This window comes from Salvia splendens, chromosome 19 (genome assembly GCF_004379255.2).
Source record: "Salvia splendens isolate huo1 chromosome 19, SspV2, whole genome shotgun sequence".
Lineage (NCBI taxonomy): Eukaryota > Viridiplantae > Streptophyta > Magnoliopsida > Lamiales > Lamiaceae > Salvia > Salvia splendens.
Window position 1 is genome coordinate 2,835,089 of NC_056050.1, and position 72,089 is coordinate 2,907,177.

General features: G+C 37.9%; 4 protein-coding genes, 1 long non-coding RNA gene and 1 pseudogene across 10 annotated transcripts; 1 reads left to right on the forward strand and 5 right to left on the reverse strand.

Annotated features, from left to right (window-relative positions):
* Nucleotides 1–11,326: 11,326 nt before the first annotated feature.
* LOC121780067 (UDP-sugar pyrophosphorylase-like) lies at nt 11,327–13,432 on the reverse strand. Of its 2 annotated transcripts, XM_042177595.1 has the most exons (3): nt 12,732–13,432; nt 11,925–12,124; nt 11,327–11,833 (listed from the first exon to the last, which is right to left on the reverse strand). In XM_042177595.1, the coding sequence occupies exons 2-3, from the start codon at nt 12,036–12,038 to the stop codon at nt 11,666–11,668; spliced, it is 282 nt and encodes a 93-aa protein (XP_042033529.1). In that variant the 5' UTR covers nt 12,039–12,124; nt 12,732–13,432; the 3' UTR covers nt 11,327–11,665. The 2 variants fall into 2 exon arrangements, with proteins under 2 accessions (XP_042033529.1, XP_042033528.1); XM_042177594.1 differs by having other exon boundaries at nt 11,925–13,432.
* On the forward strand, nt 12,728–14,031 carry LOC121780069. Its single transcript, XR_006045976.1, has 3 exons — nt 12,728–12,858; nt 13,755–13,817; nt 13,971–14,031. It is a non-coding gene; the product is annotated as an uncharacterized LOC121780069 (long non-coding RNA).
* Nucleotides 14,032–15,932: 1,901 nt separating this feature from the next.
* On the reverse strand, nt 15,933–24,899 carry LOC121780066 (peroxisome biogenesis protein 1-like). Of its 4 annotated transcripts, XM_042177590.1 has the most exons (17): nt 24,608–24,896; nt 24,348–24,521; nt 23,957–24,056; nt 23,250–23,708; nt 22,293–23,069; nt 21,301–21,392; nt 20,852–20,925; nt 20,536–20,752; nt 19,970–20,063; nt 19,719–19,873; nt 19,372–19,602; nt 18,118–18,318; nt 17,442–17,567; nt 17,296–17,357; nt 17,010–17,127; nt 16,571–16,855; nt 15,933–16,484 (listed from the first exon to the last, which is right to left on the reverse strand). In XM_042177590.1, the coding sequence occupies exons 1-17, from the start codon at nt 24,791–24,793 to the stop codon at nt 16,446–16,448; spliced, it is 3,390 nt and encodes a 1,129-aa protein (XP_042033524.1). In that variant the 5' UTR covers nt 24,794–24,896; the 3' UTR covers nt 15,933–16,445. The 4 variants fall into 4 exon arrangements, with proteins under 4 accessions (XP_042033524.1, XP_042033526.1, XP_042033525.1 ...); XM_042177592.1 differs by lacking the exons at nt 15,933–16,484; nt 16,571–16,855 and having other exon boundaries at nt 17,296–17,347; nt 24,608–24,899; XM_042177591.1 differs by lacking the exons at nt 15,933–16,484; nt 16,571–16,855 and having other exon boundaries at nt 17,010–17,119; nt 24,608–24,898.
* Nucleotides 24,900–30,753: 5,854 nt separating this feature from the next.
* LOC121778800 (putative F-box/FBD/LRR-repeat protein At5g22670) lies at nt 30,754–32,866 on the reverse strand. 2 transcript variants are annotated; one of them, XM_042176203.1, is made up of 4 exons: nt 32,808–32,866; nt 31,803–32,705; nt 31,593–31,730; nt 30,754–31,109 (listed from the first exon to the last, which is right to left on the reverse strand). In XM_042176203.1, the coding sequence occupies exons 1-4, from the start codon at nt 32,853–32,855 to the stop codon at nt 30,870–30,872; spliced, it is 1,329 nt and encodes a 442-aa protein (XP_042032137.1). In that variant the 5' UTR covers nt 32,856–32,866; the 3' UTR covers nt 30,754–30,869. The 2 variants fall into 2 exon arrangements, with proteins under 2 accessions (XP_042032137.1, XP_042032136.1); XM_042176202.1 differs by having other exon boundaries at nt 30,754–31,250.
* Nucleotides 32,867–48,505: 15,639 nt separating this feature from the next.
* Nucleotides 48,506–54,236, reverse strand: LOC121780153. The gene is made up of 4 exons (XM_042177671.1): nt 54,078–54,236; nt 53,844–53,989; nt 49,919–51,417; nt 48,506–48,618 (listed from the first exon to the last, which is right to left on the reverse strand). Exons 1-3 carry the CDS (start codon nt 54,234–54,236, stop codon nt 50,082–50,084), a joined length of 1,641 nt encoding a protein of 546 aa, XP_042033605.1. The 3' UTR covers nt 48,506–48,618; nt 49,919–50,081.
* A 13,014-nt stretch (nt 54,237–67,250) lies between these two features.
* Nucleotides 67,251–72,089, reverse strand: part of LOC121780154 — a 5,744-nt pseudogene continuing 905 nt past the window's right edge.

Below are 72,089 nucleotides of genomic sequence, written 5' to 3' on the forward strand. Positions count from 1 at the left end.
TCCAATCATATGCTGCCACTTGATACGTATAAACAACAAAACAACATTATTAAGCAACAAAATTAGTGGATGACATGTATGGATTTTCGTTGATTGCATAAAATTAAGACTATTTATGTTGCATTAAATGCAATTTATTTTGCACTGTAGACTAAAGCAAGTAGAATAATATGTCTACAAAATAATAAGATATTTTAATTAAAATAACTCAATTTAGTAAATTTAAAAAAATAATTTTTAACACTCGTCTTTTTCCTACTCTTTGGTACGTTAAGTTTTATTTTGAGAACGAGTGCGTGTCAGACATTAAATAATATTCTCTCCATCCCAACCAAAATGATACACTTTCCTTATTCATTTTCCTTTCGTTTGAGTTTTTGAATTGTTCAGGTACCCTTTCTGTTAATTGCCAAAATCAGATTTGATAAGAGAGAATTAAATTTCCATTCATAAATTGAGTTAAATCTGCATATACTTGTGACCAACCAGGTCTACTATGTATTGAAATCATGAATTGATTATGCCCGGTCAATGGACTTTGACCAATTAATTAATGTGACGAGACATTTGATTTTGTGAAATTAAATGATATAGCGTCGATCTACATTTTACGTAGATAAATGTAGTATATTCACTTTCTCAATTCCGATTTCCGGTGAGTGAGAAATAGTGGATTAAAGTGGGGCATAAATAGCTTTTAATAAAGCTAGGAGTTTAAGCTTAGGGAGTAATTAAACAAGTGTTAATTATTCCACATTGGAGAAGAGACACATCTTTTAATGTGTATAAATTAAGTGACTTTATGTTACTTAATAATTATAGTGGACCAAGATGGGTGAAAGAGCCCACACGCGCGCGCACACGCGCGCCGCCGCCGCCGCCCGCCCGAGCCCGTGCTCGTGCTCGTGGGTGTTGCCTCGGGCCTCGATCTCGATCCCAGTCTTGGACTTGGACTTGGACTTGGCAATTGGTCTTTGGGTGGTCTTTGGGCTTGGTCGTGTGGCTCGGTGGTTGGGTTCGACCCTAGGCTGGTCTAGTTCTTTTTGGACCACCACCGTTTCCACGTCAGCGAGCCAAGCGGGATGACACCTCGTAAGTATGACGCGGTAAAGCCAACGTGGCTGACACGTGATAGTCCACGTCGTGAATGAACCTAGAAGCTTCTAGATTCAACCTCTCTGCTCCATAACGGCTTGTAACGCCTCGTAACCGACGACCGTTACGGTCTAGCAATGATGACAGCCATTATGGCTGTTGACCCCCTGCAGTGGACCGAGCCTATAAATAGGCTAGCCATTCCATGCATTCTACACACTAGAATACACAAGCATACTGCATCATAAGCTCTCTCCCTCTCCTGCATTGTCTTTCTGTCAAAGCTCTGCCCTCTCCTCCATCCAGTTCGCCGGAGCTCTGCTGATAGCGGTGCTGCTTCATTAGAGACGTTGCCGTTTTATCTTTGGGGACGAAACGCCAATCCGAAGAGCACTACCGGGGCGTATCTCGTCTTGCGGAAAGAGGACTCCTAGACTCGGCTAAATACTTTACGGTTTACTGTTTTCGAATTTGTTTTGTAATTTCGATTCAGTTAATCTTCTGTATTCCTTCTTTTGGGTTGTAATACGCCGGGCTAGTATCTCTTATATTCTAGAATCTCAACAATTGCAAGACGAGATAGCTTGCCTTTGAAGGGATTGAACCTTAAACTGAACATAAAACTTTCGAAACTTTAATCACTTTGCTGGAGATGTCTACTGAATCCAACTCTGGTGCTGCCACCACTCCGGCCTCAACAACCGCCCCCCCCCCCGGCGACCACTGGACCGGTCAAGAAGTCGTCAATTCCGACGATGATCCCAACCCTCGGGTTCACCTCCTCATCAACAAACCCTTGGGTGTTCATTAACCCCTTTGGGTCCTCTGGCGGATCCACCTCGGGTGGGTCGGTTGGTTCCACTTTTAGTGGTTCCTAAGGATCCTTCAATGGATCGAGTGTTGAGGCCCTCGGGTCTCACACGGGTGTTGGGGCCTTCGGGTCCAACACGGGTGCCGGTTCCTTCGGGTTCGGTACGACCATGGTGGGCTCTATGCCCAACATGAATGGTGGGGGCTCTATGCCCAACCATACTGTTGGCTCCTTCAGGGGCAACGAAATTAGTTCCTTCAATGGACCAAGTGCGGCACCTTTGGCACCAAGAATGATGCCACCCGCCGAGAAGCCACCAAAATTTGGAGGATCGGACTTCAAAAGGTGGTATCAAAAGATGTTATACTTGACAACATTGGGCGTCGCCAACTTCCTCACGGAGAACGAGCCGCCCGCGCCAAGTGATCAAGAAACAAGGCTCGAGATCTTGGCGGACTATGAAGCATGGCGCAAAGGAGATTATCTTTGTAAAAATTTCATTATAAGTGCTTTAGATGATAGTTTGTACAATGTATACTCCATTGTAACCACATCCAAAGAAATGTGGGAAAGCCTACAGAAAAAGTACAGTATCGATAATGCTGTAGGTACTGAACATGTTGTAGTATCCAAATTCATGGACTACAAAATGGTCGACTCTAGACCAGTCATGGAACAAGTTCAAGAGTTCAAGATGATCATCCACGGACTCGTGGCTGAAGGGATGAGCTTGCCCGACAACTTTGTACGGTGCATACTCATTGAGAAGCTTCCTGCTAGTTGGAGGGACTTCAAGCACTACCTCAAACACAAGCGAAAGAAGATGAGTCTTGAAGATTTGATCGTGAAGCTGCGCATTGAAGCGGATGTGCGCAAGATTGATCAGAAGGCTAAGGGCTTCAACCCCCTTGATGCAAAAGCCAACCTGTTGGAGCGGGGCGGTCCCTCCAACAAACGCCCTCGCCCAAGCCGTCAAAATGACAAAGGGAAGGGCAAGCAGCCTACAAAGAAATTTGAAGGCGAATGCTACAAGTGTGGCAAAACTGGCCACTTTGCCAAAGATTGCCGAAGCAAGAAGAAGAAGCCGGCAGCCCACGTCGTTGAGAAGGAGTTCAAGAACTGGGATGAAAGCGACCTTATTGCTGTGGTCACTGAAGAAGTCAACATTGTTGACAACAAGGGCGGCTGGTACGTTGACACCGGCGCTACTGCTCATGTCTGCTCAGAAAGAAGCAAGTTTGCCTCCTACACTGCTGTTGAAGGGAGGAAGATCAACATGGGGAATCAAACATCCTCTGAACTCCTTGGCATCGGAAATGTAATCCTCATGATGACGTCTGGCGTCACGATTACGCTGAAGGATGTACTGCATGTCCCGGACATCCGCAAGAACCTAGTGTCAGGATCAATACTAGTTAATAAAGGTTTTAAACTTGTATTCGAGTCTGATAGGTTTGCATTGTATAAGTTTGGGAAGTCCCTCGGAAAAGGTTATGTAACCGATGGACTTTTCAAGCTTAGTGTGGCAACTCGAAGTGTCACGAAGCCATTGGCTAATAATAATAAAGAATCTACTTCCTCTTATTTGACTGAGTGTTCAAATTTATGGCATTGTAGATTGGGACATGTAAATTCAAAAGCCGTCAAAAGATTATTACTTAGATTTACTAAAGGCGATTGAAGCAGGTAGCCAAGACAAATGTGAAATATGTCTTGAGGCTAAAATGACTAAGTTACCGTTTCACTCAGTTGAACGGAAAACGAAACCCCTTGAATTAATTCACACGGATGTATGTGATTTAAAAATGGTGCAAACTAGAGGCGGTAAAAAATACCTTATCACCTTTATAGATGATTGCACGAGATATTGCTACATTTATCTTTTAAGAAGTAAAGATGAAGCAATAGAAGCGTTCAAAAATTATAAGAACGAAGCTGAGAATCAACTTGGTTGTAAAATCAAAGCAATTCGAAGTGATAGAGGAGGAGAGTATGTAGCCCCGTTTGAGGAGTTATGCAACGCAAGTGGTATAATTCATCAAACAACTGCTCCATATTCACCACAATCTAATGGTGTAGCAGAACGCAAAAATCAAACTCTAAAGGAGATGATGAATGCGTTGCTACTTAGTTCAGGACTACCACATAACATGTGGGGGGGAGGCTATCTTGACAGCCAACTATATCCTGAACAAAATTCCACGCAAAGGTAAGGACACCACTCCTTATGAGTTGTGGAAAGGAAGGAAACCATCCTACAAATACCTCAAGGTGTGGGGGTGTTTGGCGAAAGTGATGGTTCCACCGCCCAAAGAAGTTACAATTGGACCTAAAACAGTCGATTGTATCTTCATTGGATATGCACTAAACAGTAGTGCATATAGATTCGTTGTTCACAAGTCTAAAATATCGACTATAACAGTAGGAACAACAATCGAGTCAAGGAATGCCGTATTTCTAGAAAATACATTTCCTTGCAAAGGCCAAGAAGAGATCACAACCAATTCTGAGAAAAGAATTGAAGATGGAGAGCCTGAATCGAGTAAGCGTGCAAGGCCTGATCCAAGTGATGCAGTTCTAAGACGTGGTAGTAGAGTCAGAACACCAAAAACATTTGGTCCTGACTACATTGCTCTTATGTTGGATGAAGAACCAACGTCAATAAAAGTAGCATTCGATGGCCCAGACGGGTTACATTAGAAAGAAGCTGTTCAAAGCGAAATTGATTCAATTTTGCTAAACCACACTTGGGTGCTGGTTGATTTGCCCGAAGGTGCAAAACCTTTAGGGTGCAAATGGGTGCTTAAAAGGAAATTTAAGGCCGATGGAACAGTGGATAAATTTAATGCCCGATTGGTTGTAAAGGGTTTTAAACAAAAGGAAGGACATGACTTCTTCGATACCTACTCACCTGTAACGAGGATTACATCTATCCGAGTGCTTCTCGCGATTGCTGCCTTGCACAATCTTGAGATTCACCAAATGGATGTTAAGACTGCGTTTCTAAATGGTGAATTAGAGAATGAAATCTATATGGAACAACCCGAAGGGTTTGTAGTACCTGGACAAGAGAAGAAGGTGTGCAAACTAATCAAGTCCCTATATGGATTGAAACAAGCGCTATTGCAATGGCACTTGAAATTTGATAATGTGATGTTATCAAATGGATTTAAAATCAACGAGTGTGACAAATGTGTCTATATTAAGAACACTGATAACGGATATGTTATAGTGTGTCTCTACGTTGATGATATGTTAATCATGGGTAGCAATACTCAAGTGATTAACGAAACAAAAGCCATGTAGAAGAGAAACTTTGACATGAAAGACATGGGTCTAGCAGATGTAATTCTTGGAATGAAAATTCTAAGAACATCTGATGGAATCATCTTAACCCAATCTCATTATGTTGAGAAGATTTTGAAGAAATTCAAAGCCTATGATGGCGTGCCGGTTAAGACTCCAATTGAACTCGATGTTCACTTGAGCAAAAATAAAGGCGAACCCGTTGCACAAGAAGAATATGCACGGGTCATTGGGTGCATTATGTATTTGACTAATTGCACTCGGCCGGACATTGCTTGTGCCGTAAACAAGTTGAGTCGATACACGAGTAATCCAAGCAAAGAGCATTGGAGAGCTCTTGTAAGGGTTTTGAGATATCTAAAACATACTCAAAATCATGGGCTACACTTTTCGAGATACCCCCCGGTACTTGAAGGGTACTGTGATGCCAATTGGATATCCGATAATAAAGATTCACTTTCAACAAGTGGATATGTCTTTACTATTGGGGGTGGTGCTGTCTCGTGGAAATCCACGGAACAGACATGTATAGCCCGTTCAACCATGGAATCGGAATTCATAGCTTTAGATAAAGCCGGTGAAGAAGCCGAATGGCTTAAAAACTTCCTTGAAGATATTCCAGGTTGGTATAAGCCAGTGCCACTAGTGTTGATTCACTGTGATAGCCAAGCGGCTATCGGAAGAGCAAACAATGGCTTCTATAACGGTAAGTCTCGACATATTCGTCGACGACATAATACCGTGAGGCATTTGATCACAACAGGCGTGATTACAATTGACTATGTAAAGTCAATAGATAATCTAGCGGATCCGCTAACCAAAGGGTTAAACCGTGATCAAATGAATAAGTTGCTAGAGGGAATGAGTTTGAAATCCACAAACTAAAGAACTGTCATAGTGGTAACCCAACCATGATGACTGGATATCCCAAGAACTTGGTTCAAAGGGACAACTAAGCTATGAGAGTTCGTGTGAAACACTCATTTACATCTATTCCCTAGAGAGCAATAGAGTGTTGGAAAACTTGCCTTGTGGTGAGGCTAAGTCCATGACTTTTAATGACTCCTAAGGATCTCAAGGAGATTGAGTTCTCAAGGAGACCGAGTAGGGCAAGATACTCGAGTAGGAATCACCTATGTAAGTGTGAAGTGTGGCCGCTTCAAATTACACACTTATGAATCCAAAGTGGTTTCCAAGGCCGCAAAGGACACAAAACGTGAGAACGGATGAGGTTGAGGTGTTTAAGTGTTAACACCATTGTCTCGGTGCACGCCGTGGGGGACTAGTTCAAAGCATCACGCTACTAGGCCGCCTGTGTATCCGATGGCGTTGACTATGGAAGGTTCAAAACTAAAAGTTACCTATCTTTATGCTTATATACCTCGTGAGGGTTGAACTTGTGTCTGCACGCATATGCATTTGGCAATTTCCACTCATGTGGGGGATTATTGAAATCATGAGTTGATTATGCCCAGTCAATGGACTTTGACCAATTAATTAATGTGACGAGACATTTGATTTTGTGAAATTAAATGATATAGCGTCGATCTACATTTTACGTAGATAAATGTAGTATATTCACTTTCTCAATTCCAATTTCCGGTGAGTGAGAAATAGTGGATTAAAGTGGGGCATAAATAGCTTTTAATAAAGCTAGGAGTTTAAGCTTAGGGAGTAATTAAACAAGTGTTAATTATCCCACATTGGAGAAGAGACACATCTTTTAATGTGTATAAATTAAATGACTTTATGTTACTTAATAATTATAGTGGACCAAGATGGGTGAAAGAGCACACACGCGCGAGCCCGAGCCCGTGCTCGTGGGCGTGGGCGCGGGGCTTGAGCTCGATCTTGATCTCGATCTCGATCCCAATCTTGATCTTGGACTTTGATCTTGGCAATTGGTCTTTGGGTGGTCTTTGGACTGTTCTTTGGGCTTGGTCGTGTGGCTCGGTGGTTGGGTTCGACCCTAGACTGGTCTAGTTCTTTTTGGACCACCACCGTTTCCACGTCAGCGAGCCAAGCTGGATGACACCTCGTAAGTATGACGCGGTTTATGCCAACGTGGCTGACACGTGATAGTCCACGTCGTGAATGAACCTAGAAGCTTCTAGATTCAACCTCTCTGCTCCATAACGGCTTGTAACGCCTCGTAGCCGACGATCGTTACGGTCTAGCAATGATGACAGCCATTATGGCTGTTGACCCCTGCAGTGGACCGAGCCTATTAATAGGCTAGCCATTCCATGCATTCTACACACTAACTTTCCACTAACTTTTATACTCCCTACGTCCGCGAATAGGAGTCCCATTTTTTCATTTTAGTCCGTCCGCGAATAGGAGTCCCGGTTCACTTTTGCCATAAATGGTAATAGGGTCTCACTTTCCACTAACTCATTTCACTCACATTTCATTTAAAACTAATATAAACATGTGGGACTCCTATTCCACTAACTTTTTTTCACCCACTTTTCTTAAAATTTCTTAAAACTCGTGCCGCCCATGAATGGGACTCCTAATGGCGGACGGATGGAGTATTAGTTTTATAATAAAATGTGAGTAGGAATGAGTTAGTGGAATATGAGGTCCACTACCATAAATGGTAAAAAGTGAAATGAGACAAATTTTGTGGGACAGACAGAAATAGAAAAATGGGACAATCTTTGTGTGACGGAGGGAGTATTAAGTTTTGTGTATAGATCTTTAATAGATTTACTTGTCAAAAAATCATTGATTGGCACACAAAATCATATATTAGTGAATAATTTCATCATAAGTTCAAATTATGTGGTGCAATTAACAATTGTTCCCGCATTGGATTATCAATTATAAATCTAATTTTTTTTTTGGATTCAACTTCCGTTTCATATCATTTGATGATGACACATCATATGTTTATGCATCCTATATTGATTGTGGATGATTACGTTCTGTAATTGGGATGAGATTGAGATTTACAAAACTGAAATTAGATTTCGCTACTTACGAATTTTGATTTGAAGTTGGATACAACACATGAATCTTGGGAAGAAGATGAAATTAGGTTTTTAATATCAGTTGATTGAAATGCTTCGATCAATTTTCGAATGGGATTCCAAACAAAATTCAAGAACTTCAAATTTTAGAAATCATCCATTGCCGTTGATCATATGCTTGAGCATCCAACCGTCCATGTTGATAAGCATGGGGTTTAATTAGAAGTTGAAATATTTCTTTTAGCTATAAAGAAATGCATGGACCGAAAATATAATGTTTAGAATTATGGATTTATGACTTTAATTGTTCAAGATATAAGTAGAAATAAGTTACTACCTCCGTACCGCATTAATTGTCACATTTGCCTTTTTATAGTACTAGTTTCACATCGGTGCGAAGCACGGTCCATTTTATTTTATTCGCTTGTTTAGTGTTAAATTGTGTTTATTTGTTTCATTACTATCATTTTTACATATTCTATGATATTTTTGGAACTCTCGTGAACTATTTTAATTTATTTTATATTACAGGAATATTATAATAATATATCATTGAATATTTCAATATGTATAAAATAAAATTTACGAACTCAGTACAATAAAAGTTAGAACATTGTTAGATCTCTATTATAAATAAAGTTATCATTTATAAACAAATATATATTTTTTATTTTAATAATTATAATTAAATTATGTTAACAAAGTTAACATACACTTTGAACATATTTAGTTCGATAGCAAAATAGAACATCAAGATATAAAAAATATAATTGCTGAGCTCCTAACTTTAATTGTAGGAGCCCCTAAGTTTAATTGTAGGAGCCCCTAAGTTTTATTTTACACATATTGAAATATTCAATGATATATTATAATAATATTCCTGTATTACAAAACAAATTAAAATGGGTCATGAGAGTTCCAAAAAATTCATAGAATATGTAAAAATGATAGTAATGAAACAACTGAACACAATCAAGCTAAGAATACAAAATCAATGAAATTAAAGTTGAAATTAACATGCCAAACTTAATTTAGTGACAAATGTTAAAATAGTAAAAACAAATCACAAATTAATATTATAAAAAATCAATAGGAATATAATAATATTTTATATCAATGCATATTGTTAAAGCTAAAAATATAATATAACCTTACACTACACTTAAGTCAAGAAATATAAACTAATACTAATAAAATAAATGTTTTGTGCTATATTTTTGTTTTTCCTATATCTACGCTTGTTTTTCTTCATCGACAACATGTTAGATTTTTTTTGCGCATCTTCAAATCTTTAGTATACCATTTTTTGGAGGTGTGATTTTTGTTCCTGAAATAGGGGAGAGTTATAAAAATTACATAACATCCAATGATATTTTACACCATAACCCACCGATAAAACTTACATACATAAAAAATCTTTCAATTTCTTGTAAGATAAAACATAGTAATAGTTCTGCGATTGTCAAGGAAAATAGAAAGAAGGAACTCATGGTCTATATCAAATATAATCTACGAAAATTAGTAGGTTTAAAAGATATTAAAAAAAAAATCAAATTCCTCAAAATGAGTAGATTTAAAGATATAAGATCAAAATTATCAGCAACATCAAACAAATACATTATTAAAAAAATAAAATAAAAAATGCATAAATTCATGGGAAATTAAAGGCAATGTGACATTGTGAATTTAGAATAAAATAATTCATATTAATAAAAAAAAAGAAAAAAAATCCAATCAAAGCGTTCAACAAAGAATATTATGAAAAAGATAGGAATATCAGAATTAAAATCTAGCTAACAACATATTTATAGTAAAAAATAGATGCCTCTCCATAACTTTTCACTTCCTCCATTTAGAAAAATGTTTTTACCTTCCAAATTTAAAACTTATAAGCATCCCCTTTAAATATGATAAATAAGTTAGAGAACTGAAAATTAAATATAAAAATTGATTAGTGGTCAAAGCTATAAGAACAGCATGAATCCTGAATCTATCCTATTTATGAGCCGGACAATTAGGAAAAAAAAACCCTTGAATATACAATCTATTCTATTGATGAGCCAGAAAAGTAGTGTTAATAAGAATAAGAAAACCCTATGCATGAAGATGAGAAACAAGCGTTACGTACCTTTCTTTGTGTCGGCGCAAAAGACGATCTGCGAAGGAAGATAGGGTTTTGGTTTTTGAAGAAGAAAATTCAGTTTACAATATTTATAATATTGACATTAGTATTCAATCGTTGTCATTATAGGCGATAAAAATGGACAATAATATATTTATGCCATTTTAATATATTGAACGAATTTATGAGATTTTACATATCATCTCCAGCAATAAGTTAAGGGTTCGTTTATGTTCTAAGAAAGTAATCTATTTTTAAAATTTTAAACTAATATTTATTTGATTTTTTATTTAATAAGAAAAGTGATAAAAATCTTGTTAACAAGGAAAATAACGCAAATTTATAACTAGAATTCTTGTTTCTTCTTAATTATCAAAATAATAGTAATGTTTATTATAATAATATCTAAATTATTTTTATATCGTAAATTAGTATAACTTATCAAACGGATCCTAATTTGACTTAAAATTACTTGGAGAGTAGAGTGTGAGTCTATTTTTATTTCATTGACAATAATATTTTTTTATTCTCACAGTTTATTCTAAAATTACTTTGGAGTATGTGTTGCAATTTGAAAATAATAATATAGTACCAACCAAGTACTAGTATAAGATTGATATCTTGTACGATATAAAATATGTTGAAGTCAAGCATATTATTAGGCCTTAACTTATTAATATAACACATTTTGAATGTTGAACAGCTTGAACTTCCTAACCATTGCAGGAAAAGAAAATTGTCAAAAGGTAACAACACGTTTTTGTAGATTCATAGTTGAATTTCATTCTTCAAACATCAAACTCGTTTAGTGAAAATTGATGAAACAAGATTACAAATTTATTTACTTTTCTAGCAAAATTAGTATTTATATTGAAAAAGCAAAATTAATTTGGTTCCAGTTCAAATAAGATTCCAACCCTTGATGCCCCAAAATCAAGACTTTTAGATATTTAAATAGCTAGCAACGTCAATACGATGTGGAATTATAACAAGAAAAATAAGGGAGGAAAGAACACAAACACAAAATAAACTTTAATTTCATACGAGTCAATTGTAAAATTAGACTTTTTTAAACAAGTGAAGTAGAAATATAAGCCACATGAAATTGGAGAAATATCACAGAAATGGGATCCAAACAATTGCAGTCAGCCTAGATAGGGTCTAATTTTCTTCCATTATTCTATATTCAAAAGCATGAATCATCAAAATCCCACCTAACTAACTAACTCTCTTATCAGTTGCAGAAGCCCCAAGAATTTATTTGATGCATATAATGTTACAAAAATCATACAAAGTGGGACTGAATCATGCAAGTAGTTGAAGACAGACCTCTATATCCAATATCCGAATCAGATCTCAGGGGCTTAATGAATACTTTCCGGGCTCGTTGTATGTCTTCTCCAACTGCTCCACTTTGATAATTTTGAAACCTCTGATCCTCACTTCTTCAGGCACTGAAGTATCCTTGTAATCGACTTTTTCAATGGCCCATCCGGCGTTGTGCACAGTTCCTCCTACTTTAACCTGTTGAGAAAATGACCAGTGATCAGGTTCAGGTTCCTTGTATCGTCAAAAAGAGCTGTTGTTGGCAATTGAGAGATTTACTGTAACATACCTCAGCATCGATAACTAGAGCTCCATCCAAGGCAAGATCCTGGAGAAAGATGCTTTGGCCCTTAATGGCAATGGTAGATCTTCCTTCCGGTAATACGAGAATGTAAGCCCCCATTTAGGACTCCATGCAATACGAGGCCATACGTCCACCTCCTGCCCATTGAATACATCTTGAACTGGGTCATTCACCTTGAAACCAGCCTGATAATGCAACAGCATGTTCAGTTGCAAGCTCAAACAACAGATTGGTAATGAGAAGAGCTTTAATTCTTTGGTAAAGCTAAGATACTTATGGGTAATGAACCAAATAGCAATCCAGTTTTGTGAGATATTGTTTTCTCTTATGCATACAAGGAAAAAATCACTGAGATAACAGCATTGCAAAACATATTTTTGATTCATGATGTTCCATGTCGAAAAACAATTAAATGATGTTTCCGTATAAATCTTTATATGTTTAGAATATGTAAGGAACAATGACCATCTGGAGAAAATCATCATAGCAAATATCAACAGTACTAACTTCTCTATAGTAAGATAGAATAACCTAAAATTAATGCATATTGTTCAATAACTGTAACACCCCAAAAATAAAAATAAAGGAGAAAAAAAAAACAAATAAATCTAATTAAATCTTTTCACTTGGTCAGATATATTTCTTCAAACCCTATCACCAAACTATTATCACATATCTCCATTCCCTAAAATCCCTCCAACAAACCCAACCCTATCACGTAATTTATTATATATATATCAACTATTAAATATCAATTTTAAATCTACAACCTATATGGGAACATATATATACCCGAACCATTCCACAAATTTTTAGCCTCCTTCCAAATTCTGGGAAAAACAAAGAGATAGCCAAAGGAGTGGAGCAGCCGTGAGTTTCCAGATTTTGCTTCACAAATTTTTGATCCATCAAACTAGAGGTATATTCAAGTCCGACGTTTGTTTTTCTCCATGGAATTATTTGTTCATATTCATGTTAGTTCATCCCCATGAAATTTTAAAATCCCAGAGTTCTGAAAAATGTTATCAACCATTAACAATTGATATCGAACTATTAGAAAACTTAATAAAAGATTAGTTTTGAGTGGAGAAAAAAAGGGGGAGGGACGGATCAGTTGTGAGAGGCGGCGCCGCTCGACTGAGGCACCGGCGACGACGGCTGGGCGGTGCTAAAGGGGTGACTGGCAGTGGCGGACGGCAGTTGCCTGAACGAGCTGGCGGCGGCGAGTTTTACCGACGGTGAGAAGAGACCGAGAGGAAGAAAGATGGAGGCACGCCTTGTACTACTGTTTTAGGATTTGAAGTTTCTGTTTTGAGACTTTAAATTGTGAGATGTGAATTGGGATTTATTTTTTGTAAAATTGAGAATAGGGAAAGGGAGAGTACAGAGGAGAGGAAGAGATGAGAAATTGAGAGTGAGCTTTGTAGAAGAATTGGCAGAGAGAGATGTTGGTTTGAGTTGGGTCTTTGGGCAGTAGACGTGTGGTGGCAGGGAGTATATAATGCTACTATTTCCTTTTCTTGGTTTAGCTTTAAAATGTTAGGCTATTTAATACTTTTGGTTGGGCCTTGTAAATTAAATAAATGGGTTGAAGGTTTCTGTTTAATTGCTCTGTAGTTTGCGCATAATAACTTCAGCTTGGCTAATTAAGAAAATTTTGAATAGGCGTTGGATTGGTTGTGCGAGATTATGTATGATCATCTCTATGAAAGAACGAGAAATAATTTGAGCACACGCACGTAGGATGCACGCATCGTTTTAAATTAAGTTATTTTGTAAAATCTAATTTTAGCATAATCATATTGTGTTAAAAAGGGTGAACTTTTGCACGTCGTTTGTGGTTGAAGCAGAAAGGGATTGACGAGTCAAGCGTTTGAGGTGAGCTTTCTTTTTAAATAAGGGCAATGCCCTAAGTATATTTTTATGTGAAAATTATACGAATATTTGTCATGCTGTGTTTTGTTTTATTCTATGGAACCTATCTGATGTGGCTTTTGCCATCCATGGATAATCGAATTCGGGTCTGTGTAGGGAGTGAGTCTCTATTCAGGCTAGTGTACACCTATGGAGATCGTGAGCCGTCTTTTGGGTCGGCCGGTCTAGTGACTTGGGATGTGGCCACGTTCCTTGTCATCAATGGATCAAATATGGTAGACATCTATGGGAAAATGGTTGATCAACCGAATTTTACGATAGAATTGATTTTAGTGTCTTGGGCGATTTTTAAAGTCAAAACCCCAAGGTCACTCAATGGTGGCATGATAAATACTTTTTATAAAATGTTTTCGGCATGAGTCCACTGAGTGCATCAAGTACTCAGCCCTGCATTTCTTTTTAAAAATGTGCAGGTTGAGTGTGACGGGTGCGGTGGGTGTTGAGCAAGACCGTTGAAGAAATTTAAGTGTTTAGAATGTGTCATGTCTTCACACGTGGCATATTCCTTCTCTCGAATGCTTCCGCTGAGTAGTCGTCTTTCTTTTGAGTTTTTGTATTGTTGAGATACTCTGATTTTATTCCAGCTATTCCCATTTGTTTCGGGCTATGGTTGAGTTGTGTTGTTTTCTCCTTTCTTCCCCGCTTCTTTAATCCTCCCCTAATCGCGATCAACCGTGTTTTCTATCCTTAGAAAATGCGGGCGTGACAAAGTGGTATCATATACGAACCTTGACTTAGCCTACAGCTCGCATCTTGCAAGGCAAGAATAGATTCAATGTAGTGCTGTAAGAAACACGTTCCTGTAGTAGATTCCAATGGCAGAGCCACCTGCAAGGGGTAGAATAATTATAAGTCAAATGAATTGAAGTTGAATATTTCCTGTAATAAGCACATGAAGAGGTTCTCAATGATAGTATTAGATAACACACATAAGCACAACAATCAATAAAAGTTCATAATCAGAACATCAAATAGAATGATTAACACCAGAAACAATTGCATAAATTTAGAAGACAGAACGAAGAGTTAGTTACTGATCCAAGCCTCTTGGCCTAGCGGTAAAGGGTGCTGGATACCGCGTCCATCCTGGAGGTCTCGAGTTCGAACCCTGGGTGGCGTAATTTGTCTTCCCTCTTTGTTATAGGAGTTGATTTGTAATTTCCTCTTTCATATATATGATATAAATATATGAAGTTAATTTTTAAAAAAAAAAACAAAAAACGAAGGGTTAGTTACTGATTGCGACGTGAATCGAACCGATTTCGTCGGGTCGGGTCGGTAAACGGCGGCGAGAGTTGGTTGAAAATCTGAAGAAGGTTCAGTAAATATTTAGTGAATCGAATTTATATTAATTTTCCCTCAAAAAAAGTAGATTACATAGTTTTTTATTCATGAAATTAGTTTTGGATTAATGGTAGATTGTGTCCATTTTGAAAGTTAGACGAGAAATGAGTAAATGAAATTTATGTAATCTCTTTTTGGTTTGTGGAGATTAACTTGTTTGCTGTGCTTGAAACATGTATACATATAAGTTCAAGATTTCCCAAGTTCTAAGTAATATCCTCAAAATAAGTTTAAAGCAATGTTTTTTTAGTATAACGATAAAATGTGTATAGACGAATAATTTGATTTAATCGGTTAGAAAAATTTAAGCAAATTAGTTTTAAAAAAAAATAGATACACAAATTTTATACTCCCTCCATTCCCGATGAAGAGTCACACTTTTCCATTTCGGTCTGTGAATGAAAAGTAGTTCTCACATTCCACTAATTCACTTCACTTACATTTTATTATAAAACCAATATTAAAAATGAGTTACACATTCCACTAACTTTTTCAACCAACTTTTCTTTACATTTCTTAAAATCTGTGTCTGGTCAAAGTGTGATTGTTAATCGAGGACGTTGGAAGTAATTCGATTGTGACTGAATTAGCCGAAATAGCCTTAAATAACTATACTAAATCAATTTTTAAATTTGGTTTGTTATTCTATAAATAGCACTAAAGAGCATTTAGATACACACTAAAGAAATGACGTAACACGAATATAGAAAAAGATGAAGAAAAGGGTCACGGGGTAAATTTATTTTTTCCAATGTAGAAAATAGAAATCTTTACAAAAGCCAAAAAAGTTGATGAATGATGATTGTATATGTAACTGAGATTGCCTCTAGTTGGCATATTCCAAGGAACATCCTCTCTTTACTTTTTAAACGACGTTAAATTATTTATTATTCTTCACCAGAAAAGTGGCTTCGAATCAAAGCTATCGAAAAGAATTCAGTGCCAAACCCATGTACATTGATTCCTCCTAAAAAATGTATTTTTATCTATTTTTTTTTATTTATTCTAAGAGTGTGAAACATGCCACACCTTCGCTGAGATGGACGCATCCCACACGAGCAACCGGAGAGCGGCGTGTAATACAACCGGCAACGACGCGCGCTTCTCGTGCTCTTAAGCACACGTTGCCAACGCCCTTTGTATAACTGAAAGTCGAGATCGAATACCATCAACACTTTCTGTATTCCGCTACGGATACATACCTAAGCAGCTTGTTCCCAGAGTACATCAAGCTAACGTCGCACGTTTACCTTTTGCTTCCCTCGACTGCACATAGTTTACAAGCACGTATAAGATCACACTAGATGTCATGGTTAGAGATAAGTAGGCACAGAGAGAGAGAGAGAGAGGACCTGTGCAGCGGTTGATCGCTTTGAATCAAGAAACTCGCTGTAGATATCATACAACCTTCGCTTCTCAGCTTCTGATACCGACGGTTTAGCATTGGACGCGATGGACTTCAAGAGAGCATTCGTGATTACAGGCATCTTTTTAGTTGTGCTGACATCGTTGTTATCTAAAAGCTCGTGAACTGCTTCAAGCTGTGTGTCAGAGAGAAGGGCTTGAAGATCAGCTCCACTGAAGCCTTCAGTAATTTGAGCTACGTGATCCAAGTCGACATCACCGTCCATTGGTAACTGCAGTGGTTCTCGGATTAGTCATTAGTGAGTTGTGTAAACACAAATTCTTATGGTCCAGAAGACTGAAACCACTAAAAACTTCTTACTCCACGAAGAAGAAATCACCGACAAAAAGAATAAACGTCTACAAATTGCAGATATAGGTGCTTACCTTTCTTGAGAGGACCTTAAGAATCTCCAACCTCTCCTGGTGTGATGGAAAATCACAAAATAAAATTCGGTCCAGCCTACCAGGCCGTAGAAGTGCAGCATCAAGCAAATCTGGTCGACTGGTTTTCAGCAAGCCATGTGTTACAAAAATAGTATCAAAATGAAGCTTCTAAGTGATAGTAACTTTTCAGATTATTTACATAACATATAACAGGTCATTCGATTCTGCACTGAGAAAAGTTCATTACATCAACATATAAAGATAACTTCTGAAGAGGAGAGCTTACCTAGTAGCAGCAAAAACAAATACACCAGTCAAGACTTCAACACCATCCAATTCTGTTAGAAACTGGCATATAATGTGACGAAGGTATTGGTAGCTGAGGCAGAACAGCAAAATAAATATTAGGTTGAGCGGGATGAAGGAACTGACCTGATTGACAACTCTATCAGTTACACCGGTATTATCATGTCCTCTCTTCGGAGCAATAGAATCAAATTCATCAAAAAAGAGAAGGCAGGGAGCTGCTGCAGCTGCTTTTGAGAAGATATCCCGAACCTAAAATAGTTTATTCATGCAGTCAGTTGCTTCTCAATACCTAAAAATAGCTTGTTTTTAAAATCTCTCTTTAAGATCTCAGGGCTGTGCGACAACTTCCAGGCCCAGCTTTGATATAGCAACGCCAAATAGCTTCATGCATTATATGAAAAAGTACATCTGAATGAATTTTACGTATAACCCTAACTGACCATAAACAGGACATTGGGATGTCTAGTTGCTCAGGTATAATAGTCTAACAAAAGAAAATATAGACTGCTATAAGGAAAACCACACTATATAAAGGCCCTATATTTCTTGACATTCTAGTGCAAACCACCATAGAAATGAACTCTAGATCCAGATTTCGAATAATAGTATCAAGTTGAAGCCACTTCCAGTATTGTATTTGTACCCAATGGCTGATGCACTTGGTAACATGCATGCTAACAATTATAAGGTATGAAGTAGTATTCAAGGGGATGAAATGAAAACTAAAAAGACAAAATACAGATGCATATCGTCTCCAAAAGTAGATAATGAAATCTATACAAGGCAGCTCATATCTTACAGCTTGTTCAGAAGCACCAATATACTTGTTAAGCAATTCAGGCCATTTCACTGAGATGAACCTTAGTGAACATGCTGCAGCAGCTGCACCAACAATATGTGTTTTCCCACAACCAGGAGGACCATATAAGAGAACATTGGATCGCAATCTTAATGGTGCTTGTGCAAATATGTTGGGAAATTTTGAAGGTAGCTCAATCATCTGATACAAAATACAATACACCATTAATCAATCTATAGCCAATATGTACCATGTGAAGTAACAGCCTCAAATAATTAACATCCATATGTTTTTAACAGACACCGCAAAAGCCATATCCAGCATGGAAATTACAGAAAAGCGAGAAAGAATAATTTGTTTTAGATAAGGAGCAAGCAAATTCAGAAAGTTATTTGCAGGATTGAAGAATTTAAGCATAAAGGCAGTGAAGAGGTTTCTACAGTAGAACAATAAATAACAGGATGCCACTGAAAATTTCAAAACATGCACAGAATTCTGCTTCTGTCAAACAAATACTCCCTCCGTCCCAAGATATTAGACTAGTATACCATTTTGGGGTGTCCCAACATACTTGAGCACTTTCCATTTTTAGAAAAAGTTCTCTCTCATAATAATTTAAATATTATATCTTCTCTTTCTAACTAACACACAAAATAAAAGCTCCTAAATTCCTGTGCCCAAAAGAAGTGAGTCTATTATCTTGGGACGGAGGGAGTAACTCTTTTTCCCTTCTTGTTACTTTAAAGTCCAGTAGTAAATTCAAGATGTGTTTTGTTAGGTTAGAGATCTTCAAAACCACGATCCAGGTCAATATCATCCATGAAAAATGACATTAAATTCACTGCTAATGAGAAACTTGAAAACATCAGAGTTATATTATTATATTGGACATAGCTGTTTCTGGTCTACTATATCAATTTAAGATCACTGAACCAATTTAAATGCAATTCGAGAAGAGCAAACTCAAAATCAGATGAGAAGCTAGCTGAAAAATTAATGTCAATTGTCAAAGTCCAATGGATGAGAACACTTGGAAGAAACATTCAATACTACTATGTTACACAATCGGGAGGTTTTTTTACTGTTACCAGAGTTCAATATTATTTCATTCGCTTTTGCGAATTATAAAGAAATATCATCCTTAAAAGATCAACTTATTAGTATCATCTAAAAGCAAATAGTCACACAAAACTGGTGTCAGTTTTTGAGATGGACGATTGAAAGAATAAAAACTCTATATCTACAGAAAAATACCTCTTTAATAGCATTTCGAATGTCATTAAGACCACCAACATCTTCCCAACCAGAGCGACCACCTTCTTTAGCTGGTTTAGTGATGTCTCGCATGGCCACCGGTAGAAAATTTTCCATTGCTTGCTGAAAGTCATCCCAAATCAAAGTAGGCTTTCTATTATCTTTAGATCCCAAATTAGCAGATAATGAGCGACCAATGGCTGCATGCACGGATCGGTCTACCAGTATTTCCTGAAGTATATAATTTGCATATGAGTATATTTTGGCCAAAATTTGTTGTCACTGAACCAGTTGAATTTCATCCATATAGCAGTAAGTTGTATATAAGTTTTTTAGCAATGACTTACCAGATCATAAGCATCATATCCATCACATTTTGATGCTATATCTGACAGGAGATCATCAGAACATTGCAATGATCGTTTCTCCATCTCATGCTTCAATATAGCTGACCGTTCAGCAGCTGCAGGTGCAGGAAGATTGATATGAAAGTCAAACCGTCCTGAATTCAATCAATTCTAGCTGTCAGATAAAGTCATAAAAGAAAACAATTATTCAAAGAAGAACAATTATTTTTACTTAATGCAGAATAACGCACCAGAACAGCTCAAGCTCTGTTGAAAATTAGTCAGGGATTGCACAGTAGCAATGAATGCAATGGGACCAGTCCCACAAAAGCTCCTTTGCTTTCCCTACAAGCATGAGAGCAAAAAAACGTTATGTCAAATATAAAAGAAATGTATCCACCTGGAAATAGCCATCATCTAATGAGGAATCAATATGCACTATTAAACATGATACAACAAATAATAAGTAACATGTGGTATCTTTATCTTGAGGAAAAACATGTGACATCTAGTTGAAATGGAGCAAATGCAGAGAGAGAGAGAATGAAGCTACCTACTAGGAAAGCATGAGGTGGGTTAAGATCAATGCATGGAGCTCAAAAAGGACTAAAATATTTTCACTTACATGAAGTAACTTATTTTTTGTAAATATAAGATCACAATTATTCTAGGTCAAAAAACATGAAGCTTCAGTGGGTCAACTCCCAGTTTCAGAGAGACGATAACAAACCATCAGAGTCATAAGAGAGAGGGAAAGAGAGAGAGAGAGAGAGAGAGAGAGAGAGAGAGAGAATTTCAAATAACAAATTCATCTTGCCTCATCTAATATATCAGCAAGAAACTCAATGAATGCTGCAGAAGATGATGAAGGTTGAGACCCCTCCAGATCCGAGGAAGATGCAACAAGGCTGTCAAGATCATCCAAGATGATGACAGAAGGTGCATGAACCAGTGCTTCAGAGATGTTGCTAGAAAGTTCTTGACGAATAGTTGAAGGCTTCTCCAGAGTGAGCCTAGAACAAGAAACAAAGACTCTGCAAAAGGGAACCCTCTATCCAATCAGGTTCAAGCAGCAACAAGAGGTAGGTAAGACCCAAATTCTTGATGATAAAATTAAATCAGAAAATTCTTACACATGTGCCAAAATATCTTTACAGCCTTCAATATATTTTGCAGAGGCTTTAGCCAATAATGTTTTTCCAGAACCCTACAAAACAAAATTTTCCAGCACATGATAATAATCTGGCTTCATGAAGGTAAGGTAACAGAATTATATATTTTAACTTTTCTCTAATAGATAAGTTGACATTGTTTGATCATGTGCAGAGGGCACAAAATATGATCCAATTTCCATAAATCCCAGATTCCAGGCCATGGAGCAGTTGGATAAAGGTGTTAAAGGTTTCTACACCTTGAATTAAGAGATACCCCTGAAGTTTTTCCCAACCTTAAACATGCATATTTATATAGTCTATTCAACTTTTCTTTAAGAAAGATACAGGCAAAAGATGCCAAAATAAATCATTCTAGAAAAATATTTGCTTTAAAAGGCCTCAAATGAGCTAGTTTTGGTGAGACTTACTGCAGGTCCGCATATTAGAATATGCCCAGGCAACGGCAGATTATAGATACTGAACAACATTCCAGAAGTAGGAGATAACAAAGAGATCAACCCTGAAGGTTGTTAAACAAGTTAGATGAAATACTTCACAATATAGGAGTATATAATAGCAAAAAATCAAAATAGGTACAGTACATATTCCTGTAGCCAAACCATGAAAAAATGGCCTACGGAACCAAAGTTGTATCAGGAAATTGACATAATTCTTACTCCCTCCGTTCCATAGTAGTAGAGTCATTTCATTTTGCGCACTCGTTTTGAAAAAATAATTATAAATAGTTTAAATGGAGAAAAAGTAAAGTAAGAGAGATAATATTGTAGATAAGACTCTTCTCTACATTATTCTCTCTCTTACTTTACTTTCTCTCCACTTTAATTATTTATTATCATTTTTTCAAAACGAGTGCAGAAAATGAAATGACTCTACTACTGTGGAACGGAGGGAGTATGATGTACATGGATATGGTGCTGGGAGTTTAGTGGTCTAAGGTGACAACCTTCTTTGAGAATATGCACCTTTACCTATGCAAATTTTCAAGACTTCACTCAATTCAGAGACAACTTAATCACATACATTACCTGTAGCTTATTTGGGCTTTAAATAGAGCTATACAGTTACAGTTTAGTGGTTGATGGAAAGTTTTTCATCTTATGGTCTCCTATAGACCTCCTAAGCAGTAACTTTAGAATCCCACAAAAAAAAACCCATTCCATCACAAAAGATTGAACATACGACACTTTCATAAAGTTTGTCTTCTAGGAAGTCCTATAGCAAGAAAATCATTATAGCAAACCAGTAACTAGGCAACGAATCCCCTCCTTGGGGATCTAGTAGGCAGTCATCAGTAGTCTCACACAAGTACAGACATGTTAATCCCATACAGAAATTTCAGTAGCATACATAATTATATTATGATGGAAATGAAAAGTTAACTAGGTAAAAAAATACCTACTGTGATTTACATCAGATGGAGCTGTACCCATCCAGTCCAATGAAGAACTTGAAGCACAAAGGACATTTCCAGGAAATACTGAAGGGGCAACATGAGAGAATAACATATCACCCAGCTGCAGCTTCTCTAGCAACATGTCTAAAGTTTTTGAAGAAAAGTTGCTCCCGCAGTCTTTGTCAAATGCAAGTTCATAGGTATTATAGACTCCATCATGCAAAGATTCATCAACAAGTGACAGCATATAAAGGATATCAACCCATGCATCTTCAGCCTGGTTTCTGTTTCTGGGGAAACTTTTACCAGATGTTTGTATCTTGCAATTTATAGGCAAACTCTCATATTTGACTTTTAAATGAAGTAAGTTTTTGCTTCCTATAACCAATGAGCTTACGTCTTCTGCTGAATTTGAAGCAAAAGTTTCAAGCTGGGCTATACACCTCACACGTAAAAGATCTGATAAACCATTTCTATGACCAAGTTTCCTGTGTCTTTCCCTAGTCTTAGTAGCTGTGGCTTCAACCTCATCATGAGAAAGTCCAGAAGAAAGTGCGGCAACAACCTTGTCGTGCATAGACCAATCACTAACACCCAGTTCTGCATTTGAACTAATACTATCAAGACTATCTTTTTGTTTATGGTGCTCGCGGTTGCTTGCAACTTCTGGGCTGTTATTCTCCATAAACTGATTCTTTTCAAATATCTTGAAATGATATGGTGAAATAGAAAAGGGAGGTATGTCTTTTTTTGCACTAGTGATACACCCTTTAACATGTACCCCTGAAATAAGAGCAGAGTAAATGAATATCACTAACTTAAATAAAGCCAAAAAAAAGACCAAAAAAATTAGGGTATTGTGAGTCGTGACAACTGACAAGTTAACAAAACAAAGACGAACTTACTCGTTTTGATTTTAATTCAACTAGAAATGTTACTCAATACTTTGAAGAATTAACTTACATGAGTGTAATTCTACCCCCAAATACAGGCGAAGAGACTGAGCTAGCATTATGTGCCCTTTTGACACTGATTCACATAATAATAGATGGACGATGAGATGCTGGGGGGAATTCCGCTTATCGTTATGAATCCCATTATTGGCTTCATTTTCATTTGATTTGCTTCTAGATTGCAGCTTTTTCTTGTTATTTTTGGATAGAGACCGTGGAGATATCTCTACAAGCTGACAAGAACTGAAAGAATATTTCTTAGCTGTTTCTGGATGGACATAAACACCAAATGTGAGTACTACGTCCATTTCAACACCATTTTCCTCATATTTATAAACTGACTTATTATCTGAATCTTGGATCCGAAGTTGTGCTTTAGCAATTGTGTGACCCTCATCTGGAGATTGCAGGGACGGACTTTTACGTCTCTTCGGAGCTACTGCAACTTCAGTTCCAGGAACAAGTTGAACTGGAAACAATCTCACATGTAAAATAACAAGCATAAAAAATGATAATCTACTTAATAGAAGTATGTTCACAAGAGTTTTCGTTGAATGGAAGAGGATAATAAGAGGCCTTAAACTGGCACAATATAACAAGTAATGCATAACCCAAACATGAAAGGAGAACTGCTTCGAAAGTAGAACAAAGAAAAAGAAAAAAAACGGAATAGGAATACGATTTCCAGGATTCCAGAAACTAAAGCAATGCAGTTACCTACTGGATTCTGGGGAAAGATTGACATAACAAGAAATGTGACAACTGTTTGTCCATGCAACCACAATGGAAATTTCATTTGTTCGTGTACAACTCCAACCTGTATGCAGCCAAATTTGAGTTAATAAAAGTTTGCACAACATTTAACACATCAAATTCTCAAAAATAACATGAACCACACCTAAATCAATTCCAAACTTCTTAAAAACAGACTATCAAACTCTCCCTAACAAGAGGCATTCTCTTAAACTCAGAATTGCAGCCCCTAACTAATACACACGAACTCAGACCATAACTCCTACTTCAAAATTACTACTATGTTCCACCTTACTGTACAGTAATTCGAATGCACAGAAGCACAATTGAACCAAGACAGAATCAATCAAATCACCTGCTTCAAAATAACACTTTCAGCAAGCTCCGAATTGAGCTCCAGAATCTCCCAATCATCCTCCGTGAGCGGCTCAACCGTCACAAGCGTAGCTTTAGGCAAATTACTGATCACACGCACTTTAACCGAGGTCCGATCGCTCAATCCAATGCAATCCGCATAGTGACGAGCTATCTGCAAAAATTCACCCCCGCGCCCAAACCGCAAATTCAGATAAGTAAGAACACCACTCTCCAATCAAAACTAACTTAAAGCTCTACCTCAATTGAGGAAGGGGAATTCGATGCGGCGCCGCACCACGCGACTTGCCAGAGGCGATCGTCGGAGCGGAGCTCGAGCGCTAGAATTGGAGGGAGGTAACCGGTCTGAAGGGTTTGGATGAGGGAGAGAGGGAGAGAGACGAAGCAGCTCTCGATTCCTCCCACTGCTCTCACCTCAAACTCCATAGCTGAGCAGCTTCAATTTTTGTTCACTTTCAGAGCTGAAGAAATTGTTTTTAATCTTTTATATACTCTATGAGTGATGAAGTTGCCTGCGGAAGTTTAAATACGGTTCTCTGCGGTAAACCAAGGACCCGTTTTATAGGTGATAAACCAAGGTTAAGGTTGGTGAGACCCACCACAATCCAATGTTTGATACAATTTTTCAGCCTGGATAAATGCAATCCAAGGCCCGAAAAAAATTGCGGCGGCCCGCCAGGCCCGCGTGAATAGTGCCCGTTTTCACTATTGGGCTTAGTTAATGTGACCCACAAAATTTGTGGGTTTATTTTATCCTCTTGTGGGTTTATTTTATCCTACATAAATCCTACATTTGGCCCGAAAATTTTATCCTATGTTAATCCTCTTGCTATCACCCATAAGGACCCGTTTTATAGGTGATAAACCAAGGTTAAGGTTGGTGAGACCCACCACAATCCAATGTTTGATACAATTTTTCAGCCTGGATAAATGCAATCCAAGGCCCGAAAAAAATTGCGGCGGCCCGCCAGGCCCGCGTGAATAGTGCCCGTTTTCACTATTGGGCTTAGTTAATGTGACCCACAAAATTTGTGGGTTTATTTTATCCTCTTGTGGGTTTATTTTATCCTACATAAATCCTACATTTGGCCCGAAAATTTTATCCTATGTTAATCCTCTTGCTATCACCCATAAGGACCCGTTTTATAGGTGATAAACCAAGGTTAAGGTTGGTGAGACCCACCACAATCCAATGTTTGATACAATTTTTCAGCCTGGATAAATGCAATCCAAGGCCTGAAAAAAATTGCGGCGGCCCGCCAGGCCCGCGTGAATAGTGCCCGTTTTCACTATTGGGCTTAGTTAATGTGACCCACAAAATTTGTGGGTTTATTTTATCCTCTTGTGGGTTTATTTTATCCTACATAAATCCTACATTTGGCCCGAAAATTTTATCCTATGTTAATCCTCTTGCTATAACCCACTCACTCTATAAAATTTTATCCATAAGGACCCGTTTTATAGAGTGAGTGGGTTATAGCAAGAGGATTAACATAGGATAAAATTTTCGGGCCAAATGTAGGATTTATGTAGGATAAAATAAACCCACAAGAGGATAAAATAAACCCACAAATTTTGTGGGTCACATTAACTAAGCCCAATAGTGAAAACGGGCACTATTCACGCGGGCCTGGCGGGCCGCCGCAATTTTTTCGGGCCTTGGATTGCATTTATCCAGGCTATCAAACATTGGATTGTGGTGGGTCCCACCAACCTTAACCTTGGTTTATCACCTATAAAACGGGTCCTAAGGACCCGTTTTATAGGTGATAAACCAAGGTTAAGGTTGGTGAGACCCACCACAATCCAATGTTTGATACAATTTTTCAGCCTGGATAAATGCAATCCAAGGCCCGAAAAAAATTGCGGCGGCCCGCCAGGCCCGCGTGAATAGTGCCCGTTTTCACTATTGGGCTTAGTTAATGTGACCCACAAAATTTGTGGGTTTATTTTATCCTCTTGTGGGTTTATTTTATCCTACATAAATCCTACATTTGGCCCGAAAATTTTATCCTATGTTAATCCTCTTGCTATAACCCACTCACTCTATAAAATTTTATCCATAAGGACCCGTTTTATAGAGTGAGTGGGTTATAGCAAGAGGATTAACATAGGATAAAATTTTCGGGCCAAATGTAGGATTTATGTAGGATAAAATAAACCCACAAGAGGATAAAATAAACCCACAAATTTTGTGGGTCACATTAACTAAGCCCAATAGTGAAAACGGGCACTATTCACGCGGGCCTGGCGGGCCGCCGCAATTTTTTTCGGGCCTTGGATTGCATTTATCCAGGCTATCAAACATTGGATTGTGGTGGGTCCCACCAACCTTAACCTTGGTTTATCACCTATAAAACGGGTCCTAAGTGTTTAGTCGATGTTGATATGTTTGTGAACGCGATTTTATCTCTTATCCATTCTTTAGTTTTTGGAAAGCGTGTCGCAAATGGGCCGAGCCAATCCGGGTTAGATCCGATCCGATCCATGAAAATGTAATTGAATATACAGTGGTATGGGTTCATGAGGCCCAATACTAGCACCCCAAATTCTTACCATCTCATTTTCATCACACAAGTGATCATTTTTAAATTTTAATCTTTTAGTAATATTAAATGATTTAAATCCCTTTTATCACGATGGAATTTGAAAGTTAATTTAGTTGCGATTTAAATATGGCACGTGTAGCTCTGGTTAATTTCAAGTATGCTATATGAAATTAGATGGTAGTTAAACTAAATGACGGCAGCCGGAGAGAATTAGGGAAGTGCATCGACTATCTATCACTACCACTAGGGATGTCAATGCAGCCCGCAACCCGTAGGCTGACCCGAATAACCCGCCAAATTTATAGGGTTAGGGTTGAAAATTTCTAGCCCGATAAAATTACAATCCGATTAGCCCGCACCCGATTAACCCGCAACCCGTTAGGGTCAGACCCGAAAATCCGATGGGCTGGCCCGAAAACCCGATAAAATTTCTATTGTTATATTTGTTTGACTCCTAATTGGACACTTTCATTGATTATTTTTATAATATAGATAACTAAAAAAATAACATTCAATTTTATATTAAATATATAAATTATATATTAAAATTTAATTAATATAATAATAAATAAATAAATTAGAAACTTCTAATTCATTAATAAAAATTTACATTTGTAAAACCTGTTTTAAAACATGCTTTAAAATATTCAAATTTATGTTTTATTTTACACAAATCTCAAATATTAGTATTTGATCATGTTTGTGTTTGAGTTTAAGTATATATCTCAAATTTATCATAATTAAATATTTATATTTTATAAATATAATTAATTTTCGTCATTATTTATTGGATTGATCGCATGTTAATTTTATCGGTAGCAACCCGATTAAACCGCTGGGCCAGCCCGAACCCCGAGCGTTTAGGGTTAGGGTTGAACTTTTGTAACCCGAAAAAATCGCAACCCGAGTAGGGTTGGCCCGAAACCCGATGGACCGGCCCGATTGACATCCCTAACTACCACCCGGCATTGACGAAGGAGGAGGGAGAGTTTTATTGCACCAATAACGAGAAATGTTGATTGGTCAATCTGTTCGGGTTCAAGCTAATCCGCTCGGATTGCCGGGGTATACGGATACAGGACTTTCGGGTTATAAATTTTCAACTCAAATCCTAAGCATTCGAATTTGGGCTTACCTGTCAGGGCCAATTGGGCTAAATATTTTTATTAATACACTCTCTCCTCTGTTCCTAAAAATTTGTTAGAGTACTTATTTCTATTTTCGTCTGTCCCTTAAAATTTATCACTTTTATCATTTTTTGTAATGAATATAATATGGGGTTGTTTAGTTTACAAGATTATATCCCGATGTTAAATATGTAATGTGTTTGGTTTATGATATTCAATACCACAATTCAATCCTAGATGGAAAATCATGGAATAATTAGTCATAACTAACTGCAAACCCCAGATTACTAAAATAATCTCACAACTCAATCATAGATTATATCTTGATACTATTTTATACAGGAAACCGAATATCATACGAGTATAACTTTTAAATAATGAATCAAAATATATTTTCAAGTGCATTTGAAAAAAAAATATTATTGAACTAACTTATAAAAATCTGAAAAATGTAATGAAAATTGAAAATTGAAAATTAAATAATGAGAATTATCGCATTTCCGGCCAACCCGCAGAATTCAGATTTAGGATTATTTAAGTTGTGATTCTTTCGTGACATAAATTTTACTATCCCAATCTTACAAAATATTCGGACTATTTGGGGTCTACCTGCGAATTTCATGTTGAATTAATATCACTACAAATAACCCTAACCTGCTCGATCTTCTTAAAAAGCGATCAATTTAGCTAGAAGAAACAATGAAATAAAGCCTTCAATATGTATTACTCCATTATTCATTTTCCAAAACAATAGAGCATTTCGAAACGAAGTGGTTATATGATTTTTCGGGTAATATTCTCCGTTGACTGTCAACCTATATTAACTACTACTTCCTCCATTCCATAGTAATAGAGTCAACACATTTTTCCACACCTACTTTATTCTCTCTTACTTTTCTCTCTCTTCATCTCTCTACCTTTTTCATTTTTCACTTTATTCTCTCTTTATTTAACTCATCTAACAAAATTTTTCTTAATCTCCGTGCCGAAAAATTTTATCGTACTAACCAAGATAAATATTCTGAAAGTCAACTATTTGTGAAATTGTTGTGGGAATATAAACTCTTTGACTTGAATTATTCAAGTCAATATGTTTCTTATATTCATTACTAAGCATAAAAGATAAAAGAGATAAAAAGAGAAGTCCCGGGAGGCAGAATCCCGTCGACAACTCAAGCTTAAACAAAGTGCGTAAAATAAAATAGAAAGAGACGTAAATTCATATATTTATTGATTGAATGAAGAGAATAACAATAGGTCCTATATATAATACTACTACTACTACTAATAACCTAACTTAGAGAACAAGATACCGAATATATGGAAAGATATGATATTACTACCTCCGTCCCTGAAAATTTGACACAGTATAACATTTTGGTCCGTCCCTGAAAGTTTGACACACTTCACTTTTACCATTTTTGGTAGTGGACTTCATATTCCACTAACTCATTCCTACTCACATTTTATTATAAAACTAATATTTTAAAAGTAGGACCCACATCCCACCAACTTTGTCAACTCACTTTTCATTACATTTCTCAAAACCCGTGCCGGGTCAAAGTATGTCTAATTTTGGGGGACGGAGGTAGTATAATACTAATAGACTAAATGGGGAGTGATCAATTGCTAACTCATCATTTAATTACTAACTACAATTAATTTAAGGCCATAGGATTCTAGAAAACGTGTGGTTTACAATTTGCCACGTGTAATTTTTGTTTTTATTAATTAAATCGAAAAAGATAAAAAAAAACTCCAAATTAGGGTTTTGAATGAAAATGTCAATATAGTGGTTCGAAAATATCAACACAATGCTTTGAGAATGTCAACACAATGCTTTAAGAATGTTAACCCATTACTTATATTGACATTTTACATGTATTATATTGAAATATTTTATATAGTATGTTGACATAGCTGCTGTGCGAAAAAATAAAAAAAATTCGAATTTTTTTTCAAATTTTGACGTCGGAATATATGCATGTAGTATATCGTTGGAATCCTTATAAAGTTATCTTTAATTTGATATATGTTATATGAATTTGAAGTTTTGGGATTTCTTTTAAAAGTTAGTTATAACTAATTTTGTAGTTAATTGACATTAATACCCCTATTGATATTTTTTGGAATTAATCATATGGCCTTATTGACGTTTTTGTTGATCGTATTAACATTTCAGGGTTGATGATCAAAGCCTTTAATTTGAATATCTAATGGCTATTATTTAGTTATAGTTAGCAATTAAGTATTGAGTTAGCAATATAACACTCCCCTAGACTAAATATTGTATATAGTATATGATAATGTAATCATATGACCGTATCATCTCTTTCCAATAAAAGCTTCAGAGTTCTTCCAATCACGATAAAAACTTTGGTAGATATTCACCCTGGATCATATATGAATGGTTTTTATTTTGAAACTATGTTACCACTGTCACGGAGCCAAATGGAGTATATAATTGGACTGAATAGTCTTGCATATATGATCGAGGGAATATCTACCAGTCTCTAAATCACTATCGAAAAAAAATAATCAAACATTAACTATTTCAATTATTTCATTCTAAACGAAACAAAATACTACATTAGAGTAGATTTTTTTGTGTGATGATATTTGTTCACACATTAATGCCAGCTCACGATCTAAATGACATATTGTTCCAAAATTAACCATATCTATTCCAGACATGGTCATTAGCTGAGAAGCAAATAGGAATAGAGAAATGATCATTCATGCAACGTTCATAGTTTCATAATAATCAAGTGCCAAAATCTGGATAAATGTTTGATATTTTGAGCTATGAAATTCATAAATCCTAGTCTAAAGAATGTTGACATTTATTCTTGAATTAACATGTCTAAGTTGCTTCTTTGCAAGCTTCCTTGCAATTATTTCATCATCCATTTGGATTCGAGAAATGCGATCCCATGGCATATTCGGACGTATCTCGAAAGATCGTGGATCCACGACTATCCTCTCTAGTGCAACACCGTGTCGCACCAACCAACTAATCATTTGAAGATGATTACGCACACCACGATAGCCAAAAAACTCTACTTCCTTGATGTGAGAATAAGCCAGTTGAACTTCGTTATTGTTGTTAATCTCCGAAACATGATAATCACTACCATTAATCAAGTAATCCCTTTTCGGTCCCCACAGTTCATTAATTTTTGCATTGGTTTCATCTTGGTGTGACGCCTATAAAATCATTAATCAACAAAGTAATTCATCTTATCTATTATTATATAACCACACTAAGTAAATCAAAAGATATTGGAAACAGAAAATTTTTGAGAAAAAATCAGCCAATCCTCACTTTTAAAAAAATATCAATTATATCATAAATTTGCCAATCTTTTAATTCTCATCATTAGTTTGACACCAAAAAAAAAAAGACCACCCGCCTTTCTTTCACTATCACTTCCACATCATACATAATTTCGACCAAATTTCCACAATTAATGAAAATATCGAAGTTATGATATACTACATTTGTATAAGCAGAATTTAACTAAATCTAGGAAATGAATAGATAGTTACCTCTAGGACAAATCTTTGCAAACAAGGTGCCACACTAAACCATTTTATTATTGGCACGAGAGAACAATTGTCACTGAACTCACTCTCAACCACCACCACCAATTCCTTTAGATTAGGCATCATACTCTGCAAAGTGTCCTGTACAATATAGGTATATCACATGTCATAGCTAATTTATTGAAAATCAAATAAATCACAAGTGCACATTACATTGCAGGTAATTTTGTAGTTGTAGTATATCTTGAGCGTGTGTAGTTGTGGAAGCACGGAATCAAACATGTCTATAATGCCTCTGATGCTCCTAATATAAAAATTCCTATCCTGGCCGTGTGCGGCCTGAATCCAGAGCTGAGTAAGACGAGGAACACCGACTAGCTCGAAACGACAATGTAGCTCGAAACGACAATGTGGTCTACCCAGACCAGCGTACTTGATGCAGACAATATTAGAATCACGAACAACAACTAAAGAGAGGCTAGGGCACTGGCTGATTTCTAGGCATTTGAACACCGGCAGCGTCCCACCAACCTCCAGAGACGAAAGCATTCTTCCACACCGGGACAGGGATAGTTGCTCGAGGAGAACACAGTTTCCCAACAAACATGCCACAGCGGCATCACTCACATTCACACAATGCAAACTCAGTCTCTTTAGCAGCTTCAGATTGTCGGGAAAATTCCCTTTATGGTATGGGAAATAGTAAAACTCTTCTGGTGAGTAGGCGTAGGTATTCAAGATCAAATCAAGACTCTCAACCTTTCTCCTCAAAGCGGAGTTAACCCAATAATCGACACATCCACTAAAAGATAAAGGTAAATCGAACGCCACTTTAAATCTGACAAGGTTAGTGGAGGAATTTGGGAGTATGGTGAATATGCGATCAACCCATCTAACATAATCGCTTCTTAACTTGGTGATGTTATAAGCTTTCCGGTGGTATTGTAGTAGTATTGTTGTCGAATCCAGATCAAGATCTAGTTTGGGTAAGAAGATCCACAAGTTCCTCCATCGAGAGCAAAGTAAGCTACTTCTTATAGCTTCTTTCAAGCTCAAACAAGATAATATTAACAATAATATATCGTCAGGAAGCATGCTAATTCGATCACCCTGAAACTGAAAACTCAACATTGTCATCTATGTGCCTATTGATTTAATTAATTACAATGGTTAAGTTCATAAACAACAATCAATAATGATAACTAGGGAGATTTTTACCGTGTAGTCATCTTCGACTTGTAGTCGCCTCCGTAGCCTTTTAGCCATTGTTAGTTTACTCCTCAATTCTACCTTGAATTTATTTGTGTTGTGCATATGTTATATATATAGTCGATCTGTTAAAAAGGATCAATACCAATTACCAAATCTTTTTTTATTAACTATCGGTTTAAAAAAATCTATTAGGTTAAATTAAATCTTCTTTTTCTAAAGAGATATCTAGTATCTACATGTATATATATCTATATCTATATTACCGACATTTTTTTGCATAAATTTATTGCTGGTATTTATTTTAATTTCGATGTAACATATACCTTGGGAATTACGCAATCTGTAAAAACTCAACATAATCAAGAAATTAAGAGTGTTTGCATACGACAAACCTGACATACACATGTAATTTTTGTTTGATGAAATTTGTTTAGTTTAAACACTAAATGAGATATGTGATTCTTGCTTATCAAACAAGCTGGATGAAAGCGAATCTTCGGAAATATCTTTAATATCTTATTAAGTACTTTATTTAGTACTTGAATAATCACATCTTTTCCATAGTTTATTGATTCACCATATCTTTCTAGTTAGGATATTATTATATTTAATTTACTATATTTTATATATTAGATTATTTTTATAGTCTCTTTTCATTCCCTGCAATTTAATTTTTTTGCTCAAAACCCTAGTTGGATGATAATTGGCTGCTCAACGGGATTCTCCCTGCGAACGAATTAATATCTTCTTGGCAATCTCTTGAAGTTATCTCTTGTATCATCGGGTGCTTTCATCTAGGTTCTCTTCCTCCAAATTATTGTCATCATGGCACGATCGTGCGGCGTTATTTCGTTGCAACTTGAACAAATTTCCGCAGAAATCACCAAATTGGAATCACGATTGAGCACGCCGTGTTGGGGAGATTCACGCTCCTTCGTTGTGGGAGCTGCAACCCTCCTACCAGCTGCCGCACGAGCGCCCTATTTCCAGTGCAGGTATAATGCCCTCCAGAATGACTACGACCCACCTCCGTGGCCTGATCCAGACCCCCCATATAATCCCACGGCGAGCGATTTCCAAGGTTCAGCACCGCAATACCAGAGGCAGCACCGCCGCCGCTGTACCAACCGGAATGGTTCCCACTACCGCAGTCCTACCAGCTGGAAAGGGCAGAACTATTCGACCAGTCGTGATGTTCCCGGATTGGAAATCAGCCTTGGCAGGCCGAGTATCGTGCGACCGACCGCTGCGTTGATGAACTACGGTCTCTGCCGCTTCCCAAACCAGACCAGCCCTAGGAACCAGCGCCAACCCATGGTCCGGAACCCTAATACACTCTGTCGGGGCAGCAAGACCGTGCGTGGAGCTACCATCTGGATCGCCCGAGCCTCCCACCACTGCCAATAATCAAGCCGTCGTCATACCGGGGCAGCGCGATCACTTCAGCCCTCCACAATATGATTTGCATACATCATGTCGGAGCCATATGCGGCCCACGCCACAGCAGTGCCGCCTCAAAGCTTCTACGGCGGGTATACCAATGCCCAATCGGGGTATCTGAACAACCAACAGCAACTCGTGCAATCAAGCCCGCCAACATGTTGGGAACCTGACCCTCCCGACGCGACATCACTGTACACCGCTGCACAACAGCCCTGCCATCCCTACCAGCCACCACCGCCGCCCACCACTTGGCCGCAGACTGGTTGGGATCCGTCCTCCACCCTACCTCTGAGCCGGAGATGCATCCGGAGCCGTACCACGGCTATTCCTCGCCTCCCCCTGCGCCGATACCAGAGCCATACCACTGCTATCCCTTGCTGACGCCGGAGCCAGATTGATAGAAATCAATGGGTTCCATCCTAAAACCAATTGGTGATAAAATGAGTGACCCATGAGATTTATATACTAGTTTCAGTTTTCTCTACACTGATTGACCCATGAGATTCGAGCAATTCCTTCAATTATAGCGTGGATGACTACTTGTCCTACACTGATTCTTGGCAGCCGGAAGACCGCCCGTCCCATTCGCTACCATTGCCTGACCAAACGTTGCATCCTCCATCGTGGCTGACCTCCTACTGTCAGCTGGCTGCAACCGCTCTCCGACAACCACCATAGCTTCGTTCATCATCTTTTTGTATCGATTTGCCACAGCAGCACGTGCAGAACTCAGTACCAACATCGCCCCGACTTTTCCTATTTCTTTTAAGTTAGTTTTTGGATGATCGTCAAACTTTAGGCAAATATAGCCCGTGTTCCTTCACGTTTTGCTTAATTGGAGAATAGAGAATAGAGAATTTTAAATAGCAATGGAAGTGGAATATTGTGAATGTTCGAAAATTGTTGGAGTTGTAGTCGAAGAATATTACACGATTCTTGAGGAGAAAATAGAAATTTGTATGACCCAACTTGGTTTAACTTTTTTTTTACTCTCCTAGCCCAGTTTCCATTTTATGAAACTACTTTTGAGAAGCCCAACATGAGACCTTACGCGATATGGTTTAGCTCAAATAATACTAAAAAATCTTCTGTCCAAATCTCTTCCCTGAGAATTAGGAGGATTTAACCGTGTATATATAGATACACTCCCCACACGTCACCACTTTTCATAATCTGAGGAAAAAAAAGTAGAGCAAGAGCTAGTTAGAGAAGAGAGTTTTTGGCGTCTAAGACCATCCACAATGATAATAGCCTAGCCATAGCCTAGCTATAGCACATCCACAAACTCCCCATGCCACGTCAGCAGGACTAAAAACTCCTCCTGCCACGTCATCTGGACAAGCAACTGGACAAGCAATACCCTAGTCATAGCCCAGCCACAATAAATAAAATTATAAAATACAAATAATTAACTATCACACAAAATACAGAATTAAATGTACGACACGGATGCGGGAAAATTCAATAATTTTATTTAAATTAAAAAAAAGTACATTAAAAAAATTACATAATTTTAAAAAAAACTAACGCCGTGCAGTCCTCCGCGCCCACAACTCTTCAATTAAATCCTTTTGGAGTCGAATATGAGCATCCACTTGGCGCATGTCGGCATGTGCTTGGAGGAGGCCGACTTCATCGTGCGGTACCCCCCTTCGTACGTTGGGGGCGGCCACGCCGTGGCTTGGACCGACTTTATTATCGTCGTTGGCCCAACTAGTCAGTTGTACACCTTCATCTTCGACAGTCATGTTGTGCATAATACAGACGTACATTATATCAGCAATGCAGTCGACATGCCACAAACGCGTTGGACCCCTAATTGCCGCCCATCAAGACTGTAGCACACCAAATGCGCGCTCCACGTTCTTGCGCGACGACTCATGACGTTCCGCAAAATAGGCTTTCCTCTCATCAGATGTGCATCTGATCGTCTTCACAAAGACGGGCCACCTATGGTATATCCCATCCGCCAAGTAGTAGCCAATATCATGCTGGTTGTCGTTGGCGACAAAACTGATGGCCGGACCGACGCCCTGGCACTGCTCGTTGAAAAGGGGCGACGAGTTGAGGACGTTGAGGTCGTTGTTCAACCCGGCTACCCCAAAATACGCATGCCAAATCCACAGCCGGTAATCAGCTACGGCCTCGAGGATCATCGTGGGATTCTTGCCCTTGTAGCATGTCATGTAGAACCCCTTCTAGGCAGGGAACAGTTCTTCCACTCCCAATGCATACAATCTATGCTGCCTAACATACCCGAGAACCCATGCTTCTCCCCGTGCATCTGCATCAGCTCCTAGCAGTCTTCGGGGGTTGGGCTTCGAAGGTACTGATCACGGAATATTTCAACCACGCCCTGACAGAAAAATTTCATACATTGAAGGGCAGTCGTCTCACCGATGTGGAGGTACTCGTCCCACATATCTGCCGCGCCTCTGTAGGCCATCTGCCTGATTGCCGCAGTGCACTTTTGAATAGGCGTGTGGCCGGGTCTGCCAGCCGCATCGTGTCTGAAGCGGAAACACGTATATCGAATCTCCAAAGCGTCAACAATACGCATAAACAGGGCCCTGCTCATCCTAAAACGCCGCCTGAAAAGGTTGGCCCCAAACCGCGGCTCCTCTGCGAAGTAGTCTTCATATAGCCGCTAATGTGCAGCTACGTGATCCCGATCAATCACGGCTCGGCGGGGGACAACAGGTGGAGGTCGAGGTATATCTCACGGGACGTATAGGCCTCCAACTGTTCATACATTTGCCGTTCGTACTCCTCAGCATCCCCACCACTACCACCACTACTACCACCCGCATTACTCATTTCGTGATATTGCTCTTGTACATAAATTAAGTCAGAGAGAAAACTCGTTAAAACAAGCGGTGTGAATGAAAATGACGTACAAATCGCGTATATATAGTGTTTCGAAAATTAAAAAAAAATTGGAAAAAATTCGGGGGCTCGCCGATTGGGCGGCTGCAATGGCGGCGAGCAACCGGCGAGCGGATCGGCGAGCGCCCGAGAATCGGCGTGCGCTCGCCGATTCTTTCGCCGAAATGGCGCTCGCCGGTGGCAATGGTTCGGCGAGCGTACCGGCCAGCGCCGGAAATCGGCTAGCCGGCGCGCTCGCCGCCATTGTGGATGCACTAAGAGCATCCACAATCAGAATAGGTCAGCCATAGCTCAGCCACAAACTCCTCCTGCCACGTCATCAGGACTAAAACTTCTCCTGCAACATCATCTGGACAAGCAACTGGACAAGCAATAGGCTAGCCATAATAAACAAAATTATAAAAAACACATAATTAACAATCACACAAAATACGGAATTGAATTTACGACACAGATACGTGAAAATTCAATAATAATATTTAAATAATAAAAAGTACATTAATTAAAAAAATTACATTAATTTTCAAAAAATGAATGGCATCTGAGCTCGCGTCTGAGCCCTCTATCTTCCGTGGCGACATCCAAATCGGCCCGAATACTATCGAGCATCGAGTGAAGAAACCTCTTCTCCACGGGGTCAGTGGCCGCCCTCCATTTAGCCTGAGTCTTCTGCATCTGAGCGCGCATTTGTAGACGCGCGAAGAAGGCGAGATTGGCTGGTGACGTGCCAATAGGGGGATGCCGACTGAACCTCCGGGGACCCCTGGGCGATTCCCCTTGCTGCCCGTTGCGCCCGCCATTGACCAACCGGGCGAGTGTGGAGAGTAAACACCGGAGGGGACAAGAAATCCTAAACATCCTCGGGGTGGTCATAGGAACCTCCGCTGCTGCCGCTGTAATCACCGGCATAGTTCATCCGTTGCTTCTTCGGCCAACCAGAGAACCCCCACATATTAACACCCGGCCGGGTGAACTTCCTGCCTGAAAACCTCACCCGGCCGGGTGAATTTCCTGCCTAGAAAACAAGAGCAAGACACCTAACATCGTAATTAAAATTGAATACAAATTAAAGTCTTAACACATTTCTCAAACATAATTAAAGTCGTAAACAAGTACGAATTTAAGTCTTAACACATTTCTCAAACATAATATCCTGGCTCTTGAGTACCGACCACGTGAACGAGGAAGTAGCCGTGCTGGTGAACATTCCAACGTCCATTCAGGTTCATACCAATAATCCTGGTGTCTCAATGGACGGAACGCAGCTGCATAAAATTCCAACCGTAAGACATGATAATAATGTTAGAATAAGAAGTATCTAAATAACATACATGCGTACTGGTGAATCCAAACATCTGTATGGTATCGGGTATCAACCTGACTGAAGATGTCATCACTGCGTTCTCTCATCACCGCAACAATGTGAGAGCAAGGCATTCTCTAGGTCTGCCACTTTCCACATGAGCAAATCTTTTCACGGTACTCAACAACATGTATATTATGGCCTCTACCCGGACCTCTGTGATATGTTAGCACCTCATAAGTGCCACGAGCTATGCTTGTAGGCCTAACATGATGACGTCTCCCTCGACGGTCATTCTTCTGAAACAACTCCCAAGCCCACGGTGTCAAAGTCGTCTGACATTGTTTGGCTAGAGTCGTTCGGTTAACAAACCAATTGATGGTCCTCCAAAATGTAATATCAATGATAGCTCTAATTGGCAGTTCCCTCGTAGCTAACAACACATTGTTATAACACTCAGCCATGTTAGTAGACGTCTCACCCCATCGACGAAATCCGTCGTGTGCCATAGTCCACTGCGATCTATCTATGGTGGTTTCGAGGTACCTCAGAGCTTCTGGACTCACCTTCTCTAATTCACGTCTTGCAGTCCAATATCTACACTCCTCAACTGCTTCACCCATTTTCCATACCCATTTTTTCACTCCGGGGCCTTTGTGTCTTTGTAACACATTCGATCTCACGTGAACTAAACAGTATCCATGATAACCAACTGGTTCCTCTTTCCACACGTCGGACTGCATGGTATTTATAATGCCTTGATGTCTGTCTGATATTATGCATACTCCATGTTCATTCTTTATAATATTCACTCTGACAAGATTTAAAAACCAATTCCAACTCTCATTGGTTTTTTCATCAACAATGGCAAAAGCAACGGGCAAACAGTTCTTATTTGCATCGTAACCTACTGCAGCAAGTAGTTTACCTTTCAGTCTCCCACGCAGGTGGGTCCCGTCAACTGATAAGACTGGCTTTGCAAGTTGCCACGCCTCGATTGCTGGCCCAAATGCCCAAAATACGTAACGGAACACCTTCTTATTACCTTGTCTCAATATAGGGTCATGCAACCACTCAACGACTGTCCCAGGATTTTGACTTTGCAACTCAGTCAGTTAGCTAGGGAGTTGTCTGAATGATCCCTCCCACCCACCATATACAAGCTCAATAGCTTTTCTGCGAGCATACCATGCTTTCTTGTAGCTGATTTTCACATGAAATTTATCTTTGATATATGTAACTACCGCAGAAGGCTTGAATTGAGCATCGTTTTCAATTTGACTTCGAATACAGAGAGCAATCATAGATGATGTAAGATTAGCATGTTCACTTGGATCGTGATCTCCCATACAACAATGACGATCAACCCATGCGTTGATAGACCAGCTACCATCGCGTTTCTTAAACGTTGTTTTAACCTCCCAATTACAGGGGTATCGTTGGCCAAGGTCCATGCCTTTTCTTTTCGGACGAAATGGGTCCCTACAAGCTGCATGCCATCTTCTTGATTTACTATCCATAACCTCTTACATCCGACCTGTTCCCACATGCCACAATGTTACAGCAGTTTTCAACTGCAATTTGCTATCAAATTTCGTTCCCACATCAATATGTCTCGGATTATCCTCGTCCCAATACCACATATCTTCCTCGCCCACTCCATGGTCTTCTGAAACGTAACCTCTGCTGCCTTCACATGGTAATGATCGAAAAAATGGTAACCCTTCAGGCACATAGTCGGGAACAGGTTGCTCCCCACGAACAGATGGTTGTACATAATTTGCAACCATCATATCAAGTGTCTCGTCGTCTGTTGAATCTTCACATGATTCTGCACTATAATCAAGATCACTTAGTTGAGAACTATCAGAACCCTCTGAACCGTCTGAACCATCACCATTATCAGAACCATCCGCACCATCACCATTATCAGAACCATCCGCACCAACACCATTATCAGAACCATCAGAACCACACATGTCACATTTGGTACATCTACTTGTTCATCTATATCCCTCCCAAATATGTTGAATTCAAAGTTATGATATTCATCATCCCTCCTAGACGTTCCAACATCATGATGAGTGGTAGATGGTTCAAATTGCAACGCAGTAGTAACAGGAGTATATTCAATAAAAAGTTCAATTTGACGTGGATTTTCAGCAAACATATACTCCAACAAATTATCATCCACTGGTGTAGCTATATAATTCACCACTCCACTAAAAACCACAGAATGCCTCCATGTTAAATCAAGCGTATATGCATCCAAATCAATTCCAATTTTTTCAGAAATCATTGAAATGAGCTGATAATAAGATATCTTTTCATTCAATATAATAAATGAATTTGCACGAGGGGGGTCATAAGCAACACCCAAACCTAGGAGCTGAATAATTTGCCCATCCCAATATAAACTCACAAACACCATCGATTCTGCAAATTCATCCCAATTCAACATTAAATAAACACCAAATTCATCCCAAATTCAACCCAAATTCAACCCTAAATTCAACACCAAATTCATCCCAATTCACAAATTCAACACCAAACTCATCTAATTTCACCAAATTCAACATAAATTCGACACCAATTTCAATAATACAACAACAAATTCAATAATCCAACAACAAAATTCAAACCATAAACCCTAAATCTATAAATCAACTAAATTGAAATGAAGGGTAGAGAGTTACCTAACAACACCTAAAAGAGGATTGGGAGAAGCTAGATGTCGGATTGACTTCGATGAATGATGAAATTCGGGTGAATGGAGAGTGAATATGCGGGAATGGGAGTGAATCCGCGTGAAGCCGGGAGATGTAGTGTTGGCGTATAGACGCGAGAGGGATTCGCGTGTATACCGCATACACGCGAGAGCTTTCAGCGTGTTTAAACTTATACATGCGTTTGGGTTTCGCGTGTTTCTTTAAGAAACACGCGAGAGGGTTTAGCGTGTTTCTTAAAGAAACACGCGAGAGCTTCTTGCGTCTTTCCTATGGCTGGAATAAGTTTTTTTCCGGGTCCAAATGGCGGATACGGGTCCCCATAATGGTGTTTCATGGAAAAAAGTCGAGAAGTGGCACTAACAAAATGGAGAGCATATGTCAATTTAATTTGATTCTCTAAGAAACACATACAGTTTGATTTTGTTTTTGATTCTCTTGTTGTAATAGTCTGCAACATGTTTAACAAATAGGCCTGCAGCTACTAATGAGGGGTGCTTTATTGAAAAGTGGTGTCAAAAATAATAAAAGTACACTGCTCGTTTCCCGCCTAAACAACACATGTTTAAGGCCAACCGGGTCGGGTTTTCCACTGGTTGGAAGACTTATTAAGAAAAACTGTAGTGAAATCGGTGACATTCAATTTTGACGCAATTCCCAAATTCAATTCAAGAAAAAGAAAGCAGTTCAAGAATTGAGCTTGTGTAACATCATGATGAGTGGTGGATGGTTCAAATTGCAACGCAGTAGTAACAGGAGTATATTCAATAAAAAGTTCAATTTGACGTGGATTTTCAGCAAACATATACTCCAACAAATTATCATCCACTGGTGTAGCTACTTAATTCACCACTCCACTAAAAACCAAAGAATGCCTCCATGTTAAATCAAGCGTATGTGCATCCAAATCAATTCCAATTTTTTCAGAAATCATTGAAACGAGCTGATAATAAGATATCTTTTCATTCAATATAATAAATGAATTTGCACGAGGGGGGTCATAAGCAACACCCAAGCCTGGGAGCTGAATAATTTGCCCATCCCAATATAAACTCACAAACACCATCGATTCTGCAAATTCATCCCAATTCAACATTAGATAAACACCAAATTCATCCCAAATTCAACCCTAAATTCAACACCAAATTCATCCCAATTCACAAATTCAACAACAAACTCATCTAATTTCACCAAATTAAAGAAACACGCGAGAGCTTCTCGCGTGTTTCCTATGGCTGGAATAAGTTTTTTTCCTGGTCCAAATGGCGGATACGGGTCCCCATAATGGTGTTTCATGGAAAAAAGCCGAGAAGTGGCAATAACAAAATGGAGAGCATATGTTAATTTTATTTGATTCTCTGAGAAGCACATACAGTTTGATTTTGTTTTTGATTCTCTTGTTGTAATAGTCTGCAACATGTTTAACAAATAGGCCTGCAGCTACAAATGAGGGGTGCTTTATTGAAAAGTGGTGTCACAAATAATAAAAGTACACTGCTACGTTTCCCGCCTAAAGAACACATGTTTAAGGCCATCCACATGTATACCGTATACACGCGAGAGCCTTCAGCGTGTTTAAACTTATACACGCGTTTGGGTTTCGCGTGTTTCTTTAAGAAACACGCGAGAGGGTTTAGCGTGTTTCTTAAAGAAACATGCGAGAGCTTCTCGCGTCTTTCCTATGGCTGTAATAAGTTTTTTTCCGGGTCCAAATGGTGGATACGAGTCCCCATAATGGTGTTTCATGGAAAAAAGCCGAGAAGTGGCAATAACAAAATGGAGAACATATGTCAATTTTATTTGATTCTCTGAGAAGCACATACAGTTTGATTTTGTTTTTGATTCTCTTGTTGTAATAGTCTGCAACATGTTTAACAAATAGGCCTGCAGCTACAAATGAGGGGTGCTTTATTGAAAAGTGGTGTCAAAAATAATAAAAGTACACTGCTACGTTTCCCGCCTAAACAACACATGTTTAAGGCCATCCACATGTATACCGTATACACGCGAGAGCCTTCAGCGTGTTTAAACTTATACACGCGTTTGAGTTTCGCGTGTTTCTTTAAGAAACACGCGAGAGGGTTTAGCGTGTTTCTTAAAGAAACACGCGAGAGCTTCTTGCGTCTTTCCTATGGCTGGAATAAGTTTTTTTCCGGGTCCAAATGGCGGATACGGGTCCCCATAATGGTGTTTCATGGAAAAAAGTCGAGAAATGGCACTAACAAAATGGAGAGCATATGTCAATTTTATTTGATTCTCTAAGAAACACATACAGTTTGATTTTGTTTTTGATTCTCTTGTTGTAATAGTCTGCAACATGTTTAACAAATAGGCCTGCAGCTACTAATGAGGGGTGCTTTATTGAAAAGTGGTGTCAAAAATAATAAAGTACACTGCTACGTTTCCCGCCTAAACAACACATGTTTAAGGCCATCCACATGTATACCGTATACACGCGAGAGCCTTCAGCGTGTTTAAACTTATACACGCGTTTGGGTTTCGCGTGTTTCTTTAAGAAACACGCGAGAGCTTCTTGCGTCTTTCCTATGGCTGTAATAAGTTTTTTTCCGGGTCCAAATGGTGGATACGGGTCCCCATAATGGTGTTTCATGGAAAAAAGCTGAGAAGTGGCAATAACAAAATGGAGAGCATATGTCAATTTTATTTGATTCTCTAAGAAACACATACAGTTTGATTTTGTTTTTGATTCTCTTGTTGTAATAGTCGGCAACATGTTTAACAAATAGGCCTGCAGCTACAAATGAGGGGTGTTTTATTGAAAAGTGGTGTCAAAAATAATAAAAGTACACTGCTACGTTTCCCGCCTAAACAACACATGTTTAAGGCCATCCACATGTATACCGTATACACGCGAGAGCCTTCAGCGTGTTTAAACTTATACACGCGTTTGAGTTTCGCGTGTTTCTTTAAGAAACACGCGAGAGGGTTTAGCGTGTTTCTTAAAGAAACACGCGAGAGCTTCTCGCGGCTTTCCTATGGCTGGAATAAGTTTTTTTCTGGGTCCAAATGGCGGATACGGGTCCCCATAATGGTGTTTCATGGAAAAAAGTCGAGAAGTGGCACTAACAAAATGGAGAACATATGTCAATTTTATTTGATTCTCTAAGAAACACATACAGTTTGATTTTGTTTTTGATTCTCTTGTTGTAATAGTCTGCAACATGTTTAACAAACAGGCCTGCAGCTACAAATGAGGGGTGCTTTATTGAAAAGTGGTGTCAAAAATAATAAAAGTACACTGCTACGTTTCCCGCCTAAACAACACATGTTTAAGGCCACCCACATGTATACCGTATACACGCGAGAGCCTTCAGCGTGTTTAAACTTATACACGCGTTTGGGTTTCGCGTGTTTCTTTAAGAAACATGCGAGAGGGTTTAGCGTGTTTCTTAAAGAAACACGCGAGAGCTTTTTGCGTCTTTCCTATGGCAGTAATAAGTTTTTTTCCGGGTCCAAATGGTGGATACGGGTCCCCATAATGGTATTTCATGGAAAAAAGCCGAGAAGTGGCAATAACAAAATGGAGAGCATATGTCAATTTTATTTGATTCTCTGAGAAGCAAGTACAGTTTGATTTTGTTTTTGATTCTCTTGTTGTAATAGTCTGCAACATGTTTAACAAATAGGCCTGCAGCTACAAATGAGGGGTGCTGTATTGAAAAGTGGTGTCAAAAATAATAAAAGTACACTGCTACGTTTCCCGCCTAAACAACACATGTTTAAGGCCATCCACATCTATACCGTATACACGCGAGAGCCTTCAGCGTGTTTAAACTTATACACGCGTTTGAGTTTCGCGTGTTTCTTTAAGAAACAAACGAGAGGGTTTAGCGTGTTTCTTAAAAAACACGCGAGAGCTTCTTGCGTCTTTCCTATGGCTGGAATAAGTTTTTTTCCGGGTCCAAATGGCGGATACGGGTCCCCATAATGGTGTTTCATGGAAAAAAGTCGAGAAGTGGCACTAACAAAATGGAGAGCATATGTCAATTTTATTTGATTCTCTAAGAAACACATACAGTTTGATTTTGTTTTTGATTCTCTTGTTGTAATAGTCTGCAACATGTTTAACAAATAGGCCTGCAGCTACTAATGAGGGGTGCTTTATTGAAAAGTGGTGTCAAAAATAATAAAAGTACACTGCTACGTTTCCCGCCTAAACAACACATGTTTAAGGCCATCCACATGTATACCGTATACACGCGAGAGCCTTCAGCGTGTTTAAACTTATACACGCGTTTGGGTTTCGCGTGTTTCTTTAAGAAACACGCGAGAGCTTCTTGCGTCTTTCCTATGGCTGTAATAAGTTTTTTTCCGGGTCCAAATGGTGGATACGGGTCCCCATAATGGTGTTTCATGGAAAAAAGCCGAGAAGTGGCAATAACAAAATGGAGAGCATATGTCAATTTTATTTGATTCTCTAAGAAACACATACAGTTTGATTTTGTTTTTGATTCTCTTGTTGTAATAGTCGGCAACATGTTTAACAAATAGGCCTGCAGCTACAAATGAGGGGTGCTTTATTGAAAAGTGGTGTCAAAAATAATAAAAGTACACTGCTACGTTTCCCGCCTAAACAACACATGTTTAAGGCCATCCACATGTATACCGTATACACGCGAGAGCCTTCAGCGTGTTTAAACTTATACACGCGTTTGAGTTTCGCGTGTTTCTTTAAGAAACACGCGAGAGGGTTTAGCGTGTTTCTTAAAGAAACACGCGAGAGCTTCTCGCGGCTTTCCTATGGCTGGAATAAGTTTTTTTCTGGGTCCAAATGGCGGATACGGGTCCCCATAATGGTGTTTCATGGAAAAAAGTCGAGAAGTGGCACTAACAAAATGGAGAACATATGTCAATTTTATTTGATTCTCTAAGAAACACATACAGTTTGATTTTGTTTTTGATTCTCTTGTTGTAATAGTCTGCAACATGTTTAACAAACAGGCCTGCAGCTACAAATGAGGGGTGCTTTATTGAAAAGTGGTGTCAAAAATAATAAAAGTACACTGCTACGTTTCCCGCCTAAACAACACATGTTTAAGGCCACCCACATGTATACCGTATACACGCGAGAGCCTTCAGCGTGTTTAAACTTATACACGCGTTTGGGTTTCGCGTGTTTCTTTAAGAAACACGCGAGAGGGTTTAGCGTGTTTCTTAAAGAAACACGCGAGAGCTTCTTGCGTCTTTCCTATGGCTGTAATAAGTTTTTTTCCGGGTCTAAATGGTGGATACGGGTCCCCATAATGGTATTTCATGGAAAAAAGCCGAGAAGTGGCAATAACAAAATGGAGAGCATATGTCAATTTTATTTGATTCTCTGAGAAGCAAGTACAGTTTGATTTTGTTTTTGATTCTCTTGTTGTAATAGTCTGCAACATGTTTAACAAATAGGCCTGCAGCTACAAATGAGGGGTGCTTTATTGAAAAGTGGTGTCAAAAATAATAAAAGTACACTGCTACGTTTCCCGCCTAAACAACACATGTTTAAGGCCATCCACATGTATACCGTATACACGCGAGAGCCTTCAGCGTGTTTAAACTTATACAAGCGTTTGGGTTTCGCGTGTTTCTTTAAGAAACACGCGAGAGGGTTTAGCGTGTTTCTTAAAGAAACACGCGAGAGCTTCTTGCGTCTTTCCTATGGCTGTAATAAGTTTTTTTCCGGGTCCAAATGGTGGATACGGGTCCCCATAATGGTATTTCATGGAAAAAAGCCGAGAAGTGGCAATAACAAAATGGAGAGCATATGTCAATTTTATTTGATTCTCTGAGAAACAAGTACAGTTTGATTTTGTTTTTGATTCTCTTGTTGTAATAGTCTGCAACATGTTTAACAAATAGGCCTGCAGCTACAAATGAGGGGTGCTTTATTGAAAAGTGGTGTCAAAAATAATAAAAGTACACTGCTACGTTTCCCGCCTAAACAACACATGTTTAAGGCCATCCACATGTATACCGTATACACGCGAGAGCCTTCAGCGTGTTTAAACTTATACACGCGTTTGAGTTTCGCGTGTTTCTTTAAGAAACAAACGAGAGGGTTTAGCGTGTTTCTTAAAGAAACACGCGAGAGCTTCTCGCGTCTTTCCTATGGCTGGAATAAGTTTTTTTCCGGGTCCAAATGGCGGATACGGGTCCCCATAATGATGTTTCATGGAAAAAAGCCGAGAAGTGGCAATAACAAAATGGAGAGCATATGTCAATTTTATTTGATTCTCTGAGAAGCACATACAGTTTGATTTTGTTTTTGATTCTCTTGTTGTAATAGTCTGCAACATGTTTAACAAATAGGCCTGCAGCTACAAATGAGGGGTGCTTTATTGAAAAGTGGTGTCAAAAATAATAAAAGTACACTGCTACGTTTCCCGCCTAAACAACACATGTTTAAGGCCATCCACATGTATACCGTATACACGCGAGAGCCTTCAGCGTGTTTAAACTTATACACGCGTTTGGGTTTCGCGTGTTTCTTTAAGAAACACGCGAGAGGGTTTAGCGTGTTTCTTAAAGAAACACGCGAGAGCTTCTCGCGTCTTTCCTATGGCTGGAATAAGTTTTTTTCCGGGTCCAAATGGCGGATACGGGTCCCCATAATGGTGTTTCATGGAAAAAAGCCGAGAAGTTGCAATAACAAAATGGAGAGCATATGTCAATTTTATTTGATTCTCTGAGAAGCACATATAGTTTGATTTTGTTTATGATTCTCTTGTTTGTGGTAAACTTGGGGAATGCTCTAAATTATAATTAGAGTAAAAGGTTAATTTTGGTCCTAATTGTATTTTGAAGAAAATATTTATCGTAATATCAATGCTCTAAATTATAATTAGAGTAAAAGGTTAATTTTGGTCCTAACTATATTATCAAAATACGGATTTACTCCAAAACATTCACTTTTTGAAAAACAAGTCCATAACAAATGGAAAATATCAACGAAGTAGTCCTTCTTTTTTTGGTCACATGTTTATGATCAAAACTGACATTTACTCTTATAATAATAATAATAATAATAATAATAATAATAATAATTATTATTATTATGTCGCTGATTGAAAAATTGACATTTTGCATAAAATATGTGTAAAAGACAAAAGAATAAATCTGAAAACATGGTGTATTGTACTATTGTTTAGCATAGAAGGATAAAATTAATTGTCCATAAAATATACTATATAAAATAATTTTTGTGCAAAACTAGTTACTATATGATATGATAGTATTGCACATGGCTTGACTGATTTTTTAGTAAAATTAATCGTACCGATTTAATTTCTAATTTTAATTCTTTTCTATAATCCATTTGTTTGATTGAAAATGAGAATTGTATGATTCCAAAAGTCATTTTTTGTAACCCTAGTTTAAGTCCAAAATATACATCAAATCAGCCCTTGTTATTTCACATGTGACACGTTCCTGTAGTAGATTCCATGTAGTCCTGTTCCTGTAAGAAACACATAAGTCAAATGAACTGAAGTTGATCATTTCATGTTGTAAGCATATGAAAAGGTTGTCAATGATAGTATTAGATAATACACATAAGCAGTGGCGAAGCCAGAATTTTAAAGTTGGGGGGGGGGGCAACTTACTCTTCGTGGTTGTGATATATTTTTTTCTTTCTTCATCAACAAAAAATTAATGCAACCTAAGTGGAGACTTCGAGAAAGATGGATAATATGTGCGAAATAACTTTAAAATTGAAGTTACTGGAGCAAAAACTAAGGATAAGACTAAATAAAAGGAACTTTGTGAAGCTAAAACGAACAAAATATAAAATATCCTAAGCTAAAAACAAACAAAATATAAAAATATCCTGATCATTGTGGCTTATGGGATTCGAACATTGAATCTGATAGAAAAGGGCAAACCCCAATCAACCACTTGAGTTAGGCATCCACCTTTGTCATATTGATATAAGTATATATAATATAGTAAATAATGAAATTGGTGGGGGGAGCATGGGCACCTTTGGCCCTCATGTGGCTTCGCCACTGCACATAAGCACAGCAATCAATAAAAGTACATAATCAGAACATCAAATATAATGATCAACTATAATTAGATTTACTGTGAGGTCATATAGCACCAATATTTCGACCCTCGGGCACTTATCAGAGATGAGTTTTTGCAATAAAAGTGGCTATTTTTGCTAAGAAATTGGTCTCAGCAGTAAAAATATGGCCATACACTGACTATCTTATCGCCCCCTACACAACAGACAAAACATACATAAAGAATCAATCTTACACATGCATATGTAGCTAAAATTGAGAAAAACGGGGACCACAAAGACAAATAGTACATGATTCCCTTTAAAGCATATATATGAATAAGCGAACTATTGTCATAGGTGGTCAGAACATCTAGGACTTGTTTATATAATTCAACCATGAAAAAATCTTATTTATCAATTAGTATTGTGTATAATCCAAATCTTCAAAGCATATTCATATGGACTTAGTATCATCCTTCCCCTTTCAGGTGAGATCAACCCAGCTAGGTAATAAACTCGAAACATATCACCAAATCAAAAGAAACAGACAATGATCAGACCCTATTTATTCACAGTAAGCTATACCCTTTATGAGATTTTCAGGGGTGGGAGCACATGGCAATCAATCCAAATGATATGAATCTAAACATCAATTTGAGAGTGTTCTTTAGTAGTATGTAGATAAACATGTCGTAGCAGGTTGCAATGTGAATTTAAACACCAATTTGATTAGTGATGAAACCAAGATGACCTTTCACTTCTAGACATTTGAAATCACCACGAGTGATCCCATCAACTACATCTCCTTCAACCCTCAATCTCGCATCATCCCTCTCAGCCTCTTCTTCTCCCTTCGAGCCATGGCCCGTTCCATCAACCATGCAGCATACATCACCTAGTACTATATAACCACCCTATTCTTGATTCTTGTTCTCATTTTTCAAGGTGAATCCAATATCACACTGAGGTTTAACAACCAGCCCCCTCAAGCATTTCCATAGCTCAGTTGCAAGAGGCCGATGGCCAGGTTCTAACCCCAGACATCTGCACAAAACATCCAGCAACGAAGCAAAATCCGATCCCAGTCTGCTCTTCAATAACGCAGAAACTTTCCCCATCCAGGCTAGGTACAAACCATCATAATCACAACCCTTTTCGTCTTTAACAGCATTAACCACAGAATGCAAGAAAGACTCCATTTCTTCCTCAAAAGAGCTTCCAACAAGAACGCAAACCAGTAAAGACGCAAGTGACCAAACATCTGAAACAGGACCGACTTTAGACACATTTCGCGAATCCAACTCAAACCCCGCCTTCACAAATAACTGCAACAACACCTCAGGACTAAGAAACACAGCGTTATGCTCCAAGAACATATCTTTCAAACCAAATTCCACATTCTTGCTCACTCTCCTACCGCTTTTCAAAACCTCGCTTAAGTCTACACACACCCGACCAAAATCATCGAAACCGAGACAATTCAAACTCAGGTAACCAACAGTTAGCCCCTCTAAATGCAAGCGCATCAAAATCTCACATATCTCTACACCAACCACTCCCCAAAACCTAATTTCATCAGCAATGAGCCTCTCCTCTTCATCCTTCCTTCTATTGAAAACACAATCAATAAAGCTAGACGAAGCAAGCTTCTGGCAAACAATGTACACGCTCCTATCCTCCTCATTACACCAAAACCCAAAGGCCTTCCCCAAACTACTCACTCTAAAACAAGCTTTAAAAACAACCCCCAATTTATCCCTCCCATCTTCTCCCATCCCCCACAAAAAAGTCAGAATTCTCGACTCATAGCTTGGCTTGATTATCTCAGAATCATCCTCACCCCCTATAAAAATCCCAACTTTAATCAGACCCACATGATCATTCTCGCTAAAAACACACCCCACCACACGATCACTCTCAAAACACCACAAAACCTTTCCATCCAGAGGCCTCCCACCAATCAAAATACAGTCTTTTGGGAGTATCCATCTCCCCCATCTGCAATAGAACTCGTAAGGCCACGGCTTCAAAACAGATGGAGAATAAACCGATTCTGCGCCTTTGAAATCCGGCGGAATTGGTGTCTTCTCCTCGAGGGGGCGGGTGCGCTGGAGGAGGGAGGAGAAGTAGAGGAGGTCGAGATTCTTGGGGAGCGAAGAGAGGGAATTGGGCAATTTGAGGAGGAGGGTGCAGACGGTGCAGCGGATGGTGTTAGGAAATGAGTAATTATTTTCATTTATTGTAAGAGGTCTCCATACTCCAATAACTCGTTACTCTTTGCATTCTATTGTCACGTTCCACTACTTTTTTTTTATCCATTTTTTTCACAAAATCAAATATTTATTAAAACCTGAATCAATTAATCGTGGATGTGTAGAGTATTATTGGAATCATGATTATTGTGAACTAGTGTTTTTTATAATAGAATCTAATGGATGAAATTGAAGGTGAATAATAAGAATATTTATGATTGGAAAAAAACCCACACCAACCCCTCCCAGAAGTAATCGCGAATCAACGGGATAGGATCCTCTGCTGTGCCAAAGAGCACAGCAGGAAATGATGTGGTTAAAACGCATAAAATTGTGCTTGAAACGCAGCAGCAGCCAAGGTATCTTTAGCAAATGTAGTATAAAATGTAAAAGGTGATCCCTTCCGGAGTGACATGTCCATCGAGATGAGAATGATAGAAAGTCAAGAGTGTTTGACTTAACTATCCGATTACTAAACAAGTTATATCCCTCCTTATTAAATGTGTTATTAATTTATTTTGGTAAGTATCAAGATAATTGGATCATTTTTAATAGACTAAAATTTTTCATTCACTGTAATTTCAAGTTGTGAGTGTTGCCAAACTCCCATTGTACTAGTATATTTTTATCGAACCATAGGCTAAATGTATAAGTAATTTTTTAATTCTAAACTTTCAAAGTCCACTTTTCTCTTAGTTTTCCTGAAAAGGTTTGATGGATAATTGTAAAAAAAATCAAAGAAACGTATTTGCACCAAATCCAATGCATCTTAAAGACTAAAGGCCAAAATTGGTTATGAACATATGAGGGTGTCCACTATAAGGTGGACACGCCCAATAGCCCCGCCCCAGTTTTTTGTCCATAGCCCCAATTTTTTGTCCATAGCCCCAAAATTCTATTTCCGCCACTATAGTGGACAACTCCAATAGCCCCAAAATTTTATAATCAACTTTCATTTTATAATATATCAAGTAATTATTAACAAATTTATCGGGCTCTAATTAGTGGATTAAGAAAGGCCGACTATACGAATTCAAAATAAAAATAAAAATAAAAATAAAAATAAAAATAAAAATACAATACAAATTAAAATTAGAATTACACACTAAATTAAAATTAAAATCACACACTACATTGAATCTAGTACAAATCACTACCAAGTTTACACAACGCCACTATCCTCCGCATCCTCCGCCAAACGGGCCGCTACATCCTGTTGCACCTGTTGAATCAGAGCATTTCAGTTGTCTCTCCACAAATTGTTCATTTCCGACCCCAAATTGTAGTGAGAGAAATTTGTATAGATGTTGTGTTTGAATGGTGTGAAAATAATGAATGGAGTGGTGTGTATTTATAGGTGAATTGAAATGTAAAAAAAAATAAAAAATTCGCGCCGAATAGCCGCGGCTTCTTCCTCGTTACACTATAGGCGCCGCGCCTATAGGCGCGGCTATAGCTCCATCGCCGCGTCCTCGCCCCGCACGCGGCTATCCCGCGTCCGCCGCCTCCCTCCCCCCTCGCCGCGTCCACCTCCGGGGCGGACAACTCCGCCACTATAAGGCGCCCCGCTTCCGCCCCGCTTTCGCCCCAAACGCGGCTATAGCCGCGGGCGTGTTATAGTGGATGCTCTGATGATTTTATGTTTTTGGTCCTAAACATTATCTTTTGAATTTTGTGGTCCTGAACATATGGAAATTTGATCATTTTGGTCCTCCGTCAACATTTCTGTTAAAAACTAACGGTCAACGGGTTTAATCCTGATTTTAACCGAATTAAACTTTTAATTTTAACTTTTTTTACTCCCTAATTAATTCCCTAATTATTTTTATAAATATTCTTTTAAAATTAGAATTATTCTAATTATTTCCCAAATTAAAATTAGAATTAATTATTACAATTATATATTACAATTATACTCCTACACTAAAACGACAACAAAGAGAAAATTATTTATTATCAATTGAAGATATAAATAACAGTCGGTTCTCTAAATTAATATTACAGTTTATAGATTTAACTATAAACGCGTGAGTAATTTGGTAGAGAGGAGAAATTATTTATGTGATTTTAATAATAGGAAATATTACGAAGATTAAATTTCCAATTAAGTAAATCTAATTATAGATTGCATTGTGATAGTTGTTTAGAAATTCAGACTTACAGCATTGAAACATTGTCTAGTTTTGATCTTAACTATGCAAAAACATGGATTTCCAAATGCAATCTGCAACAAAATAATAACCTCTCAGTTACATTACATGACTGAAATGCTTCTTGCTCAATTTGTAATGTGAATGGCTCCACATTACAAATTGTGATAGTTGTTTAGAAATTCAGACTTACAGCATTGAAACATTGTCTAGTTTTGATCTTAACTATGCAAAAACATGGATTTCCAAATGCAATCTGCAACAAAATAATAACCTCTCAGTTACATTACATGACTGAAATGCTTCTTGTTCAATTTGTAATGTGGAGCCATTGCTATCCGGCTGAGTTGATCTCTCTCGCATCCCTATGTTTCGCAATAAGTACAAAGGCAACTCATCAACTTTGCCTCTCTCGAATCCCTATGTAACGTATTAGCAAGCTAAAAAAAACCGTGGTTATCATGCTCTTTAGAAGTGGGACGTGAACTTCTTCTTCTTCTTCAAGTACCCAGTGAAAGAAAGTTAATATAAGCTCAATTCGAAAGCTTTCCAACTGTGCAAATTTCAAGTCATTATGACACAACATTTTTGGCATGTTTTCAGCGTCACTGGCATCTATTGTTAGAACTACATGAGAAACAGATGCTTTAGTCTTTTTATCTTCCATATCACACTTGGGAATCTAAGAACAATCTCTGATGATACAAACAAATCTAAGGTATGCAAATATGACATGTTCCGTACAGATTCTCACCTTAGACTCATTCAAACTCAAGTACCTTAAATGAATTAGTTCACCCACCTTGCTTGGTAACTTTTCCCCTTCATATTCACAACCTTCTATTACAAATATCCTCAAGCATTGTGATATCTCAAAGTTTTCGGTAACCCTTTTTGAATCTAGCCTATCTAAACCAGATACACTACCATGTTATAACTTATGGCTAATTTGCTTCAGAAATTACCAATGGATGAAGGTATTGCTAAGCCCACGCCAATCGAACTTGTTAACGTGGAGTATAGGTCACTGTTGCTTCATGCAATTGAACCATACACCTCATAGCAAGTTCAATAAGATATATTTGAGTCACATCTTTAGAGACTGTTAGGTCCTTTATCTTGGTATGCAATGAAGCCTTCCGCCATCTATAATAAACACAGTTTCTCTAAATCAATCTTGTGACCCTCGGGGAAACATGCTAAATAGAGGAAGTATGGTCTTAAGCAATAAGGTAGGGCATCATAGCTCAACGCCTACACCTAATTTACTCCTTTGCATTCTTCAACACCATCTCCACACCTCAAATATGATGTCATGTTCACATTGAACCTTCTCCATTCTGCTAAAGTTCGTTCCCTTTTTTGCAAAAAATCCCTCTAATAACCCAAACTGATAGTGGTAACTCTTCACAATTAAAATAAGCTCGATTCGGAAGCAGCGTGCTAATTTCAAGTATTCCGATAAAGAATACTTTTGGCACATTTTCGGCTGCATTAGAGATGTTTTAGTCTTTTTATCTTCCAACTCACATTTGGCAATCTAAAAACAAACTCTAATGATACTCGCAAATCTAAGGTCTAAGTATGAAATAAATGTTCAATACAAACGTTGGAAGCTCTCTCACTTACACCAAAAGTTGTATGTTTTCTTCATGCCCACAAAATCATGCTCAACCTCATGAGCATACGTCTGTCTCAGCAAACGTTGTCTCTCATCTTCATGCTCTGAAAGAGATGAGCTTTCTTGTCCCAACTCCAACTCTAACTTGTTAGTGAGGTAAGCCAAGGCTGATATTATGCCACGAGCCACTTTCCTCACAAATGATGCAAATGTACCCTTGAAATTTATCCTTGAGGCTCCTCAGCCCTTCGCTTTTGGATTGAACTTCCACCGCATACATTTCAAGCGGATTCTCAGCTTTTTCAGCAAGTTCTTAATCACATAAATAATTTATCCTCTCTATATCTTCAATGGGTAATACGTAATTCTCTCTTTGTTGTCGTTTTAGTGTTGTATAATTGTAATATATGTAATATTTTCTTACATGGTTTTAGTGAATGAGTACATTTTTTACACTCAAAATTTGCCATAATATCAAAAGGCTATTGTAGATCAAAAAATATGCTAAAGGTGTACTCTTTCACCATTTGGGTATTTACCCCCAATCAGGGGTGTACTTTAAAAAAAATTAACTCAAATTAGAATCACATTAACATCCTTCCAATCATATGCTGCCACTTGATACGTATAAACAACAAAACAACATTATTAAGCAACAAAATTAGTGGATGACATGTATGGATTTTCGTTGATTGCATAAAATTAAGACTATTTATGTTGCATTAAATGCAATTTATTTTGCACTGTAGACTAAAGCAAGTAGAATAATATGTCTACAAAATAATAAGATATTTTAATTAAAATAACTCAATTTAGTAAATTTAAAAAAATAATTTTTAACACTCGTCTTTTTCCTACTCTTTGGTACGTTAAGTTTTATTTTGAGAACGAGTGCGTGTCAGACATTAAATAATATTCTCTCCATCCCAACCAAAATGATACACTTTCCTTATTCATTTTCCTTTCGTTTGAGTTTTTGAATTGTTCAGGTACCCTTTCTGTTAATTGCCAAAATCAGATTTGATAAGAGAGAATTAAATTTCCATTCATAAATTGAGTTAAATCTGCATATACTTGTGACCAACCAGGTCTACTATGTATTGAAATCATGAATTGATTATGCCCGGTCAATGGACTTTGACCAATTAATTAATGTGACGAGACATTTGATTTTGTGAAATTAAATGATATAGCGTCGATCTACATTTTACGTAGATAAATGTAGTATATTCACTTTCTCAATTCCGATTTCCGGTGAGTGAGAAATAGTGGATTAAAGTGGGGCATAAATAGCTTTTAATAAAGCTAGGAGTTTAAGCTTAGGGAGTAATTAAACAAGTGTTAATTATTCCACATTGGAGAAGAGACACATCTTTTAATGTGTATAAATTAAGTGACTTTATGTTACTTAATAATTATAGTGGACCAAGATGGGTGAAAGAGCCCACACGCGCGCGCACACGCGTGCCGCCGCCGCCGCCCGCCCGAGCCCGTGCTCGTGCTCGTGGGTGTTGCCTCGGGCCTCGATCTCGATCCCAGTCTTGGACTTGGACTTGGACTTGGCAATTGGTCTTTGGGTGGTCTTTGGGCTTGGTCGTGTGGCTCGGTGGTTGGGTTCGACCCTAGGCTGGTCTAGTTCTTTTTGGACCACCACCGTTTCCACGTCAGCGAGCCAAGCGGGATGACACCTCGTAAGTATGACGCGGTAAAGCCAACGTGGCTGACACGTGATAGTCCACGTCGTGAATGAACCTAGAAGCTTCTAGATTCAACCTCTCTGCTCCATAACGGCTTGTAACGCCTCGTAACCGACGACCGTTACGGTCTAGCAATGATGACAGCCATTATGGCTGTTGACCCCCTGCAGTGGACCGAGCCTATAAATAGGCTAGCCATTCCATGCATTCTACACACTAGAATACACAAGCATACTGCATCATAAGCTCTCTCCCTCTCCTGCATTGTCTTTCTGTCGAAGCTCTGCCCTCTCCTCCATCCAGTTCGCCGGAGCTCTGCTGATAGCGGTGCTGCTTCATTAGAGACGTTGCCGTTTTATCTTTGGGGACGAAACACCAATCCGAAGAGCACTACCGGGGCGTATCTCGTCTTGCGGAAAGAGGACTCCTCGACTCGGCTAAATACTTTACGGTTTACTGTTTTCGAATTTGTTTTGTAATTTCGATTCAGTTAATCTTCTGTATTCCTTCTTTTGGGTTGTATTACGCTGGGCTAGTATCTCTTATATTCTAGAATCTCAACAATTGCAAGACGAGATAGCTTGCCTTTGAAGGGATTGAACCTTAAACTGAACATAAAACTTTCGAAACTTTAATCACTTTGCTGGAGATGTCTACTGAATCCAACTCTGGTGCTGCCACCACTCCGGCCTCAACAACCGCCCCCCCCTGGCGACCACTGGACCGGTCTAGACGTCGTCAATTCCGACGATGATCCCAACCCTCGGGTTCACCTCCTCATCAACAAACCCTTGGGTGTTCATTAACCCCTTTGGGTCCTCTGGCGGATCCACCTCGGGTGGGTCGGTTGGTTCCACTTTTAGTGGTTCCTAAGGATCCTTCAATGGATCGAGTGTTGAGGCCCTCGGGTCTCACACGGGTGTTGGGGCCTTCGGGTCCAACACGGGTGCCGGTTCCTTCGGGTTCGGTACGACCATGGTGGGCTCTATGCCCAACATGAATGGTGGGGGCTCTATGCCCAACCATACTGTTGGCTCCTTCAGGGGCAACGAAATTAGTTCCTTCAATGGACCAAGTGCGGCACCTTTGGCACCAAGAATGATGCCACCCGCCGAGAAGCCACCAAAATTTGGAGGATCGGACTTCAAAAGGTGGTATCAAAAGATGTTATACTTGACAACATTGGGCGTCGCCAACTTCCTCACGGAGAACGAGCCGCCCGCGCCAAGTGATCAAGAAACAAGGCTCGAGATCTTGGCGGACTATGAAGCATGGCGCAAAGGAGATTATCTTTGTAAAAATTTCATTCTAAGTGCTTTAGATGATAGTTTGTACAATGTATACTCCATTGTAACCACATCCAAAGAAATGTGGGAAAGCCTACAGAAAAAGTACAGTATCGATAATGCTGTAGGTACTGAACATGTTGTAGTATCCAAATTCATGGACTACAAAATGGTCGACTCTAGACCAGTCATGGAACAAGTTCAAGAGTTCAAGATGATCATCCACGGACTCGTGGCTGAAGGGATGAGCTTGCCCGACAACTTTGTACGGTGCATACTCATTGAGAAGCTTCCTGCTAGTTGGAGGGACTTCAAGCACTACCTCAAACACAAGCGAAAGAAGATGAGTCTTGAAGATTTGATCGTGAAGCTGCGCATTGAAGCGGATGTGCGCAAGATTGATCAGAAGGCTAAGGGCTTCAACCCCCTTGATGCAAAAGCCAACCTGTTGGAGCGGGGCGGTCCCTCCAACAAACGCCCTCGCCCAAGCCGTCAAAATGACAAAGGGAAGGGCAAGCAGCCTACAAAGAAATTTGAAGGCGAATGCTACAAGTGTGGCAAAACTGGCCACTTTGCCAAAGACTGCCGAAGCAAGAAGAAGAAGCCGGCAGCCCACGTCGTTGAGAAGGAGTTCAAGAACTGGGATGAAAGCGACCTTATTGCTGTGGTCACTGAAGAAGTCAACATTGTTGACAACAAGGGCGGCTGGTACGTTGACACCGGCGCTACTGCTCATGTCTGCTCAGAAAGAAGCAAGTTTGCCTCCTACACTGCTGTTGAAGGGAGGAAGATCAACATGGGGAATCAAACATCCTCTGAACTCCTTGGCATCGGAAATGTGATCCTCATGATGACGTCTGGCGTCACGATTACGCTGAAGGATGTACTGCATGTCCCGGACATCCGCAAGAACCTAGTGTCAGGATCAATACTAGTTAATAAAGGTTTTAAACTTGTATTCGAGTCTGATAGGTTTGCATTGTATAAGTTTGGGAAGTCCCTCGGAAAAGTTTATGTAACCGATGGACTTTTCAAGCTTAGTGTGGCAACTCGAAGTGTCACGAAGCCATTGGCTAATAATAATAAAGAATCTACTTCCTCTTATTTGACTGAGTGTTCAAATTTATGGCATTGTAGATTGGGACATGTAAATTCAAAAGCCGTCAAAAGATTAGTACTTAGATTTACTAAAGGCGATTGAAGCAGGTAGCCAAGACAAATGTGAAATATGTCTTGAGGCTAAAATGACTAAGTTACCGTTTCACTCAGTTGAACGGAAAACGAAACCCCTTGAATTAATTCACACAGATGTATGTGATTTAAAAATGGTGCAAACTAGAGGCGGTAAAAAATACCTTATCACCTTTATAGATGATTGCACGAGATATTGCTACATTTATCTTTTAAGAAGTAAAGATGAAGCAATAGAAGCGTTCAAAAATTATAAGAAGGAAGCTGAGAATCAACTTGGTTGTAAAATCAAAGCAATTCGAAGTGATAGAGGAGGAGAGTATGTAGCCCCGTTTGAGGAGTTATGCAACGCAAGTGGTATAATTCATCAAACAACTGCTCCATATTCACCACAATCTAATGGTGTAGCAGAACGCAAAAATCGAACTCTAAAGGAGATGATGAATGCGTTGCTACTTAGTTCAGGACTACCACATAACATGTGGGGGGAGGCTTTCTTGACAGCCAACTATATCCTAAACAAAATTCCACGCAAAGGTAAGGACACCACTCCTTATGAGTTGTGGAAAGGAAGGAAACCATCCTACAAATACCTCAAGGTGTGGGGGTGTTTGGCGAAAGTGATGGTTCCACCGCCCAAAGAAGTTACAATTGGACCTAAAACAGTCGATTGTATCTTCATTGGATATGCACTAAACAGTAGTGCATATAGATTCGTTGTTCACAAGTCTAAAATATCGACTATAACAGTAGGAACAACAATCGAGTCAAGGAATGCCGTATTTCTAGAAAATACATTTCCTTGCAAAGGCCAAGAAGAGATCACAACCAATTCTGAGAAAAGAATTGAAGATGGAGAGCCTGAATCGAGTAAGCGTGCAAGGCCTGATCCAAGTGATGCAGTTCTAAGACGTGGTAGTAGAGTCAGAACACCAAAAACATTTGGTCCTGACTACATTGCTCTTATGTTGGATGAAGAACCAACGTCAATAAAAGTAGCATTCGATGGCCCAGACGGGTTACATTAGAAAGAAGCTGTTCAAAGCGAAATTGATTCAATTTTGCTAAACCACACTTGGGTGCTGGTTGATTTGCCCGAAGGTGCAAAACCTTTAGGGTGCAAATGGGTGCTTAAAAGGAAATTTAAGGCCGATGGAACAGTGGATAAATTTAATGCCCGATTGGTTGTAAAGGGTTTTAAACAAAAGGAAGGACATGACTTCTTCGATACCTACTCACCTGTAACGAGGATTACATCTATCCGAGTGCTTCTCGCGATTGCTGCCTTGCACAATCTTGAGATTCACCAAATGGATGTTAAGACTGCGTTTCTAAATGGTGAATTAGAGAATGAAATCTATATGGAACAACCCGAAGGGTTTGTAGTACCTGGACAAGAGAAGAAGGTGTGCAAACTAATCAAGTCCCTATATGGATTGAAACAAGCGCTATTGCAATGGCACTTGAAATTTGATAATGTGATGTTATCAAATGGGTTTAAAATCAACGAGTGTGACAAATGTGTCTATATTAAGAACACTGATAACGGATATGTTATAGTGTGTCTCTACGTTGATGATATGTTAATCATGGGTAGCAATACTCAAGTGATTAACGAAACAAAAGCCATGTAGAAGAGAAACTTTGACATGAAAGACATGGGTCTAGCAGATGTAATTCTTGGAATGAAAATTCTAAGAACATCTGATGGAATCATCTTAACCCAATCTCATTATGTTGAGAAGATTTTGAAGAAATTCAAAGCCTATGATGGCGTGCCGGTTAAGACTCCAATTGAACTCGATGTCACTTGAGCAAAAATAAAGGCGAACCCGTTGCACAAGAAGAATATGCACGGGTCATTGGGTGCATTATGTATTTGACTAATTGCACTCGGCCGGACATTGCTTGTGCCGTAAACAAGTTGAGTCGATACACGAGTAATCCACGCAAAGAGCATTGGAGAGCTCTTGTAAGGGTTTTGAGATATCTAAAACATACTCAAAATCATGGGCTACACTTTTCGAGATACCCCCCGGTACTTGAAGGGTACTGTGATGCCAATTGGATATCCGATAATAAAGATTCACTTTCAACAAGTGGATATGTCTTTACTATTGGGGGTGGTGCTGTCTCGTGGAAATCCACGGAACAGACATGTATAGCCCGTTCAACCATGGAATCGGAATTCATAGCTTTAGATAAAGCCGGTGAAGAAGCCGAATGGCTTAAAAACTTCCTTGAAGATATTCCAGGTTGGTATAAGCCAGTGCCACTAGTGTTGATTCACTGTGATAGCCAAGCGGCTATCGGAAGAGCAAACAATGGCTTCTATAACGGTAAGTCTCGACATATTCGTCGACGACATAATACCGTGAGGCATTTGATCACAACAGGCGTGATTACAATTGACTATGTAAAGTCAATAGATAATCTAGCGGATCCGCTAACCAAAGGGTTAAACCGTGATCAAATGAATAAGTTGCTAGAGGGAATGAGTTTGAAATCCACAAACTAAAGAACTGTCATAGTGGTAACCCAACCATGATGACTGGATATCCCAAGAACTTGGTTCAAAGGGACAACTAAGCTATGAGAGTTCGTGTGAAACACTCATTTACATCTATTCCCTAGAGAGCAATAGAGTGTTGGAAAACTTGCCTTGTGGTGAGGCTAAGTCCATGACTTTTAATGACTCCTAAGGATCTCAAGGAGATTGAGTTCTCAAGGAGACCGAGTAGGGCAAGATACTCGAGTAGGAATCACCTATGTAACTGTGAAGTGTGGCCGCTTCAAATTACACACTTATGAATCCAAAGTGGTTTCCAAGGCCGCAAAGGACACAAAACGTGAGAACGGATGAGGTTGAGGTGTTTAAGTGTTAACACCATTGTCTCGGTGCACGCCGTGGGGGACTAGTTCAAAGCATCACGCTACTAGGCCGCCTGTGTATCCGATGGCGTTGACTATGGAAGGTTCAAAACTAAAAGTTACCTATCTTTATGCTTATATACCTCGTGAGGGTTGAACTTGTGTCTGCACGCATATGCATTTGGCAATTTCCACTCATGTGGGGGATTATTGAAATCATGAGTTGATTATGCCCGGTCAATGGACTTTGACCAATTAGTTAATGTGACGAGACATTTGATTTTGTGAAATTAAATGATATAGCGTCGATCTACATTTTACGTAGATAAATGTAGTATATTCACTTTCTCAATTCCAATTTCCGGTGAGTGAGAAATAGTGGATTAAAGTGGGGCATAAATAGCTTTTAATAAAGCTAGGAGTTTAAGCTTAGGGAGTAATTAAACAAGTGTTAATTATCCCACATTGGAGAAGAGACACATCTTTTAATGTGTATAAATTAAATGACTTTATGTTACTTAATAATTATAGTGGACCAAGATGGGTGAAAGAGCCCACACGTGCGAGCCCGAGCCCGTGCTCGTGGGCGTGGGCGCGGGGCTTGAGCTCGATCTTGATCTCGATCTCGATCCCAATCTTGATCTTGGACTTTGATCTTGGCAATTGGTCTTTGGGTGGTCTTTGGACTGTTCTTTGGGCTTGGTCGTGTGGCTCGGTGGTTGGGTTTGACCCTAGACTGGTCTAGTTCTTTTTGGACCACCACCGTTTCCACGTCAGCGAGCCAAGCTGGATGACACCTCGTAAGTATGACGCGGTAAAGCCAACGTGGCTGACACGTGATAGTCCACGTCGTGAATGAACCTAGAAGCTTCTAGATTCAACCTCTCTGCTCCATAACGGCTTGTAACGCCTCGTAACCGACGACCGTTACGGTCTAGCAATGATGACAGCCATTATGGCTGTTGACCCCTGCAGTGGACCGAGCCTATTAATAGGCTAGCCATTCCATGCATTCTACACACTAACTTTCCACTAACTTTTATACTCCCTACGTCCGCGAATAGGAGTCCCATTTTTTCATTTTAGTCCGTCCGCGAATAGGAGTCCCGGTTCACTTTTGCCATAAATGGTAATAGGGTCTCACTTTCCACTAACTCATTTCACTCACATTTCATTTAAAACTAATATAAACATGTGGGACTCCTATTCCACTAACTTTTTTTCACCCACTTTTCTTAAAATTTCTTAAAACTCGTGCCGCCCATGAATGGGACTCCTAATGGCGGACGGATGGAGTATTAGTTTTATAATAAAATGTGAGTAGGAATGAGTTAGTGGAATATGAGGTCCACTACCATAAATGGTAAAAAGTGAAATGAGACAAATTTTGTGGGACAGACGGAAATAGAAAAATGAGACAATCTTTGTGTGACGGAGGGAGTATTAAGTTTTGTGTATAGATCTTTAATAGATTTACTTGTCAAAAAATCATTGATTGGCACACAAAATCATATATTAGTGAATAATTTCATCATAAGTTCAAATTATGTGGTGCAATTAACAATTGTTCCCGCATTGGATTATCAATTATAAATCTAATTTTTTTTTGGATTCAACTTCCGTTTCATATCATTTGATGATGACACATCATATGTTTATGCATCCTATATTGATTGTGGATGATTACGTTCTGTAATTGGGATGAGATTGAGATTTACAAAACTGAAATTAGATTTCGCTACTTACGAATTTTGATTTGAAGTTGGATACAACACATGAATCTTGGGAAGAAGATGAAATTAGGTTTTTAATATCAGTTGATTGAAATGCTTCGATCAATTTTCGAATGGGATTCCAAACAAAATTCAAGAACTTCAAATTTTAGAAATCATCCATTGCCTTTGATCATATGCTTGAGCATCCAACCGTCCATGTTGATAAGCATGGGGTTTAATTAGAAGTTGAAATATTTCTTTTAGCTATAAAGAAATGCATGGACCGAAAATATAATGTTTAGAATTATGGATTTATGACTTTAATTGTTCAAGATATAAGTAGAAATAAGTTACTACCTCCGTACCGCATTAATTGTCACATTTGCCTTTTTATAGTACTAGTTTCACATCGGTGCGAAGCACGGTCCATTTTATTTATTCGCTTGTTTAGTGTTAAATTGTGTTTATTTGTTTCATTACTATCATTTTTACATATTCTATGATATTTTTGGAACTCTCGTGAACTATTTTAATTTATTTTATATTACAGGAATATTATAATAATATATCATTGAATATTTCAATATGTATAAAATAAAATTTACGAACTCAGTACAATAAAAGTTAGAACATTGTTAGATCTCTATTATAAATAAAGTTATCATTTATAAACAAATATATATTTTTTATTTTAATAATTATAATTAAATTATGTTAACAAAGTTAACATACACTTGAACATATTTAGTTCGATAGCAAAATAGAACATCAAGATATAAAAAATATAATTGCTGAGCTCCTAACTTTAATTGCAGGAGCCCCTAAGTTTAATTGTAGGAGCCCCTAAGTTTTATTTTACACATATTGAAATATTCAATGATATATTATATAATATTCCTGTATTACAAAACAAATTAAAATGGGTCATGAGAGTTCCAAAAAATTCATAGAATAGGTAAAAATGATAGTAATGAAACAACTGAACACAATTAAACACTGAACAGGAAAATTGGTAATTTACTTTAAAATTACTTTGTTTCGTAAGCTCCTTATTAGTATAAAAAATTAGTAAAAATTCCAAGCGAACTTCAAGCTAAGAATACAAAATCAATGAAATTAAAGTTGAAATTAACATGCCAAACTTAATTTAGTGACAAATGTTAAAATAGTAAAAACAAATCACAAATTAATATTATAAAAAATCAATAGGAATATAATAATATTTTATATCAATGCATATTGTTAAAGCTAAAAATATAATATAACCTTACACTACACTTAAGTCAAGAAATATAAACTAATACTAATAAAATAAATGTTTTGTGCTATATTTTTGTTTTTCCTATATCTACGCTTGTTTTTCTTCATCGACAACATGTTAGATTTTTTTTGCGCATCTTCAAATCTTTAGTATACCATTTTTTGGAGGTGTGATTTTTGTTCCTGAAATAGGGGAGAGTTATAAAAATTACATAACATCCAATGATATTTTACACCATAACCCACCGATAAAACTTACATACATAAAAAATCTTTCAATTTCTTGTAAGATAAAACATAGTAATAGTTCTGCGATTGTCAAGGAAAATAGAAAGAAGGAACTCATGGTCTATATCAATATAATCTACGAAAATTAGTAGGTTTAAAAGATATTAAAAAAAAATCAAATTCCTCAAAATGAGTAGATTTAAAGATATAAGATCAAAATTATCAGCAACATCAAACAAATACATTATTAAAAAAATAAAATAAAAAATGCATAAATTCATGGGAAATTAAAGGCAATGTGACATTGTGAATTTAGAATAAAATAATTCATATTAATAAAAAAAAGAAAAAAAAATCCAATCAAAGCGTTCAACAAAGAATATTATGAAAAGATAGGAATATCAGAATTAAAATCTAGCTAACAACATATTTATAGTAAAAATAGATGCCTCTCCATAACTTTTCACTTCCTCCATTTATAATGAAAAATGTTTTTACCTTCCAAATTTAAAACTTATAAGCATCCCCTTTAAATATGATAAATAAGTTAGAGAACTGAAAATTAAATATAAAAATTGATTAGTGGTCAAAGCTATAAGAACAGCATGAATCCTGAATCTATCCTATTTATGAGCCGGACAATTGAATATATAATCTATTCTATTGATGAGCCAGAAAAGTAGTGTTAATAAGAATAAGAAAACCCTATGCATGAAGATGAGAAACAAGCGTTACGTACCTTTCTTTGTGTCGGCGCAAAAGACGATCTGCTAAGGAAGATAGGGTTTTGGTTTTTGAAGAAGAAAATTCAGTTTACAATATTTATAATATTGACATTAGTATTCAATCGTTGTCATTATAGGCGATAAAAATGGACAATAATATATTTATGCCATTTTAATATATTGAACGAATTTATGAGATTTTACATATCATCTCCAGCAATAAGTTAAGGGTTCGTTTATGTTCTAAGAAAGTAATCTATTTTTTAAATTTTAAACTAATATTTATTTGATTTTTTATTTAATAAGAAAAGTGATAAAAATCTTGTTAACAAGGAAAATAACGCAAATTTATAACTAGAATTCTTGTTTCTTCTTAATTATTTCTTCTTAATTATCAAAATAATAGTATAATAATATCTAAATTATTTTTATATCGTAAATTAGTATAACTTATCAAACGGATCCTAATTTGACTTAAAATTACTTGGAGAGTAGAGTGTGAGTCTATTTTTATTTCATTGACAATAATATTTTTTTATTCTCACAGTTTATTCTAAAATTACTTTGGAGTATGTGTTGCAATTTGAAAATAATAATATAGTACCAACCAAGTACTAGTATAAGATTGATATCTTGTACGATACAAAATATGTTGAAGTCAAGCATATTATTAGGCCTTAACTTATTAATATAACACATTTTGAATGTTGAACAGCTTGAACTTCCTAACCATTGCAGGAAAAGAAATTGTCAAAGGTAACAACACGTTTTTGTAGATTCATAGTTGAATTTCATTCTTCAAACATCAAACTCGTTTAGTGAAAATTGATGAAACAAGATTACAAATTTATTTACTTTTCTAGCAAAATTAGTATTTATATGAAAAAGCAAATTAATTTGGTTCAAATAAGATTCCAACCCTTGATGCCCCAAAATCAAGACTTTTAGATATTTAAATAGCTAGCAACGTCAATACGATGTGGAATTATAACAAGAAAAATAAGGGAGGAAAGAACACAAACACAAAATAAACTTTAATTTCATACGAGTCAATTGTAAAATTAGACTTTTTTAAACAAGTGAAGTAGAAATATAAGCCACATGAAATTGGAGAAATATCACAGAAATGGGATCCAAACAATTGCAGTCAGCTTAGATAGGGTCTAATTTTCTTCCATTATTCTATATTCAAAGCATGAATCATCAAAATCCCACCTAACTAACTAACTCTCTGATCAGTTACAGATGCCCCAAGAATTCATTTGATGTATATAATGTTACAAAAATCATACAAAGTAGGATTGGATCATGCAAGTAGTTGAAGACAGACCTCTATATTCGATATCCGATATCTGAATCAGATCTCAGGGGCTTAATGAATACTTTCCGGGCTCATTGTATGTCTTCTCCAACTGCTCCACTTTGATAATTTTGAAACCTCTGATCCTCACTTCTTCAGGCACTGAAGTATCCTTGTAATCGACTTTTTCAATGGCCCATCCGGCGTTGTGCACAGTTCCTCCTACGTTAACCTGTTGTGAAAATGACCAGTGATCAGGTTCAGGTTCCTTGTATCGTCAAAAAGAGCCGTTGTTGGCAATTGTGAGATTTACTGTAACATACCTCAGCATCGATAACTAGAGCTCCATCCAAGGCAAGATCCTGGAGAAAGATGCTTTGGCCCTTTATGGCAATGGTAGATCTTCCGGTAATGGAACAGTTTCCGTTGACTTTGCTTTTGATATCTGAGAATGTAAGCCCCCATTTAGGACTCCATGCAATACGAGGCCATACGTCCACCTCCTGCCCATTGAATACATCTTGAACTGGGTCATTCACCTTGAAACCAGCCTGATAATGCAACAGCATGTTCAGTTGCAAGCTCAAACAACAGATTGGTAATGAGAAGAGCTTTAATTCTTTGGTAAAGCTAAGATACTTATGGGTGGTAATGAACCAAATAGCAATCCAGTTTTGTGAGATATTGTTTTCTCTTACGCATACAAGGAAAAAATCACTGAGATAACAGCATTGCAAAACATATTTTTGATTCATGATGTTCCATGTTGAAAAACAATTAAATGATGTTTCCGTATAAACCTTTATATGTTTAGAATATGTAAGGAACAATGACCATCTGGTGAAAAAAAAATTCATAGTATGATTTGTAGCAGCTAGAAAGCGCATGCAGTTTGTTTCTCAATGGTAGAGGAAACGAGTTTACATATAAACCTTTATATGTTTAGGAATTTTCAGTATAATACCTCTCTCAAATAAGGCTGTTTGCTCTATATATAGCCATCTCCCCGGAAGTAGCACTGTGATAGGGATTTCCTTTCGGTACCTTAAAAGTTCAAATACAAGTGAGATCCAAAAACATTTTCAAGTTATATCATGCATGAAGCACAAAAGCAGTGTACAAGAGTTTCTCCAAGGAAAGATGATTGAGGTTAACAAATAATTAGTAAAGAGAATTTATTGAACAAATTGTCTATCCTCGCGTATTTTCCAGAGTGAATAGTGTAACTTCAATAACTTCAAGTAACAAGTTCTCGTTTTGTCTCCTTTAGTCAGCAGAAAGATAAATGAAACATGGGAAATTTTCCGAGTTAATAGAAAGTAATATGTTGAAACAGGTCATGCTACAGATTTTTTTTGTATACGAGACTGTGTCCTCTTTTCATTTTGTGATCCAGCAGAAGGTTAGGCATTTGAAGCCAATGAAGTAATACTGGAGAAATCAAATCTGTATGCAAAGCTAGTATTTCTGAATTTTGTTACCACTATGTTTTAGGATCAGAGCATAGGTTATATTTACATAATTATCTCTAAACAATAAACACACAATTTACTTCTCCCAAACAAACAAGCTTCTGAAATAATACATCAGATTTCAACATTGTTACCTAAAATGCTAAGATAAATGTATAGTCATACCTTAGCCGCATCCTCAGGGTTATTCTTGACAGGTGCATAAGCAAGCCAAGCTTCCATTACCTGAATAGTATAAACCACATATTTGTTATGTCAAAGCCAGAACTTACAGCAGAGGGCATAAGAAACAAAGAAGAAAAAAATCTTGAAATTTTAGAATTTAGGGGTTATGCTTACAGTAAATCCAACTCTAGCTGAAGGTGGCAGAGTTTTAGGATAATCTTGCATCATACATTCCAGCCGAGTAGATGATTTGAAAGCTGTTTTAGTAGAATCTTTGTATCTGAAGCAGACAGTAAATTATTAAAAACACAGCAAGTTCACAAGACCCCAGAAGTGCCCCGTTGAAGCAGAGAAGAAATATAATGGTTTTGTAAGAGACAGATAGCTCACTTTGGATTAACAAATTCCTTGATAGAACCACCTGTTTTTGAAAGTTCTTCCAGATAAGGGCCAATTTCAAAAATCAACTACATAAGAAAATGTAAAATCAAATATTCGGAATACTAGATATGCAAATGCATTAATTCGTACAATTTCATGACTAATCACACTAATCACACTAACACTGCTTGATCAACTATAGGCATTATTGAAAACCGCATGATTTCATGACTCATCACAGAATATTCAGAAACCAACTATAGGCATTATTGAAAACCACATGATTTCATGACTCGTCACACTAACACTGCTAGATCATCTGAAATAATATAACAAAGGTATGCGCAATAGCTTTGGACAATATATATACTTGATTTATGTAGCCTGGAAATGGAGAATATCCTGTTTCATTGTTCACATCACCATCAGGAAACCCTGAAGCTCTCAGCAACGGATCAAGTTGATTGTATTCCACATTGATCACCATTGACCTCCCTGACCAAAATTTATGCTTCAATATCTCAATAGAATGGTATAAGAGAGTTGCTAAATAATGTTATGGCATACATTCACATAAAAATATTATATAAAGGTGCATAAAGAAATCTAGCTTAATTAATGATGAAGACAATCTGGAATAAAATGTCAGGAGCATAAAAGGTACACTATACATTCTTCTCTTTTAGGAGGGAATAATGGATGATGTGTTACATTGCATGGTAACTGGTAAGACTTTGCCTACTCGTTAATAGAAAGAAATAGCCACAAAAAGAGGCTGCAGAAAAGTTAATTCCCAACGCAAGCATGTGATTCTACTCAATAATTAATATATCACTCTTAATGATGAGCATACAAGATCAAAATAGTGTACCATCTTTATGAGTGAGCTTAGTAATTCCTCCAATAGCTTCCTTAGCTTTCCTGGGAACTGCCAGAGAATTAACATGGTACTCTTTGATGGCACTGACACCCAATGCAGATGGAACTGCCTGTAATTGTGGATCAGGAAATGTGAAAAAATTAAGCAGGAAATAGACATTCATAAAACTATGCACAATAACAAGAATAATTAGCTCCAAAAATTCATGTTTCAACCGAACCTTGAAAAGCAGACCATTAGTATCTTGGAAAAATAAAACCCATTTGCGTCCAGCAGCATTCCTGGAATGTAGAACATAGGATGAATCATAACTAAAGATTTGAACATGACGGAGAAAAAACCACTAGCATCAAAACAAGAAATTTATGTGCATACCATTCTTTAAGAAGGCCTGTTGAATAAAGAAGTGAATGAAATCACCATGGCCATGAGGCTTTGTCTATAGAAGATTTGGACAACATTCAATAACAGTCACATATCTGAAATAAGCTATTACATTAATTTGGTTCATAAGATTGATATCCAAAAGAAAAGACACCTGAATTTGGAACTTATTATTTGGATCCACAGCCAGCCTAGCATCATTATCATCTAAACAAGCAACTTTCTCCTGAATATCAAAGGAAGCAATGAAGTATAGAAGTTCATTTCAAAGCAGTTTAAACTTCACTAAATTATTTGAGGAGATAATTTTTGCAGAAAATCACCTGCTTCATCATTTTTACTTGTGATGTTTCATCCCAAAATAAGCATTATCCTCTAAGAGCTTGTGGTACGTGAATGAGTATCATCAGGCGTCATAATGGCCAAAGGAATTTCGGTTGGTCCTTCACCTGAATTTGTAAGAATGTAAAAAATAATGAACAATGTATGATCTAATATTTTTTAAAGGTGTTTACTTGAAAGATTTTTCTGTATCTGGAGAAAATCATCATAGCAAATATCAACAGTACTAACTTCTCTATAGTAAGATAGAATAACCTAAAATTAATGCATATTGTTCAATAACCTAATAACTAATGGAAAGTGGTCAACTACTTAAGCACTTATAGTGAGATATGATTCATATACGAACCTTGACTTAGCCTACAGCTCGCATCTTGCAAGGCAAGAATAGATTCAATGTAGTGCTGTAAGAAACACGTTCCTGTAGTAGATTCCAATGGCAGAGCCACCTGCAAGGGTAGAATAATTATAAGTCAAATGAATTGAAGTTGAATATTTCCTGTAATAAGCACATGAAAAGGTTCTCAATGATAGTATTAGATAATACACATAAGCACAGCAATCAATAAAAGTTCATAATCAGAACATCAAATAGAATGATTAACACCAGAAACAATTGCATAAATTAATGGAACAGTTACAGTACTTCTACCATTGTCTTACCTTTATACCATTGTAGCCAAGACGCTCTCCAAGCCCCCCAGCAACAAGGACAAACGCAGCCTTCCTTGCCTCACGAACACCCGCATTCTCAAATTGAATGAAATTTTCATCACCGAAATTCAAAATTTCCCCTGATGGTACCTATGTTTCCCAAAGTTTCACGCACAACATGAGAAAAAATCAGACGAAGACAATATGAAGTGAGTATAGTATACCCACTTTCAAGATTAAAGTGATAAAACAGGTTACGTTGCCAACTGAAGAGGCAAAACTAAATCTAAAATTCAGGGGATTCCTCAAAAAACCTGCCAGTTGGTTTGGTCGAAACAATATTTGAAT

What these genes read in the sequence shown, in the direction of transcription:
- LOC121780066 (XM_042177590.1), bottom strand. Translation starts at nt 24,793, where the DNA reads ATGGAGTTTGAGGTGAGAGCAGTGGGAGGAATCGAGAGCTGCTTCGTC. An exon ending in TTTGTTTTTGCTGCTACTAG is followed by an intron (nt 17,128 to 17,295) that starts GTAAGCTCTCCT and finishes GCTGAAAACCAG; the next exon opens with TCGACCAGATTTGCTTGATG. An exon ending in AGCGATCAACCGCTGCACAG is followed by an intron (nt 16,485 to 16,570) that starts GTCCTCTCTCTC and finishes AACTATGTGCAG; the next exon opens with TCGAGGGAAGCAAAAGGTAA.
- LOC121778800 (XM_042176202.1), bottom strand. Translation starts at nt 32,855, where the DNA reads ATGGCTAAAAGGCTACGGAGGCGACTACAAGTCGAAGATGACTACACG. An exon ending in ACTACAAAATTACCTGCAAT is followed by an intron (nt 31,731 to 31,802) that starts GTAATGTGCACT and finishes TATATTGTACAG; the next exon opens with GACACTTTGCAGAGTATGAT. An exon ending in TGCAAAGATTTGTCCTAGAG is followed by an intron (nt 31,251 to 31,592) that starts GTAACTATCTAT and finishes ATGATTTTATAG; the next exon opens with GCGTCACACCAAGATGAAAC.
- LOC121780153 (XM_042177671.1), bottom strand. Translation starts at nt 54,236, where the DNA reads ATGGAAGATAAAAAGACTAAAGCATCTGTTTCTCATGTAGTTCTAACA. An exon ending in TATTAACTTTCTTTCACTGG is followed by an intron (nt 53,990 to 54,077) that starts GTACTTGAAGAA and finishes TACGTTACATAG; the next exon opens with GGATTCGAGAGAGGCAAAGT. An exon ending in TCATGTAATGTAACTGAGAG is followed by an intron (nt 51,418 to 53,843) that starts GTTATTATTTTG and finishes TGGAGTATGGAG; the next exon opens with ACCTCTTACAATAAATGAAA.
- LOC121780067 (XM_042177595.1), bottom strand. Translation starts at nt 12,038, where the DNA reads ATGGGGGCTTACATTCTCGTATTACCGGAAGGAAGATCTACCATTGCC. An exon ending in CTCTAGTTATCGATGCTGAG is followed by an intron (nt 11,834 to 11,924) that starts GTATGTTACAGT and finishes TTTTCTCAACAG; the next exon opens with GTTAAAGTAGGAGGAACTGT.